Below are 72,089 nucleotides of genomic sequence, written 5' to 3' on the forward strand. Positions count from 1 at the left end.
CTGAAAGAAGTCAGATCCCCTCGTCAGGCAAAGATAGCACATTTCTGTTTTGCACTCGTGGAGATGTTGGTAAACTAGAAACTGGAGCAGAGGGTGTGGAGTTGGTTTCGTTACGACCTAAAGATAAAGAAGTTAGGTTTGCTATTGAGGTTCTGCAAGAGTATTGTGCCGGTATGTACATGTCACACACACGAGAAAACATCTCCACAGGGATGGAAGCAATCAAACAAGTTGATGTTCTGAAGAATGTTGACAAGCTGGCAATCGTGTTTTCTTTTGCCAGTGGGAGTAGTTCGGCTGCTTGTTCTGCACTCGTGAGGCATCTGGTCAACAAAATCACATCTAAGCAACAAGTGCAGAATCTTACAGACATTTTGCAGTTGCAAAAATATATCGAATTGTGCCTTCAATTGAACTTCGAAGGTAAACGTGGAGGTTCTTTGAACAAGGAGCTTCGTGCATTGTTTACATACAATAGGGTACGTTTGATCGGAATTTCGAAACACAAGCTGCGGATTCTGTCGTACCTGCTGAAATATTCGGAGAAAGCAAGCACAGGTTGCAGATTAAATCTGACGTCAGTTGAGTTGTTTCTGATTGAGAACCATGACTGGGACGAGCTTCAGAAATACCTGGATGATTTCGCTAAAGGGTCTGCTAAAAGTATCGTTTGCAAAAACCTCGGCAACTTGAGGGACATTCCAAAGCAGGCGTGTCTGGAAGAGAAGATAGAATCAAACAGATTTCAAAACGAGTCTCTGTTTCTGAATTACCAGTCAGGCAGAACCGGTGCTGTCTCTACTTTGGAGACTGTTGCTCTTCATGATCTCAGAGAGTCACAGTATGGTGACCGTTTGATGTCAACATCAACGGAAATGCTGGTCTCCTCCCTCTCAAATCTGAAAATGGTAGAAAGCATCACTCTCATAGGCAGTATCTTGAGTCCTGGCGAGATTTGCAATCTTATCAACGGGGTTCTTCGTCATCTGCCCAAACTGCAAAAATTAGACCTACGGCTGAATCAAGAGATTGATGATGTTGCATTCAGCTCAGTTGCGTGTGCGCTGAAGCACTGCAAATCTATGATCGACCTCAGGCTTTCACTTTTGAAGGTGACAGATGAGGGTTTCTCTAAGCTGAGACAGTTGATGGAGAAGGAAAAGGGGATGGCATGGGGAAGGTTGACGACGCTGTATCTGCTTCATTGCAACCCAAGTGATTCATTCGTGAAATTCCTAACGGTCATCCTGTATTACCTGAAACAACTGAATGTCCTTCACATATCAGGTCGTACTGGTCTTGACGACAAGGTGTCCAAGCCTGTCCTCGATGATTTTGAGAAGAGCGTTGAAGACTCAAAGCTGACTGAGAATGTCGAAGAGCTTATTATTGACAAGATGGAGTCATTAACAGCAGTCACATCAAAAGTTAAGATTCAACAGCAGTCAAGAGGGTATTCAGTCTTCGTGTAGCGTGTACTTCTTCGTAAAAGTACAACATGTGCTAAACGTCAAAATATGGAATTGTGAGGATTCCTAGTTGCAAAGAAGCGTTTTACCATATCGGGACACGCCGAGCAGCCAACCGACAATTTTTCCATTCACGTTGGCCCAAATTTCTTATCTTTTTCCACATACGTTTTCCTACATACCGATAGTCCGTGTACATCAAAAGCAGTTGGTCAATCTGTCATCAAGGAGTCCCAAGAGTGCGAGGAGTGCAATGTCGTCACCGTGGTTAAGGATACGTTTCACTCACGATGGGCACTTCTTTGCACAGACCCCTTGCATCTAACGTCACATCTGATGACTGGTGTTTGTTCTTTTGTGTTACGCATGAGCACACACTTTGCGTTGACTCTTAAGGAGTACTTCTGCCTTTTGAGAGGTTTGTTTTCAGACCTTCTGGGTGCCTACACACCCTCCTCGCCTAGTTAACCGGAGTGCACCAGGCGGTTTGTGGTCAGAGTTGTCCTTCTCCTAGTCAGTGTTGACATAACTCGTGTAAACACACGCCATTGTAATTGTTTAAATGTTCATCTCAAGCTACACTACCAATTCTTTTGGCTAATCTTACTAATTTTCTGTTTGCACCAAACTATGGTCGCCTATATCTTTACTATTCATTCTGTGTGGTACTCTAATCATAACTGTTCGGTTTTACAAATTGCTTTTGGAGGACTTTTGAGCTATTTTAATGTTCCAGGAGTCTGATAAAACCTCAGTTGGAAAAATAAAAATATTAAACATAGTCCTTTGAAGGCCCGTCTTAAAAAAAAAAGGATTTTATAAATCATATTGTTTGCCTAACCAGGGTTGTTGTGTTTTACAGTTGCTGACAGTTGTTGAAACAGTATTCTGTGTAACTTGTTTTGTTCCAAACAGTCAGAATACACACTAAACTGATTCTTTTTTTTTACGAAACAGGTCTTAGGTTGTTTAAATGGTGATTATTCTTTGAATGGATTGAGCAATTTCAGTATTTTTTTCATCTTAAAGTAGCTTATGAAATTGGCTTTCGGGTTATTATTTTTTTTGGTGCTACATATTGTTTTATTTATGAAATATATTGTTTGAGGTTTGGGTTCTGCTTTTTCTTTTACTCACCCTGTATTTGACTTGCTTGTAACGTACGTTCTTCAGTTAAAAACCGTGCATTTTAAATGTGCTTCTTCTGATTGAAGGGTAATATTTGCGTAGTTGCTTAGTTCAGTCACAGACCGCGCTTTTATTCAATCCATTCCTTATTAATAACAATTTCATTCACTGTTGTTTATTATTCATTTCACTTGAACTGTATATCTGCATTTGATTATTTTTAATTATATCGTAATATTCAATACGTACAGTGAAAAGTGTGTATTATTTTCAAGTGTAAAATGATCGAATGAAACATTGGTAATTATTAAAATTATGAATGAAACATTGGTAATAATTACCTGAAAGGTGGAAGTTTGGTTGGTTACCGAATGATGACTCGATGTTTGGTGTGTTTTTCAATTTCAATTTCTAGTACATGTACATCTGTAACGGTTGGCCAACCCTCTTCGTGGAGATTATGGTTTTTTTTAATGTACATTCAACACAATGAGTTGTGCTATTTTCAAGAATGAAGATACGTTAGTTAGGAGTTTAAATGTGTTAGTACATTCGATGAATTTGATTTGGTCAGTTCTAAGCATGTTGTATATAATGCAAATGTTAAATTTCAATCGATATAGACTGAAATTTCCTTTGAGTACAATCATATAAACTTTCGCTTGCTTTAACAATAACATTTTTTTCAAATACGGAATCTCGAACATATTAAGCCTATTGTGCCGTTGGTAGTTGTTAATGAAGAATTACAGAACAGTTCTCAAAGTTTTCATGAAACGTGTCCCAAATAACAAAGCAACAGCAGGTTCATAATAATGCTACTACCGTGGGCAAGTTTTAAGAGATATGAAATTAAATTAAACATGACTTGTATGCATGTGATTCTTATTTGAAATGTTCAGGTTCAGATCCATTGGCTGTCCCGTTTGTAGTCAAAATTTTGTTTCTAATATATGAATAAATTACATTGGTAGTTATCTTTAAAAAACATGTACATGTCCATTTCTTCCAGTTCATTTACAAAACATTTGTTTCGACTGACAAGCATTAAGTCACATTAGCGGCTGGAATCAAGTTCACTGCGGTTACGTAAGCACTGACTGATATTAGTCACACCGCTGTCCGGTCCGTGTGCGCCCTCGCCGAAGTGGCGTTCAGCCGGCGTCCACCCAGAGGCGTAACTATGGTAACAAACTAGGGATGCACCAATTTTGATTTAAGGGGGCACTGGAGGCAACTAATCAATATGTTGTTCCTGTGCAATTCACGATATAACATGATGTGAGGAGGAGGGCATATAGGGACGGACTTTTGGTGGGCGGGTGGGGGGGGGGGGGCTGTACGTACATGTTTCCTCCCCGTTGTAACGTCACTGCTTCCACCTCTGGTATCTCACTAGAGAATATCAAGCTAATTTAAGACCAACGTATACACTTTGACAACTATTAAATATATTCACATTATTCCACTCACGATACAGTTACTAGAGAGATTCCGTTGCAACGACTTCATAATAACAAATGGGTCATTAATGACCTCCAACAAAGTAAGATCTACTCTTTGATTAAATGGATAAATGGATAAAGGCAGTGTCCTAAAGAACTGCTACTCAATTATAAATAATGTTCCTAAGTGTTTTGAAAAAGGCATCTCCACTGAAATGTGTAGAACACTCAAGATTCAACATAAATATCGGGCTGTTTTACCTAAAAAATATTCACATCACTCATCATAATATTATTTATTATTATAAACAATAATACATAAAGCGTGTACTATTGTTGTTCTGCTTCTCGCTACAATTACGGCAGCCACGGTGCCCGTGCCGTAAAAGACCGCCTCGCTGGCGATCCCACTCATTTGACATTGCTCACTTGGGGAATGTCCCTAAGTTGTGCTAGTCTCCTAACCAGCCTGCATGTTTTAAGGAACACTTTCGCTACAGTACTTCGCCCAAGCTTGCATCTTGCATCGTTTTTTACAATGTATACGTTACCTTCAGTGGCACCTCCCCATTAAAAAAATGGTGCGCCTCAGGTGCCCCTCATCAGTCAGCGCGCAGCATGCCCGAAAGTGCTTTCATTTATTTGCAGCGTATGCAGGTACACACTAGAAATATGAATATTCACGAGATAGGAGATCCAATCATCGAAATTCATTTTCCGCTTAACGTGTCTTTAAAAGTAGGATTTTATTTGAAATAGAGATTGAAAAGGGTATAGTTTAATTGTTAAATGATAATAATTAAGTTTTAAAGGGAAAATACAACATTTGCAAACATCAAAAAATAAAACTACCAAATCATTTTGAAATACCTTGCTGGACTGTTAGTGAATGACAGTGTAAAGCATCCTGTAAAATCATGGCACCTGATATACTGTCATTTTCATGAAAAGTGGTATTTTTGAATCAATTTCCAACGCTGATCGGCCGATCAGCGTTGGAAAAACTGGCTTTTTTTCAAATACTGGCCCCAATTGACCATCGCACTTGTTTGCAATCGATTACACACCTATGAACGGGTACAAGCCAGCTAGACTGGTTCCCTGACCTTACAATTCCCCAATGTATGTAAACTGCTCTGTTTCTTCTTAAACGGAGTCAGGGAACCAGACTACAGGAAAATGATTGTTTTTCTTGGTTGTTATAGCATTTTCGAACCCCAAACCTCAAAAAAGTCAGTGTAACTATATTTGCTATATATTTCCAACCCCCCAATTCCATCCATTTCTGAAAATTACAGCAAAAGCAAATGATGTGTATTCCCTTTAAACAAGTTTTCAGTGAAAAACCTTCATAAATTGTGTGTCAGTTTTATTCGGTCTTTTGAATCTTCTGAAGATGTACTAGTTTTGGTCCAAGACTAGATTTGATTTTATTTCCTTTTACAGCTGGTCCTTGACGAGTAGGCCTCTACTAACAAGATGAATCAAATCCAGTCTTTGTAAAATTGGCAGCGCTACAAAGATCCGATCACACCCCACGCGCGCTGCATGTATTCATATCGAGCTATGCATGAACATGAGGTATGCTCAGAATTTCCTAAAATATGGGAATAAATATTCAATTCCAGTCGCCGGCCAAGACTCAGGATGCATTTACTTGATGCTTTACCAAATTTAATGCTTTACCAAATTTAATATTATGCTATACTCTACTGATAAAGACACAAAATACTGACAATATTGAAAATACAAATTGAACGATGCCAGCTTTCAATTTGAAAAAATAGAATTGTGATTTGGATTTACACCATGCAAGCTCATTTGTTTCAGATTGCCTGACTTTGTAAAAAAAAAATGACAGAAAAAAATCGCAATTTTCATGAACTGTATAATATATCAACGAGGAAAAAATATCATATTAAGATGCTGTGTGTAAGTTAAACTGAAATCTTTCCCCAGTCAAAAGAGTGTATTTATTGGCTGGTCAAGCACATGACAATTGAAAGCAACTTAACCTTCTCAACTATCAATCTGTTTTTGATTAAGCCCGGCAGAGCTGTGACAGAAGCCTCTGCATGTCTCTTGGTGGTCGTTCGTTCGGTTGATCGGTCGCTCTGGCTGTCCCCGAAATTGACGAACAATATTTGACCAAAAATAATTAACTAATTGACTAAATGCCATGCCGTCGCCAGTAAATGCACTCTTGACGAAAGTTTTCGTAACAAAGGTTTTGTTTAGATAGATGCGCAAGCGCGTTTATTTTGCATATATGTCTGTCTCCTAAAATAGACCAAAATAAGCTCCTTCATTTTAAAATAAACCTACCAATTTAAAATTAAAAAAAAAGAAAAAAGAAAAATTAAAAGGCCTACTTAAGGGGAAGATACAACATTTGCAAACATAAAAAAACAAAATAATCAAATTATCACAAAATATTTTACTGGATTGTTAGGGAATGACTGTATGAAGGATCCTGTAAAATCGTGGCTCCCTGCGTGCTGAAATTTTCAAGAAAACCTTTTTTTTCCCAACGCTGGTCGGCCGACCAGCGTTGGAGAAAACTGGCTTTTCTTAAAAAACTGCTCCAAATTGTTCATATTTAGTTATTCTGCACATTCTTTGCAATTTACTTACACACTTGTGAATGGGTATGAGCCTGCTAGACAGATTCTTTGACCTTACGATTCCCCGAAAGTCTGCAAGTTGCTCCATTTCATCTTAAGTGGGGTCAGGGAACAAGACTACAAGAACATGCATCATGGCTAGTTTTCTTGGATTTTCCAGCATCTCCATACCCAAAACGTGAAGCAAGTCAGTTTAACAATATTTTCTATAACACATTTATCCTTCAGATCCATTTATTTCTGAAAATTGCAGCAAAAGCAAATGTTGTATATTCCCTTTAACCAACATTGTTTGTAACAATTCGGAACTATGTTTATAAACAGTTTGTAAAAGGATGCAAAATATGTGGGGTAATGACCCCAAAATTGATCAAAAGTATGGTGTTCCATCATGTGCCATCGGCGTCGCACTCGCACTTGTTTTTCACTTGTGCACAATCGGGGTTATTGTCCCCGCAGTTGGGGTTTCATACAGATGTGGCATTGAGCTAGTTCTAGGATCCGTGGAGCCACTGCGTAGGGCATCCTCGTTGATGACTGTGCTGTATTCATGCAACTCTTCCAGCACGACCTCGTGGTCAGGTTTGGACGGTCTTGCCGTGGGTATCTGGTAGCCCTCGTCATCGGTGTTCTCTTCCAGGGAGTCAGCCCTTGCTTGGTCATTGGGTATGGCAGGAGAACCCTCTCTTTTTCTGAATCTTAAGATATCATAAACAAAACAAAACTAAACAACGTACGTGAAATTGTGGTTGATAAGTGCAATGTCATCCATGAGTAGCATAAGAACAATTTTGTGACAAGAAGCAATTTGCAACCTAGGCAACCTTTCCTAGAAATCTCCAAAGAGGAAAACGGCAGACACATTTTCAATTCATTGTCATGTTCTGAATTTCCATAATCTGGTAAAGAAAATGTATTGTGTTTTTGTCAAGGGGTCACATACTGAGGTGATTCTATTGCTTTGCAATTCATCGTATATACCACAAAGGGAAACTGATTAGAAGTTTTATAATTATTATTGTTAAAATAATGCGTCCTTTGAAAACGTTATAATATACATGGCCATCCGGGTGATTTTTCCAATGAACTTGTAAATAAGCCTGTGTAGGCGTAGACGTACTGTCCAATCGCCTACCCGTACCCATTGCTTTAGTGTAAAGAAGATAATAGTTACCTGGTGATGGAACAGTAAATGCCAATCGCGATAGCACTGGTGACCAGGATCGCTGTACTCAGGATGACGAGAACCAACCTTACATCTGTACGATGGAATTCTGAAGAAAACGTTGGCATCATTAATTAGTCTTAGTGAACAAGCTGCTAAACAGCATAAGGGACCGGCCAATATCAGTCTTAGAGCCCAGGGGCAGACCAGTCTATCAATTCCCATAGGCCACAGTGATAGTAAAAACAAATGTTACGCGCACTTCTAAAAATATTTTAAATACTCATAATTCCGCTAAGGCACCCATCATATATAGCTTGTATCATAATGCATCATCTTTCATTTTCTGTTCACTTTTTTTTGAGGGGTGGGGGGTGGTGATACCAAGAATTTCGGGAGAAAATCCCTTCAAAACATGATTACTCCTAAAACTAGTCCCGTGGCCCATCGCCATTTTGTAAAAAAAGGGTGCGCTCCATTGCAAAACAGAGCAATTTAGGACCCAGTTTAATGCGAAATTCGCAGAAGTGTCATTTACCAAGATCAGCCCCTCAACAATGATGTATGTTGACATTCTGTATTTGTACATGACCCGATAGTGCCTTTCCTGTTAGACACTGGTTCCGAGGTAAACAGCCTGCCGATGGTGTTCTTTGGATCAGTTTCCCAGACAAATCTCTGCAGCCGTCCCCTAAACTCAGTGGCTTCTTCGGTGGTAAAGCTACCACTAGGCCAGACCAAATTGATGTGAAAGGTGAAAGGCAAGACACTGCCGTTGCAGTTCTTCATTCTAGAAAAAGGGGAACCAGTCCTTGGGAAGCAAGTCTATAAAGGATTGGGACTGTTGCACCGCGTCTACACACTTATCAGTCACGATGGTGTGTTTGAGGGTCCCGACTATATGCACAACCATCTAGTGACTATAAAGATTGCAGAGAACATCACATCCTACTACTCTGTCAATGCCGCGTCACACTTAACAGTATTGCTTTCATTGCAGATATGAATGTTTGTGCCAAGTTGTCAAACGATTGCACAATCACATGATCAAGAAATGGAAAGGTGTCGCTGCCCACATTTGTGAGCGCGATCAGCTAGATTGACAGCAGTTTCCGGGACGCGAATTATTTTTTTTTCACAAAACAGTTTTAATGGATGGTTGTTTAGCGCCCTCTTTGATACTCATATTATACGTACTCAGCTATTTACTGTTTGCTGTCAAGCCCTCCGATGGCTCTGCAGGAAATTGCTTTGATTTTGATAAGTGAGTTTGAAACTAATTTTTTTTCACTGTTTTTCTTGTCTTACTTGCGGCATTTGAGTATTTTATTTAAAAAGAATTAAATCAGAATTTCATTAGGTTCAAATTAATTTTTTTTAATATTTTTTTCTTGTGTATTAGTAACGTTAAGTCCAAAACCTCATGGCGCACAGCCCATTTTCTAAATGCAGTTTGGGTAAAACAAATTGACGTCCGGGACACGTTCTAATTCAGCAGACTGCAGCTGCATGTTGTCATGCACGCACCTGTGTTTCGTGTCTACGCTTCTCGCGCATCGCCGAAGGGAAAACGATCTACTAACGGAAATGTCCAAGAAATGCGTCTTTAGAGGCATCGTTGGAAATGGCCTTCTTTCTTTGTTTTCTTTAAAATGACAGCTTGCTACAAAGAATAATTTTACAGGGAGTTAAGTCCTATTTATATCTTTAAGCCAAGTATGCTTTACAACAATCTCGCCAGATAATTTTCGTATAGCTGCAAATGGTGAACTGTAGCTTTAAACATCACCAAATCAATCAAAACATCAGTTAGAATATCGACGAATTACAATCCTAGGACTGTCACCCATTAACTTCAATTTGGCTTTCTTTTACAATAATTCGATATTGTCTAGAGTTCCCTTAGCCCATAGCAAGAAAGCCAGCCAGCCAGCCAGCCAGCCAGCCAGCCAGCCGGGGGGGGGGGGGGGAGCCAGCCAGCCAGCCAGCCAGCCAGCCAGCCAGAGAAGTTTTGACAGAGAAGTAATGTATCAGGACTCACTTCTGCTTCGCTAGCGTACAGAGAGCTGTAGTGCTCTGCCCACCGGTCAAGCCGTGCTGATGGATCAGTGAGGGCAATGCCAGAAGCAGACAGCAGTGGAACACTCTTCTTTGGGGTAGCTAGTGCCGATGGTCTCTTTAATGCCGTTATACAGGCCAGATACCCCGAGTCAGCACAAAGTTGGATGCGAGCACTGAGACTAGACTAGTAGCGAACATAGGGCAGTTCGAGTAAGGCGTTGGACGTTACTCTTAGCAGCACGGAGTGCAGACGAGCGGGTATGAAGCATGTTGACTTTCGTTCTTGCTGCACGTTTGGCCTCAAGAGCTGGGAGCAGAATGTCAGCTGTGTTCGAGTACGCAGACCAAAGGCGCAAAAAGCGCAGTTTATGACGGTAGTCTGAAGCCTTGACTATGCTGAACCTGGAATCGTAGGGTGTAGATGAACTGAAATGATCGGTGAGGAGCTCTTGGAATTTGGTGACGCGGGAGATTTCCAGAGTAGCAGAGGTATCAACTGCAGGGGTTGGCATCAGATGAGCTTGATTAAACCTTTTGAGTTGCATTTTGAGCTTGCAGCGAACAAGGGCGTTCTCAGTGTTGCTGTCTGCAGAGTGCATGCTACGGCATTGTTTAACCTCTTGCAACTGCCTCTTCCTGACGATGGAGACGTTGCCCATTATCGTTCATTTTGCCCAGGCCGTGAGGACCAATGACACCACTCCAAGACCTGAAATCAGATCCGATGCGTGCGTTGAAGTCTGCGGCAAGCACAATGGTGTCCCAAGTGGTACGCAACGCAATATATTGTCAAGCAGTTGTTAGAATTCGTCTGTTTTTCCACAGAATCAGCCATCAGAGTAGGAACGTATGCAGAGATGAAAGTGACAAGGTTGCTACTGAGGCAAATCCACATGGACATAAGTCGGGAGATTAGGAAATAGGTCGTTTGATTGATGGGAGCAGAGAACTCTTGATTGCAAGGCAAACTCATTGCATAGGTCTCACGGTAAGCCAGGTCTCACTGAGAGCAGACGGGGGGAATTCGAGGTCGACCACCGCATATTTTTTTTCGGGGGGAAGAGAATTGGCGATTTGCATGAACAATCAGGGAGCAAACATTTCAACAAGCTTACACAATGGAGGCAATAGCAGGATATCGACCCGGACGCACCTGCCTGAAACGCCATCCTTGCCGGGCATCGAAAGTCCCTAAAAAGGATGATCCCTGATTTGCCAGTCGCTTATTCTGATTTGGACGTTCAATCATGACTGTGAGGCGACATGCGCTAAGGCAAAAGTGATTGAGGGCGAATGCACATTCCCATTCAGACGGGTCATCCGAACAAAATGATACCACTCGCGGAGGATCTGGGAGGGGGGACGCACGGGGCCCTCCCAGCTAATGGACTATGAGTGTGGATTTCCACACTCATTTTGGTGGGTGTTCATCTATAGAAGCTCACGTGTTCTTGCAGCCATCCGAATCGGATTGTACTATTTCATATCGCACGCTCAAACCCGCCTGCCTAAAGAGTGCTACTCTTAATTGTGTAATTCTCTACATGTAGAACGACCACAGTAGAATCCCAAACAGAAGTTTGGGACAATTCTACTAGCGAGTATTCACCCGTAAAAAGCCCCCCCCCCTCCATTCTCGCGAATACGTTTATTCCTGCGCCTGTACGCTCGAGGAAAGATGACGTACGTGTCATAGCAGGCGAGTCGCAAGGTTCTTTAAGAATTGAATCTTATCGGATGTTGAGCTCTCTCAGGGGAACAAAGCACAAGTCATTACCATTCCAGATGGGTCAGTACTAGCTTGTGGAATTAACCCACACTTCTGTGGGGGATTTTCAGGTGAACCTCCACATGTAAGTCCTGTTTTATCTTTCCTAATTGTTTTGTTTCATCAAATATCTTTAAAACTTGTATTTTTTCCATTTAATTAGTTGACTGTTCATTCACTGTTATACGACAGTGCACTATTTTATGAATACCTTGTTTTCTAAAAATTTACCGCCACAACTCCACTTTAGTTTCCGTCCATTTTCGTTACGGAACTCATTACCCCTAAATCTTATATGACATTGGAAAGTTCTTGTTCTGTTGAAAGCTTTTGTTTTAAAGAATCTAGATATGAACTATCTCACTTCTAAAAAGTATCCCTTATGCGCATGTTTTGTGCCGTGTCATATTTTCTTTAGGTCTTACCAGAGCAGAATTCGAGCTGAACCGTGGCTGTAAGCATGACGTCACCACGACCTTTGATCTTGCAGGTAAGATTCTTCGTCAGACCTTTGTATGGCGCGTTGGACACGGTGAAGTTGCTGCTGATAGTGACCAGTCCCTGTCGTTCACGCTCAAGCACCGGGAGCTCGAGCTCCGTATCCTCAAATTCCCACACGATCGTCACGCGTGCGCTGGGCAAAACCTCCGCTCTGCACTCAAAGGTTCGCTGGGTGTCTGACTGGATGGAGATTGGTTCACTCGTGTTGTGGACTAGAGTTCCGGAAGAGAGGTCCCTCAGTTCGATGGAGGGCACTAGTATAAAAATGATACAAGAAGTGTATTCCAGATTATCAGAAATTTGTTCTAACAAATATCGCCATTACAACACAAACTATAGCACTGAAAAATTGCCTTGGTTAAATGTTAACCCACATTTTGGGTTACGGAATTCGGGTTATATTTTGGGTTAAAGCAATCATAAATAACCCGATTTTGGATAATCTGCACATTTTTCTGGTTGAAATTATGGTTTAAAATTGACTTAGTTTAAATTCTGGGCAAATTATTTGGGTTATATTTGTGGGTTGAAGTTATTGTGGATAACCCAAGAAAGGCTCCACCGCGTGGCGAGATTCAGAAGGGCGTGTTTTGTCAGATATATTATAAGCAGTCGGCCAGCTAAAAATACTGGGACGGAAAAGTGGCCAGGTACGGAAGGTGAGAGGATTAATTTCCTTCTTGGTTAGAGTTTACCGTACAGTATATGGTATAATTGAGATGATTGGCAACTGATTATGATTGTGAATGATTATAACAGGTAAATTCCCGTTACTGAGTGTCGGAAATACATGCACTTTTCTTGCATACCGTTTAGCACTTGTAATTTTATTTTACAAAACGTGTTCCTTATATTTTTTTTTGTTTTTCTTCCTGTTTTGTCTTTGGTTTACCAAGCCAACGAGGCCTTAGCTGGAGTTTTCCAAAGAAACTTTCGAGAGATTATCAATATATAATTTCCAGGAAACAGACAGTTTTGCATTTCTCCGAGCCGTTTTTACATGCTGTAGCCAACCTAAACTGTCACTGAATACCCAGTCCTAGTTTGCTCTTTGAACTTTGCCATTCTTATATACATCGATGTTATTGGTTAAATTCACCCAAAGTTGTAAGTAAAAACAACCCAAGCGTAGCTTCATAGCCAAAGCTTGGGGTTAAATTAACCTCACGTTCTAAGTAAAAACAAACCAAAACAACCTCATAATCCAATCAATCAAGTAAATCAAGTAAATATAACTCAAGTCGTTAGTAGAAATAACTAAATCTGGTCTTGTATTAACCGAAGTTTTGGTTAAATTTAGCCAGAAATTCTAATCCACACAATTGGGTAGGCACAACCCAATTTTGAGTAGTTGCAGTTTTCACACTCTGCTTGGATTGAATTTTAACCCATTTGAGTTCAAATTTAAGGCAGGTAATTTTTCAGTGAGGGCATATCGTGCAAAAGCACAAAGTGTATTAACAGAACTGAATGCAAATCTGAGGACAAAATCATTCAACTAACGATGTACGTGGCGTTTTAAAGGAAAACAATTGCAAAGATAAAGCTAGATCAGAACCCTCACCCCTCCAAAAAAAAGAAAAAAAGAATGGGCTTGTGGACTGCAAGCATGAAGCTCAATCACCAATTCATTAATGACAGCTCCGTTGGAGGGGCACATTTGGGGAGTGCGCACTGGTTCGCACGCGCATTGCTTGGGTACGCACGGAACATTTTAGATTATGAATGTGCACAGACCCGTGTCATCTTCGGGTGAACGTCAGGTGTACAGCGGTGAGCGTTCACGTGTCCTCTTCAAAACTTCGTAACCTAAATATGAGGGTCACAATGTCCATAAACTCACCAAAAATGAGCAATTTCATCGTTGAATTCGCTCCACTTGGGAGGAGCTCGCATGTGTAGTTGCCTCGATGTGTTTCATTAACTGGGCCAATAACATGACTACACTGTCGGGCTGACGAGCCAGTACCAACGAATTCCGAATTGTTGCAGGAATGAATGTAGTTATTGTAGAACTTCATCAGCACGACACTTTGGTTATCAGAGCTGTTAATAACGCACGTAAGGTTTACGGTTGTGCCGACGACTGCAGAGCGCTGTCCTTCAGGGAGTATTTGAATTGATGTGGATGGAGCTAGTCCTGTAAGGGAAACGAAACAGAGGTGGGAAATTTAAGTGTGCTGTAAAAGAATCGCAATTTTGCTTTCACATTTCCATCGCTAAAAACATGAAATGAGATGGCCACAAACATGTCTAACTTACCTGTGAACAGCAGAAAAATTGCAATTACCATGAGGAGAAATAAATTACCCATATCTCCAAATGGAAGTAAATTTCGAAGCATCTAATGTTTCTGTAGGTAGTTCGCTACAACTTTACTCTTCTGTGTGATAAAGTGAAATTAATAAATGTTGGCATGTATATTATACTGCACGTGCCATTGCATAAACGATTGCAAGATGAACGTAAATAAAAGCTTATACACTTTTGGTTTGGATATGCCTATTAGCGAAACAGAAACCGATACAGACTTCAACTGTGACAACGGTAAATGGGTTAGCAGGAAATTTTAAGATTTCAATATCAGGTTTTGAGTTCAAATGTGAAGTATATGAACTATTTATGAGTAATGTATATTTGCAATAATAAATGTGAAAAATTGGAGAGATAACGCAGATAGAGTTGTCTTTGAAACCTAACAAAGGAAAAACAAATGACAAAATCAACATCTTCATGATTCAACAGTTAGTTACCAAGAACTGATGGGGATTCAAAATAACATTTCTAATTCATTATTTTATATCTCAGAGAAAAACAAGACCGTAACAAATAAAACTTCAGTGAACAAACTCTTGGCAATCTATTTAGACTGGTTATTTCATTTGACGTCTGTTCACGCATTCGTGTTACCTGTACAATAAACCGGATTCAGCCTATTCATTGGCACTTCTGGGTAACCCTATTTCAAACTTGTCCGCCAATGCGAGACGTATGGAAGTGTAATTCACAAGTTGGAATCAGTTAGTTAGTAAATGAGTCAGTTAGGTGCATAATTGTCAAACTACTAGGTGGCCCCTCTGGGACGAGTAAAATGCTGACAATGTGCAATAAAAATATTGAATGCTCTAATGATATTATTGGCAGTGTTTACAACTTTTTTTTTTTTTTTACGAATGTTGTCCTTAAGTAGGCATCAACATTGAACTCTTAAAACGCCATAATTGTATTCGCTGAATGCTAACCATTATTATTTAAAGGTGTTATTCCCCGTTTTATTAGTATTTTGTTTTCAATTGCTGCAGGTTGGTCTATGTAGAAATAGCCAGATGGCAGTTCCCTTTACAGTCTGTTGCAGCCCCGACATAAATTAAAGACTGCTGATATAACACAGTATCGTAAATACGGACCCTTGGACCCGTATACTGGGCGTATGTCTATGTGTATGTCTTTTGTATACATTACCATATTGATGTATACATTACCATTGATGCTCCACGTAGCCATTTTCATTTAGGGTTATGAACGAAATTGGTTATAAACGAAATTCTAACTTTTACAGTTACCAGGACAAAGATCAATTTGAAGGTGTGAGGTCAACCTCAGATAGTGTTGTGAGATACTCTCGAACATCGTATAAAAACTGGTAAGTGCCTGACTGCTGCCCCCCCCCTCCAATTCATTTCACACTGACTATATATCCCGTGTAGTAATAATGATCTTCAACATATGTTATGTTCACAATGTGCCTCTATGTTCTTTCCTAGCTCTATGTTTTTGCATATCTAGCTATGGCTATAAAAATCCTGATGAAAATGTTAAGGGTACCTGTACATACGTTCGAGGATGTATATTGAAATAAAATGGGCATGAAGTATGAAAACGTAAACCAAGCGAAGGCAACAAAGGGAATTCTCTTAAACCAGTTCATGTTTTAATCAATGATGCATTTGGTGTTCCATTCCTTCTATAGGTCTGCTTGCGAACGAGCGTATGGACTCCGTGGACATGTTTGTTTCGCTCTTCTTCCTCATATTTGGGCTGTGTACTGTTGAGAGTAAAACATGCCCAGCCAGTTATGGTAAATGAATATTGTTTATTATTTTAGTCTCGATATTACATCGAAATAAAACAAACAATATACATCCACAGTCTTGTAACTACCGGGTCCGACAGCACAAAACATTTTGTCAAATGTACGTACATAATAAACTGTGATGGAATAAGGTAACCCTGTTAATTCGCCAGTGACAGTCAGACGGCGCGAACATTAATCAAGTCTTAAGCAAGTCTTAAGTTGTGATTCAGTGAGTCTGTTTCTGCATTCAATAGGGGACGTTGAACAATGGAGGACAATGGGGTCCCCAATTCCCAAAGGTCCCCAATTTCCAATCGCAAACGTTTAAAACATATGGGAGGTCTTCCTTAAAAGTTGAAGTTTAAACACAGAAGAACAATAGGGGGTCCCCGATTGCAGGCAAATACACATGCACGTGCTGCATTGTGTCTGTGTGTCAGTCAGGCACAAAGATATCTTCAGGCTGGCCCCATTAAACATTACGCCACCACGATATTTTTTCGATCATTCATAATGCATGTAGGCTTTAACCTAGAAGGCCATCAATTGTCTAACATTTCAAAAAGAAAAGATACTTCTTAAACACATTACTTCCATCTTGCTGCATTCCCAGTCACTACCACGTGCACCTACATGTGCTTTGGTATGTACCACAAATGACCTGTATAGTGTTCTTTGTCTTTGCCATTCCTAATGCAAAGGCATTTCTAAAATGTCCCATCCTCTATTCTTCAAGGTCCATCGTTGATTGCGTGTACATAAGTACATGCATTTCACACTTGAAACTGTCCTGGATTTATATTTTGCCTTGCAGGATCTCTTAAATTACGACCATTGTCATTTCACAGAAACAAAGGTCCAAGATGTCTTCTTTGATGCCAACAATCGAGGGAACTTCCACCTCGGCTTGTGGCACCGCATTCCCTGTCGATCCTATCGTTCCGGGGAGAACCTGCTCGCAGTGTACTGGTTCCGGGGACAAAGCGTTCCCGATCCCAACAAAGTAGTCGTTAACGGTTACGCCAACAACCATTACTTTCCAATCAGCGATCGATACACATTTTCGTCAGAGTTTAGTCTCGTCGTCAAAGATGTCATAGAGGGCGATGCAGGGAGATACATTTGTCTGGTTGTGCCTCGTTCTGCGAGCGCGAGGGTTGACAAGACGGATATGCAGGTCATCGGTAAGAAATAAATGAACGTCTAGTCTGTTAGTAAATAAATCACGAAATACACAGACAGTTTTCATTAATAGTAAGTGTTTGGCTGCATACACCATGTGATAAAAAAATACATATGTGTTGCTCCGGGGAGAACTTAGCATAGTTCCCTGATTTTGACAATTCCCCGACGCCCTGACGTCTATATTGTATGTCAGGTAAACACCACCGGGCTAAACATAAACACGATGGCATTTTTTTTCAAAGCTTGGTATCACTTATTAAATGCAAATTCAGCTGTTGAAAAAATGGTGTGGGTCACATTTGGTCATGATACTGTCCTTTACTGAAAAACAAACAAACAGTGGAGCATCAAAAAAGCAAACCCTTAAACGTCTTCTGACTCTTTATGCTGAAACATAATGTATAACTACTGCCTTTATAGCTACTAGCCTTTATAAAAAAACCGTTATAGTTTTGCTCAAGAATGTGGACATTTGCATTAGCATAAAAAACTCAAACATCTTTAAAATGGTAATGTAAAGTTTACAACGACACTTAAATGGAAGACACAGATTTAAACAATATCTCAGTCTGTGCATCGGCTTTATTAATTTATCATCGGGTCAGCTGTCTGCACCATATAGCCCTCTGCACTCACAAGCTACGTTCAGATCAATCCAATCTGCATTTTCATTCAGACATTAGCCCCCCCCCAAAAAAAAATCAATCAATAAATAAAAAACATAGATAAATACATAAAATGGGGTTAGGAAAAAGAAGAAAGAATTAAAAGCATGTACGTGATTACAGGATTGAAAAAATAGGAGATGAGGCAAAAACATAAAACAGACAGTCATCATAAGCCTAAGCAATGGGTCAATGTTGTGGTTATGTTGAATTGTCATGCGCTCAATGAAGATTCTCTTTTTCTCTCGCCCGTTGGCTGATTACATGTACGATGAGGGCCGCTTGATTACTACTGTGCTTTCATAGAATACGATTTATTCGTACCAATACTCCCCTTGTACATAACAGTCAACTGTCAGATGCTTTCAATTCTTTGACGTGATTACAGGTGACACCTTTCCAGCCTGCACCACTGACGCATCATCGAATGCTACTTTCCAGCGAGGACGCAGACAGACGCTACCGTGTGAGTGTGCGTCACAGGTGCCAGATGCGCACATATCCGTAGTGTATTGGTCAACAGGAAAGGGCGTCACCATAGAGACACAGATCATTGGTGCACGTTTCTCTGATGGTACCTTGGTTCAGTTCCAGGATGGCGCAGATTACAGTATTAATAGCGATTCTTCCCTCACAATCAACTTTTTGAGTGGACTTAATAATGCATCGCGTTTTTGGTGTCACGTCTTCATGACAGATGTTCCGGAGCGCAACTGCTACTTTGATGTTCATATTGAAGGTATATTAATGTCATAGTTCAAATATAAAACCCCTATATATCAAAAACAATCTACCCAAGTGGATTGCAACAAAGACAGAATTTTCCTCCAACTTGTAGATGACAAGCCTAGTGTTCCCTTTTCACATGACTAACTGAGCGACTCACTGACCAATAGACAGACTGACTGACTGACTGACTCACTCACTCCCCGACTGAGTGACTCAGAGACAGAGTAACTGAGTGAACGTAATGGCGGGATTACTTTCATGGCCAACCCTATTTGTGATACATGATGAAGGAAAAGTCTTGTTATGAATAGTCAGTTGAATGGAATTGTGTGTTCTCTGAGACGAGTTTTACTATGATTGCCTTGTCCTGTTTTTTGTGTTTTTGTCCAGAGGAGAATCCAGCTGACTACCGTCTTCAAGCCTCGGCCGCATCTTTCTACATTGAGGAGGGAAGGTATCAAACCATTCCCTGCATTTTATGGACGCCCGGTGATCACCTATGCATGGTACAGTGGTTTAAAGTCGACACATCGTTAGGTCGACATCTCATCCTCAATTACTCCCTGTCGACTGATGGCACTGACGCCTATCCTGGATTCGGTATCGGTGATGGTTTTGGTCTGTCTATCAAATCCGTTAATGACACCCATACAGGAAAGTATATGTGTATCCTGGACAGCAATTCCACACACGAGGGAACAATCGACGTTCATGTATTCGGTACGCCACGCATAATTATGATTTTAAATAATGCTTTTATGTTGATTGGCAAATACATTACATTTAAATTATACTGTATTTTCATAATCTCGAATAATAGTACTTACCGGTATCTGTATATATTTTGCATATACACTTATAGAGTTTACTTTCATTACATGTGTGCATTTTTGTTTAAATCAGAACAGATTTGATTAAATAATCACCTGAACTATGCACGTATAATCACAAATTAGCGGTTTGTTTTCAAAACCCAGAGTTGTAAATTCAAGTTTCATGCACTATGGTTTGTTCTCATACATTCTTAAAATAGGTGACACATTTCCTCTGGATAACGGGACAGTCATCATGAATATCACTGTAACCTTTGACCCTTCTAAGATACAAGAACTAAATTGTCACTCTGGTACAAATGCCATCGGTATGAATAAGTCAACAGTGATCTGGTCGTATGGCCCGCCAAAAGCGACAACGACCACCATAATTGGATGGCAAAATCTACCAACTGGTACACCGCAAATGTCGCAGCTAGGAGGCAGCGGCTGTTTCGGCATAACATCTGCAGGAAATCTCCTCCTGAACAAGTGTCTCCAAGATTCTGACGTGAGGTACTGGTATCACGTCTTTCCCTACCGTGATGTGTTGCAGAGATCCTACGTTGATGTTATCATCAAAAGTAAGTACACATGAATTAAAACAAAATTTAAGACGAACAATCCTTTAATTGTATTTGAAATTGATTGAAAAGAACAGATGACGGATTTTGTCCACTAATCGACGCACTACGTCTTTAAAAAAGCCCCTTTCAAAGGGTGCCGTCCACTTTTTAGGACAATGCAAGTACAAAGGGTATTCTTGCATTTCACATAGAAAAAACAGACCAGCCCTGAGCTTTGGCAATCTAGCTATGGCAAACACTAATTAATATCAAAATATTTTAATTCAAGGCAACAACCCGCTATTTTTTTGTAATTTATATCGACAGGTGCGACCCAGTATACACCTGCTACACTAGTTATAGTCATCTGTATCTGCTTATCTATGATCGTCATTGTGGCTATTGGTGTGTGCTTGGTGCTGAAATGTCGCAGACGATGCTCGACTGGTGATCAGGAGCAAGGAAGCTACAAAAAGGTTGATAACACAGGTTTGTGACTTTGTTCTCCCTCAGCCGGCCGTCTTTGTTTGACAACAAGAGTAAGTTGTCAAACAAAAATATTTCATGTCACCCTACGCTACTTTCACCATGTTTGAGACAAGATAAGGTTGCGGTAGCACCATGTGATTAAATCTCTTTTGTGAGTATGTGTGGTTCTGAAAAGAACCGGACTCAACGTTTCGAACAGTATGCTTAAGTTGCCCGTCGCCATGTTTTCACACTTGAGTGGCAGCAGCAAACGAGCAGTCGATCAGCTGTTTCGAGCACGCGACATGCATGCGGGTTCACGTTCAATAAATTGTCTTGATTGTTGTTTTTACTGCTGATTGTTTGCGTAATTTGTACATCAAAATCTGAAAAATCCAAGACGGAGGTATAACAAAACAATTATACATCTGGGCGCAAAGCACCCTTCGCTTGGCCTTGAGTGCTTTCCCCCTCTCGCGTGTTCAAAACGTCATACCCACATCACAGCAGTCAACAATTGTTAATTTTATCATGTTAAATGTTAACTTAGCATAAAAAAAACTCGCAATCAACATTTCTTTGTGTTGTTAAAGTGTTCACCGTTAATCTCTCATTGTAATTAGATTCAGAGTTGCACTTCCAAAGACTGGTAGAAGAAGTCAAAAAGTCTATCAGGACAACCGCGTGCAGGCTTCCCACAATGTCATGGCCTTCAGGGGACGATGCTAGCTTCGCTTCGATGGATGATTTATTTACATCGCCAGAATTATTTGGTATCTTGTATATCAAAGGTAGCTCTGTAAAATACAAATTAGAGTCAGTAAACGAAATATTGTCTGATGGCATATCTAAGTTGTCAGGCCATGCTCTTTTGCAGGGGAGAGACGGAAGTGGTAAGACCACCATCCTCTATAAGATGGCTAAGGACTGGGTGGAAAAGAAACACAGTGCTGTTTTACAGCAGGCAGAGTTGGTCTTTGTTTTATCGTGTAGGAACATTCTCCAAACTGAAAGCATTGGAGAGGCAGTTTGGCGTGAAATGCTTCAAAAGCAGAAAGATTTGTCACCAAGTTTGATTAACGATTACTGTGTGGATCACCCGGGCGATGTAGTAATTCTTGTCGACGACTGCAATGACAGAGCTGACGTCAAAAATGCAGTGACAGTCCTAAAACACCAGGGTCTTCTTGGATGTAGAGTGGTTATGACAACAAGGTATGATCAATGGGCAAAGGATATCTGTAAGGAACAGAACTTACGGCATGTTATTACTAGCGGATTTAAACTAGCTGACATACATCAGTACGTTGACAAGGTGTTGACTACCACACCAGCAACAAGTGGCTCTGTGGATTCGAAAGCCCGTGCACGTCTCTCTGAGTATTTGCGTGCAGGTATTTTGCCGCCAAGGTTTGCCTGTCTCCCAGTCATCCTCCGCACTTTTTGTAAGTTTTCAAAGTGGACAAATGGTACAGCCTTCAAAGGTTTGCCAACCATGACCGGTTTATTTACCAGGCTAGTGCGAAGTAGCTTCGTAAAGAGTGAACCAGCTCATAAACTGGATACTCTCAATATGGAAGGAAGCGATCCAAATGGCAAGCGTCAAAAGGAACAACTCGACATAGTGGTCGGGCTTGGCAAGGTTGCCTTCTCGAAGATGTTTGACGGTTCTGAAAATCCTGTTACTTTTACCAAGTCTGATTTTGCGTTTGAATCCGGAAATGGGCAGAACATCCTCGACAGGGGTATGAATGTGGGCCTCATCCGTTGTGATGAGGAGGCAGACTTAGAGTCTGAAAGAAGTGAGGTCCCCGTGTCTAAGACAAAAACTGAGGGTGCGGAATTGATTCCGCGGCGACCTAAGGATGACAAAATCAAGTTTGCTCTGGAGGTCCTACAAGAGTATTGTGCTGGTATGTACATGGCACACACAACGGAAAACATCTCCTCATTGATGAAAGCAATCAAACAAGTTGATGTTCTGAAGACTGTTGACAGGCTGGCCAAAGTGTTTGCTTTTGCCAGTGGGGGAAGTTCGGCTGCTTGTTCTGCACTCGTAAATCATCTAATCAACGAAATCACGTCTAGGGGATCGTTGCAGAATCTTGCAGAAATTTTGCAGTTGCAGAAAATGATCGAATTGTGCCTTCAACTGAACTTTGAAGGTAAATGCGAAGGTTCTTTGGACAAGGAGTTGCGTAAATTGTTTACGTACAATAGGATACGTTTGATCGGAATTTCGAAACACAAGCTGCGGCTTCTGTCGTACCTACTGAAATATACTGAGCAAGCAAGCACAGAAAACAAATCAAATCTGACATCAATTGAGCTGTTCCGGTTTGAGAACCATGACTGGGACGAGCTTCATAAATACCTGGATACCTTTGCTGAAGGTTCCACCAAAAGTATCACATGCGAAAACCTCGGCAACTTGAAGCAAATTTCAAAACAGTCGCTTCTGGAGGAGAAAATGAAAGTAAGTTATAAAAACAAGTCTCTATTTCTCCGTCAGGAGTCTGACGAGGCCACTGCTCTGTCAACCTTGGAGTCTGTTGCTCTGCATGATCTTAGAGAGTCACAGTATGATGACTGTTTGATGTCAACGTCATCGGAAATGCTTGTCCTCTCCCTCTCAGATGTAAAATCGGTTTGTAGCATCATTCTCATAGGAACGATCTTGGGTCCTGGCGACATTTGCCGTTTTGCCAACAGTGCACTTCAAAATCTGCCAAAATTGCAAAAATTAGATTTACGTCTAAATAAAGCGATTGACGATGCTGCATTCTGTACAGTGGTTTGCTCTGTGCCTTACTGCAAATCTCTGATCGACCTCAGGTTGTCACTTTTTAATGTGACAGACGAAGGTTTCTCTCGAGTTAGACATACGATGAGAAAGGAAGACTGGATGAAATTGGAAAGGTTGACGATGCTGTATCTTCTTCACTGCGACCCAAGTGATTCATTCGTGAAATTCCTTACAGACATCCTACGGTACCTTACAAACCTGAAAGTCCTTCACATATCAGGTCGTACTGGTCTTGTGGACAAAGTGTCCAAGTCTGTCCTCGAGGATTTTGAGAAGAGCGTGGAAGACTCAAAGCTGACTGAGAATGTCGAAGAGCTTATTATTGACAAGATGGAGTCCTTAACAGCAGTCACATCAAAAGTTAAGATTCAACAGCAGTCAAGAGGGCATTCAGTCGTCGTGTAGCGTGTACTTCTTCGTAAAAGTACAACACATGCTAAACGTCAAAAGATGGACTTGTGAGGATCCCTAGTTGCAAAGAAGCGTTTTACCATATCGGGACACGCCGAACAGCCGAACCGACATTTTTTTCATGCACGTTGGCCCAGATGTCTTTTCTTTTTCCACATACGTTTTCCTACATACCGATAGTCCGTATACATCAAAAGCAGTTGGTCAATCTGTCATCAAGGAGTCCCAAGAGTGAGAGGAGTGCAATGTTGTTACCGAGGTTAGGAACAAGTTTCACTCACGATGGGCAGTTCTTTGCACATACCCCTTGCATCTAACGTCACATCTGATGACTGGTGTTTGTTCTTTTGCGTTACACATGAGTACACACCTTGCTTTTTTAAAGCAATATCTCACCTCCAGTTGTTGGATTCAACAACCCTCCGCGTGGGGTTTACGTTTTGTCTTCGTACTGCCTGTCTAGGCCAGGGTCTGCTCGTTCCGCACTGAGCGTTCCTGAACACCGGCTCTGGAAGTATATAATTTGCTAGGTTAAATGTCATCATGATGTCGTACAATGCGCGAATCGAAAGACTGTGTGGCGTGCCACTCCTCACACGGACAGTAGGTGTCCGTTGACTCTTAAGGAGTACTTCTGCCTTTTGATAGGTTTGTTTTCAGACCTTCTGGGTGCCTACACACCCTCCTCGCCTAGTTAACCGGAGTGCACCAGGAGGTTTGTGGTCAGAGTTGTCCTTCTCCTAGTCAGTGTTGACATAACTCGTGTAAACGCACGCCATTGTAATTGTTTAAATGTTCATCTCAAGCTACACTAACAATTCTTTTGGCTAATCTTACTAATTTTCTGTTTGCACCAAACTATGGTCGCCTATATCTTTACTATTCATTCTGTGTGGTACTCTAATCATAACTGTTAAGTTTTACAAATTGCTTTTGGAGGACTTTTGAGGTATTTTAATGTTCCAGGAGTCTGATAAAACCTCAGTTGGCCAAAAAAAATATTTAGGCCAAAAAAATAAAATAAGTCGGTCTCTAGTTAGCGTGCGCGTCGATTTGAATTATGCGCGTCAATCTTTTTTTTTCCAATTTTTTTTTTTAATGTTCCGCGGTAGCTCCAACAGCGCCCTTTATTGCCGCACCTCCTCAATTTTTTTTTTACCAAAGGAATAGGAAATTGCACCAAGGCAAATGATCGAGAGCACCAAGGCAAATTATGGAGGACACCAATGTACATGAGGACACCAACAAACCCCAAAATAGTACCCCACCGTGTCTGTACAATCCAAGCTTGAAGAAGAAAAAAAAAAAAAAAAAAAAAAGCTGCGTCGCCGCGTCAATTCCGGAACTTTGGTTTAACCAGAGACCGAATATTATTGTTTGGCCTAAATATAGTCCTTTTCATAAGGCCCGTCTTAAAAAAAAAGGATTTTAAAAATCATAGTGTTTGCCTAACCAGGGTTGGTAATAAAGATTTTGTTTACTACTGTGTTGTTGACAGTTTGTTGAAACAAGTATTCTGTGTAATTTGTTTTGTTCCAAACAGTCAGAATACACACTAAACTGCTTTTGTTTTTAGCAAACAGGTTTTATGGAGTTTAAATCGTGATATTCTTTGAACGGATTGAAACATTTCAGTAAAAGTGGCTTTCCGGTCATTATGTTTGGTGCTACATATTGTTTTATCTATGAAATCTATTGTTTGAGGTTTTTGTTCCGCTTTTTTCTTTACTCATCCTTTACTCGCCCATTACATTGCTTGTAATGTACGTTATTCAGTTTACAACCGTGCATTTTAAATGTTTCCTCTTCTGATTGGAGGGTGATATTCGCGTAGTTGCGTAGGTCACGGCCCGCAATTTTATTCGAATCATTCCTTATTAACAAAATTTTATTCACTGTTGTTTATTACTCATGTCATTTGAACTGTATATCTGCATCTGATTTTTATATATCGTAATATTCAATAATTACTGTGAAAAGTGTGAATTATTTTCAAGTGTAAAATGATTGAACGAAACATTGGTTATTATGAAATTATGAATGAAACATTTGGTAGTTATTACCTGAAAGGTGGAAGTTTGGTTGGTCACCGAATGATGACTTGATGTTTGGCGTGTTTTTCAATTTCAATTTCTAGTACATATTTCACGGTTCGCCAACCCTTTTAGTGGAGATTTTTTTTAAATGTACATTAAACACAATGAATTATCATGTTATTTTCTAGAATGGAGATATGTTATTTAAAAGTAAAATGTGTTAGTACGTTCGAATTTGATATGATTAGTTCTAAGCATGTTGTATATAATGCAAATGTCAAATTTCAATCGATATAGACTGAAATTTACCTTGAGTACAACCATATAAAATGTCACTTGCTTTATTAATTAGATTTTGCAAATACGAAATTTCGAACATATTAAGCCTATTGTGCCGTTGGTAGTTGTAAACGAAGAATTACAGAACAGTTCTCATAGTTTCCATGAAACGTGTCCCAAATAACAAAGCAACAGCAGGTTCATAATAATGTTACTACCTTGGGCAAGTTTTAAGAGATATAAAATTAAATTAAACATGACTTGTATGCATGTGATTATTATTTGAAATGTTCAGGTTCAGATCCATTGGCTGTCTTGTTTGTAGTCAAAATTGTGTTTCTAATATACGAATAAATTACATTGGTAGTTATCTTTAAAAAAATGTACATGTCCATTTCTTCCAGTTCATTTACAAAATATTTGTTTCGACTGACAAGCATTAGGTCACATCAGCGGCTGGAATTAAGCTCACTGCGGTTACGTAAGCGCTGACTGATATTAGTCACATCGCTGTCCGGTCCGTGTGCGCCCTCGCCGAAGTGGCATTCAGCCGGCGTCCGCCCAGAGGCGTAACTATGGTAACAAACTAGGGGTGCGGCAATTTTGTTTTAAGGGGGCACTGGAGGTAACTAATCAATACATTGTTCTTGTGCAACGATATAACATTGTGTGAGGAGCAGGGCATATAGGGGCGGACTTTTGGTTGGCGGGTGGGGGGGGGGCTGCACGTGCATGCTTCCTCCCCGTTGTAACGTCACTGCTTCCACCTCTGGTATCTCAATAGAGAATATGAATCACTTAAGACCAAAGTATACTCTTTGATAATGTAAAATATATATTCACATTATTCCACTCACGATACAGTTACTAGAAAGATCCCATTGTAACGATCTCATAATAAGAAATGGGTCATTAATGACCTCGAACAAAGTAAGATCTACTCTTTGATAAAATGGATATAGGCAGTGTACATAAGAACTGTGAAAGACAAGCACCTACTCAATTATAATCGTTAAAAAAAGATGTTCCTAAGTGTTTTGAAAAAGGCATCTTTTTTAACGAAATGTGTAGAACACTCAAAATTCAACATAAATGTTGGGCTGCTTTACTCATTTGACATTGCCTAGTCTCCTAACCAACCTACATGTTTCGAAGAACACTTTCGCTACAGTACTTCACCAAAGCTTGCATCTTGCATCGGTTTATCAGCGAGTCTTCCAGCATTTACAACTCCTTTTGGCATTATAATTTGCACTAGATCGAGTATCCTTCCTGTTTCAAAATGGGTCATTATGATTACACACTTGACATAGGGGTCACAAGTTTCACGTTCGTTTTGGACACGTTCGTTTTTGACATGCACAAAACATACACTGCAGATCGGCGTTTTGAGCAGAACGTGGCAAGGACTCTGTGCGAACTCATCGCAAACGGTCGTGACGTACTGGCAACGCGCAGAAAGACGGGAGCGACGTCGTGAGAGCGCCACGGACGTGCATAGTGTAACGCAGGGTGCATTTGGTGACATTGCCCGCTTTGCCCCGAGTATTTATACACCCAGCGCTTCTGGCTGCTGACGTCACACGTACGTTTTGTGGTCGCGTCAAGCGCACGATAAGGACTCCAAGAACGTCGTACGAACTTGTTGGACGCCATGAGGACACAGCGAGGCCGCAGAGGGCACCGGGCAGATTTCTAATTGGTCTTCACTGGAACTCATAAAGAACGCCACACGGACGTCCTAGACTTCCCGTTGACTTCACAGAGACGTATCTTTATCTATCTTTGATGGATGGCTTGCAAGCAACTGGCCGTTTTATTACATTTTAAAGAATTTCAACAACGCAATATGAACCCATGCATAAACTTGACAGTGTGACAGGGTCTTAAGGAGCTGTTGGAACTGGGCACCTAGCAGTGGTAGGGTCTGGGTCTGAATACCCATACTTTGGGTGTTGTGCCCACTAGTTTTGTCATTGTGTCCGGTTTGGCTGTTTACATGGGTATCCAGCACAACAATTTGTGGCTGAATGAAAACAGCTGTAGCAGGAATGTATTCAATAATTCTTAACTGGTTTAATTCATCGTCGTCCGCGTACAATCAAGGGTGTAATTCCCCGTCTAATTTTAAACCTGTTTTTCAATTGCCCCAGGTGTGCAACAATAAAAAAATAATGGAAATTCCCTTCCACAGTCCATTGTTAAACATTAAACCCAGGCATGAACTTTAGACTGCTCATATAACACGGTAGTATAAATACTCTTGGACCTTGTATCTAGGGCGTATCACTTGTGCTCATGCTGTATGCATTATCACTTATAACTGTTGCTTTCCGTGGCCATTTCTGTCTGGATTCTGAACAATATCCTAAGGTTCGCCATTTACCACCAGGTCCATGCTCATTTCTTGAAGGTGTGAGGTCAAACACAAACAGTTCTATGAGATACTCTTGGGCTTTTTATTAACATTTGGTGAGTAGCTAACATTTGTTGCTTTATGGTGGGGGTGTTTTGCTTTTTTCGCTTTATTTTGCATGAGCGATTATTTTATGTATTTTTTTGTTGGCCATAGGCTTTCGCAATCTGCCTCTATTGTGTTGCTTGGCTCAATATAACTAGGCAAAGCTATAGCTTTAATAATCAGTGGCGAATATAAGGGGGGGGGGACATCCAGCGGATGTCCGTGCTCCGCCCGCTCCTATTTGAAATCTTTAATTGTACACAACAATGCATACGCTACCTTCAGTGGCACCTCCCAATTAAAAAAAATCGTGCACCTCAGGCGCCCCTCATTAAAGCTTAATAGTTACACCGCTGATGAGAATCCTTATGGGAATATTAAGGGTAACCTCTACCTTCATTCGAGGAATAAAACCAGCTCGATTGCATGTAACAAAGGCTTCGTTGAAAAAAAAAATGAAATGTGTGAAGTATGAATACATCAACCAAGTGAAATCAACAAAGAGAAACCACTTCATATTTACTCCCGGATGTACTTGGTATTCTTTTCTTCCAGTAGGTCTGCTTGCGAACAAGCATATGGACTCCTTGGACATGTTTGTAACGCTCCTCATCCTGATATTTGGGCTGTGCGCGGTTGAGAGTAAAACATGCCCAGCCAGTTCTGGTAAAGAAAAATGTTTTATCTTGTTTTTAGTTTCGATTATACATCCAAATAAAACACGAGTAGGAAGCTCAGTAAAGCTGGTCCCAGAGTGCAAACCATGTACGATTCATAATGAATAGCTTAAACCTTCGTAGAATTAGCGTAGTGATCATCATTAATTATTAGCCCATTTTTCCCTTATGGGCCTTCTGTTTGCGGGAATTTCTAATTCAAAATATACTACATGAAAACAATATCCCTATCTTGTATTCCCATCCACTGCCACAAACACACAACACAGAAGCGTACCTGGCGTGGGTGGGGGGGGGGTGCAGTGTGGCAGATTGCAACAGGATGGATATTTGAATTCCCTAAGTTATTATTTAGTATATTTCAAAAAAAAAATATGTTGGACCATCTTACTTATTTGTGCCTCCCTGAATGCGGTTGGAACAGCGCCCCCATAGTAATATGGTGTTTAGCCCTAATTCCACTTGAACCTTTTATTATTTCAAGGAGGCCAGGTCCGCCCCCGATAAAAATGATCTCGTTACGCCAATGCGGGGTTAGTACGTGTCATCCAAGATAACATTTCATTCAAAGTCCTTCCACTGTGGACCTTACTCAGTAGCTTATACTTTTTGGGACTAGCGGGATGCCGCGCTTCGCGCGGCACCCGCTAGATGGGTGGAGTTGACTGTTTCGTATCGTTTATAAAGTGAAATCTGGATAAGTCACACTCTGATAACTAAACACAACTGTTAAGTCACATAAAGAATCAGACCCTGTGTTGTACACGATCCTATTTTGACTCATCCTATCAGTCTCGTTCGAAGTTGTTTTTGCGTTTAGCGCACATGACAGCGTTTCCAGCAGAGATTGTGCGAGGGTCGAGGACATATTCAGTTACATGTACAATGTACGTTTATATGAAACGCAGCGTAATTGTCAATAGGGGAAGGGGCAAGCCATGGGTGGAGTGCTAGATATTACAGTTGGATCGCCCAATTTCCGTTAAACCCGTTCGGTCATGGTCACCAATATTTATGGGGAGAAATATTTCCGGGGATGGGGAGAAATGTTTTTTGTTAGAGTGGGGGTGGTGATATTGAAACCGTTGATATCGTGAAGATTTTTGTTTGTGCTGGTCTTTATACGGTCTTCATGTGGTTTTAAGTGGCGCGTTGATTAGGAACGCCCTGCTCTTAATTCAACAGTTAAATGAAGTTGAGTACTCATTGCCGGGCCAACCGATGTTCCCGTGCGATGTCTCATTGGAAAGCTCATAAATAACGTTATGCTATAATATCCAGTCAATTTAAAAATCGCTTTTTCGAGGTGCCAAAAAAAGCACGTATACACCAACTGTACAATTAGGTAATTTAGATGAAACTCGGTTTGATCTAGGCCTATACAACGTCGTATCCATCGTTCTCACTACAAACGGGAGGAGGGGGCAACCAGTGGGGGTGGGAATGGATACTTGGGTGGCCAATTTCTGTGAAACCCGTTAACCATGGTCACTGATATTTCCAGTGAAGTTAGCAACAATTTATTTTCGTGATGGTGGACCGTGAGGGGGGGGGGGGGAGTTTCTTATGCAGTATAAGTAGATGTTAATGTCATTATAGGGGTTGGTATTATTAATGGTGAAGGAGTTGTGCCGCGAAGTATTTTATTTGTAAAAGAGAGTAAAGCTAAAAGGAAGGACATAGAAGTAACACTTCATAATGTGAAGCACCACATGTTAAATGTGTTTATTACAAACTGGCAAAATGAAATCAGGTCTGCACGAAATTTTTGAGTAAATAATGTCTTTACATTCATTACAGTGTAGTACTTTGACAAAACTCAGAGGATTTAATCGTGGTCAATTTTTCGGAGCGATTTTCGCAAGGGACGTCGGTCCAGAGTTGTGTTACATGATGAAAGACTTTCAAGCAAGACGGCCAAAGGTTATTGTGCAGTCACAGTTATTTTTGTGAAAAGTTGTAATAATAAATAATGACGAGGCATTGTAAGTTACAAGAGAACATTTGTTTAATGAGTGTTGATGAATACTGATGAGAAATGGAGGGGTATGCGGGAATGACCGTTTTATTCTGAATTCTAAGAGTGGTTATGTAATTTGGTAATCAAAAACATTTTTGGTTTATCAAATAAGTCTGCCAGTAAAGGTCTACTGCAGTATTTTATTTTTTACAGATTGACACAATCTGCTTCGCCAGTATTTATCTGGTACTTATGTCATAATTATTCTTGCGTACAACTAAGGCAAGGACACAAATATATCAATAAAAAAGGATGGAACTCAAACATCAGAAAAGAGTTATTATTCGCACTATTTCATGACTTCTAAAAATGAAATTATGGCTAGAAGAAAAATGTGTTTTGAACGGGTGAGGAGAAGGAGCAGGAATCTTGCAGTTGTAACTGGAAATAATAGGTGTGCCACGTCTTCGTCTTGAGTTGAGATTGTACTTTGGGTACTGGTTGGAGCATGGTTGGAGCTTGTTGGAGCTGGTCGTGTGATGTGGTTGTCAGGGAGTCCTGTGTAAATGAGTAACAAAAAAATAACGACTAAGGTGAACAAAACTTGTAAAAAGAAATCGACTAACAATAGCTACACATAATAAAATGAAAGACATTCAGGTGTCGCAATACCCCATTTATGCAGAATGTACTACTGGAGTACCAACCAAACATGCCGAACAACAAAACATTGGCTTGAGGTTCTTACTTTGTTGTAGTCTTAAGTTTTTATTTTAGGAGTCAGTCATTTAAGTTGGTTATTGGTCTTTGATTTGCAGTAAATTAATTTTGTTTTGCCTTTGAAGATAATTTGTTCAGGAAGTTTTTTTCTATGACTGCCCTGTTCTAAGATCTCCGCAAAGATTTAATTTGCTTCATTGTTATGTACGTTTCGTGGCCTATAAAAATTATAACCCTTGAATCAGATAGGATACGTGCTGGATTCCCCCATGCTGTGTGTAGCCCTTCTGTTTATTCCAAGGATTTGCATACCTTACATGCATTATCAGCCTCATAGCGCTGTACAGTTTCTGAAGTTTGTGAGGCGTTTATCCCCTGCAACGCAGGAGGATACTTTTCTTATTAAAAATACTCAGTGCATGGTCTATGCAAAGGAGTGAGCTAGAAGAAAACATATTTTCTTCTTTTGTACTCTTTGGGACATCATTGTCTGGAATGTTCTTTTATGTAACAAAGTTGTCAAGATTAGCGGTGATCGTACATAATATAATTCTTCTTGTTTTGGCATGTTTTAATATTGTATTTCAGTAATCATTTCTTTGATTAACCCTAATAGGGCCGGGTTATTTTGACCATCTCTCAGCCGGGGGGGGGGGGGAGGATTCCGCCCCCCCCCTAAGATCTCGATCATCGAGTGGCGAAAAATTTTGAAACTCGGCACATGCATAGAGCAACTCTTCCTAAACATACCCAAGAAATTTCATGACTATAGGTCAAAGGGTTTTGGAATTATGGCTAATTAATTATTCATATGTCACTGTATGTACGAATGGCAATTCTGCTCAAAATATAGATGTCAGATATAGATGTCAGATTCACAGAAGACAGATTCACAGAAGACAGAACCTTCTGAAATGCGTGTGATTTGGAAAAGTTTACTTGAGTAAAACAAAGATATTGTCAATGTCCGAGGCCCGAATGGCATTAGTTTATTTGTGATTTGAAAAAAAGTTTCTTTGAGTAAAACCATACTATCAATGTCGGAGGCCTACGCGATTGAGCAATTTTCACAAACAACAATGTGGAAACGGCAACATTGAAAATGTTTCTCATGATTTATGTCATTGCCAGTGTCGTAAGAAAGAATGACTATAATATATTTCCAAAATGACAGGGCCCTGTCACACTTCTGCTAATTCCTTATGATTTGCGCATTGACATTTTTTTCATACGTTGTCGTACGCACAATACGCACCTCATATGCATCTCTATCGTTTTGTGTAGGTTTTATGTACGCAGATATACGCATGGTACGGCCCAGTTCGCAGGAAAGTTTTGGGCATGCATGACGCACCCGGTCAGCATAATTATGAGCCGCCTGTATTGGACTTTTAGCGCAGCGTACTTGCAGCGCAGATGCAACGCACGCTGAAAGGCGAGCGGCGGAAATGCGGCGGGAATAACGCTCAGAAGTGCGTCAAGCATGCGTTAGGCATAAGTCGGGTGCGTCCGGAATACGCTCGGCATGCGCACTGCATACTGACCTATTCACAGCCCGAAAATTAATGTTGTGCATTGCATACGCAACTCATACGCATCTCATACGCAATGGATGCGCTGAATTCGTTACTTGTACGCTAGATGTGCGTCGCACATAAGTTAAAGTGATCAAAACATTTTGACGTTAATTGAGCGTACGGCTGCGTATTGGAATTTTTTGGTAAGGAACTCATAAGGAATTAGGATACGCAAAAGTGTGACAGGGGCTTAAAGCCCCTGTCACACAATTGTTTTGATATCATTCCTAACACGCAATATAGCCTATCGGTCTGTTAAGCCGCGTATCCTAATTCCTTATGAGTTCCTTATCAAAATGTTTCAATACGCAGCCGTACGCTCAAAACGTGCGTCAAGCATGCGGTCGGCATAGGTTGGGTGCGTCCGGAATACGCTCGGCATGCGCACTACATACTGACCTATTCACAGCCCGACAAATAATGTTGTGCATTGCAAACGCAACTCATACGCATCTCATGAGCAATGGATGCGCTGAATTCGTTACTTCTGCGCTAGATGTGCGTCGCACATAATTCAAAGTGATCAAAACATTTTGACATTAATTGAGCGTACGGCTGCGTATTGGAATTTTTTGATAAGGAACTCATAAGAAATTAGGATACGCAAAAGTGTGACAGGGGCTTAAAGCCCCTGGTCACACAATTGTTTTGATATCATTCCTAACACGCAATATAGCCTATCGGTCTGTTAAGCCCCTGTCACACTTTCACGTATCCTAATTCCTTATGAGTTCAATACGCAGCCGTTCGCTCAAAACGTCGAAATGTTTTGAATACTTTGACTTATGTGCGACGCACATCTAGCGTACAAGCAACGAATTCAGCGCATCCATTGCGTATGAGATGCGTATGAGTTGCGTATGCAGTGCACAACATTATTTTTCAGGCTGCGAATAGGTCAGTATGCAGTGCGTCTGCTGAGCGTATTCCGGACGCACCCAACTTATGCCGACCGCATGCCTGGCGCAATACGTCGGCATTCGCTATGAGTTCGTTCAGCGTGCGTTGTATCTGCGCTGCAAGTACGCTATGTATATGTCCAATGTAGGCGGCTCATCATGCTGACGGGGTGCGTGCCTGGAGGTCAGCGTATTACTGCGTATGAACCGCTTATCCCCCACGAACACATAGCGTACTCCTACCGTGCTCGACCGATGTGGGACCGATGCGCTGCGTATTTATAACTTATGACCTGCGTAACAGCGTACGCAGCCTAGTTTTGTGCATGCCCAAAACTATCCAGCGCACTGGGCCGTACCATGCGTATGCCTGCGTACATAAAACTTACACAAAAAGATAGCGATGCATATGAGGTGCGTATTGTGCGTACGACTGCGTATGAAAAAAATGTCAATGCGCGACTTATAAGGAATTAGGCTACGCAGAAGTGTGACAGGGCCCTAAGGGTTTCGAGAAGACAACCGACATGTTCGCGCGGGACAATAAATGGCCACCGTTAGAATTTCTTATCACTCTGATCTGCAAATAAACGTACCACGTCACTCAGGGGCCCAAAGGCAAGACGGCGCGGCCCAATTAGTCCGATGGAATATCGAGGAAAAAAATCGCCCCCCCCCCCCAAAAAAAACCCACGCAATCCTCAAAAGTCCAGTCCATCAACTCTCTTCCTCACCCGAAGCACAAACACACGAATTTTCGCGACAATTCAGGACAAAATGGCGATGCCCGCACGCAAGGGAATCATGGGAAATAGGGTGGGAATAGCCGGGCCCCGTTCCGCATCCCCCGCGGAAAACTGGCACGGGCGGGACGGGAGACCGGTCGGGAAAATGGCAGCGCTCAGTTACTTAATCCAATTATTTTCGTGATTGTAGTATAGAAGAATCACAGGACATACATTTACATACCCACACGTAAACACATACGGGTGACACGGCTGTCGATTCATTTGCGACTTTTTTCTTTCTGGATCTCTTAAATTGCGACTATTATTGTCATTTCACAGAAACGAATTTCCAAGATGTTTTCTTTGATGCCAACAATCGAGGGAACTTCCAACTCGGCTTGTGGCACCGCATTCCCTGTCGATGCTATCGTTCCGGGGAGAACCTGCTCGCCATATACTGGTTCCGGGGACAAAGCGTGTCCGACCCTAACAAAGTAGTCGTTAATAGCTACGCCAACAACCAATACTTTCCAATCAGCGATCGATACACATTTTCGTCAGAGTTTAGTCTCGTCGTCAAGGATGTCAGAGAGAGCGATGCAGGGAGATACATTTGTCAGGTTGTGCCGCGTTCTACGAGCGCGAGGGATGACAAGACGGATATGCAGGTCATCGGTAAGAAATAAATGAACGTCTAGTCTGTTTGTGTTAAATACATCACGAAATACACAGACAGTTTTCATTAAAAGTAAGTGTTTGGCTGCATACACCATGTGAGAAAAAAATACATATGTGTTGCTCTGGGGAGAACTTAAAACGATGGCTCTTTTTTTAAAGCTCGGCATCGCGTATTAAATGCAAATTCAGCTGTTGAAAACATTTTGTGGGTCAACATTTTGTCATGATACTGTCCTTTTCTGACAAAAAAACCCACTGAAGCATTAAAACATAACATTAGCCATAGCAAACCCTTAAACGTCTTTTGACTTTTTTGTGCCGAAGCATCATGTGAAACTGAATTTACTGTCTTGAATAACGCTACAGTTTTGCATTTAAACAATATCTCAGTCAGTGCACCGGCTTTATTAATTTATCATCGGGTCAGCTGTCTGCACCATATAGCCCTCTGCACTCACAAGCTACGTTCAGATCAATCAAATCTGTATTTCCATTCAGACATAAGCCCCCCCCCAAAAAAAAAAAAAAAAAAAGAAAGAAAGAAAGAAAGATACATACATATAGGGGCGGGAGAAGAAGAAAGAATAAAAAGCATGTACGCGATGACAGGATTGATATAAATAGAAGATGAGGCAAAATATAAAACAGACAGACGTAATAAACCTAAGCAATGGGTCAATGTTGTGGTCATGTTGATTGTGCTCAATGTAGATTTTCTTTTTATCTCGCCCGTTGGCTGATTACATGTACGATTAGAGAGGCTTGATAACTACTGTGCTTTCATAGAATACGACTTATTTATACCCATACTCCTCTTGTATATAACAGTCAACTGTCAGATGGTTTCAATTCTTTGACGTGAACACAGGTGACACTTTTCCAGCCTGCACCACTGACGCATCATCGAATGCTACTTTCCAGCGAGGACGCAGACAGACGCTACCGTGTGAGTGTGCGTCACAGGTGCCAGATGCGCACATATCCGTAGTGTATTGGTCAACAGGAGAGGGCGTCACTATGGAGACACAGATCATTGGTGCACGTTTCTCTGATGGTACCTTGGTTCAGTTCCAAGATGGCGCAGATTACAGTATTAATAACGATTCTTCCCTCACAATCAACTTTTTGGGTGGACTTAGTAACGCATCGCGTTTTTGGTGTCACGTCTTCATGGCAGATGTTCCAGAGCGCAACTGCTTCTACGATGTTCATATTGAAGGTATGTTAATGTCATAGTTCACATATGAAACCCCTTTATATGTAGCAGTCCACTAGAGTGGATTGTTTTGATATATAGATATATATCAAAAACAATCTACTCTAGTGGAGTGCTACAAAGACAGCATTTTCCTCCTAGTTGTAGATATCAAGCCTAGGATTTCCTTTTCACCAGCCCTTTTATAGCCAGCCCAATTTGTACACATGATTTTGGAACAGACTTGTAAGAATAGCCAAATGAACGGAATTGTGTGTTCTCTGAGACCAGTTTTACTATGATTGACTTATCCTGTTTTTTTCCCCAGAGAATCCCGCTGACAACCGTCTTCAAGCCTCGGCCTCATCTTTCTACCTTCAGGAGGGAAGAAATCAAACCATTCCCTGCATTGCATGGTCGCCCGGTGATCACCTATGCCTGGTACAGTGGTTTAAAGTCGACACCCCGTTGGGTCGACATCTCATCCTCAATTACTCACTGTCCACTGATGGCATTGACGCCTATCCTGGATTCGGTGTCGATGATGGTTTTGGCCTGTCCATCAAATCCGTTAATGACACCTATACAGGAAGGTATATGTGTATCCTGGACAGCAATTCCACACACGAGGGCGCAATCGACGTTCATGTATTCGGTACGTCATGCATTATTATGATTTTAAATAATGCTTTTATGTTGATTGGCAAATACATTAAATTTGAACTATACTGTATTTCCATAATCTCGAATAATCGTTCTTATCTGTATAAATTATGTATATGAACTTGTACAATTTACTTTCATTACATGTGTGCATTAGTGTTTAAATCAGAACAGATTTGATTAAATTATCAACTGAACTATGCACGTATAATCACTTATAAGCGGTTTGTTTTCAAAACCCAGAGTTGTAAATTCAAGTTTCATGCACTATGGTTTGTTCTCATACATTCTTAAAACAGGTGACAAATTTCCTCTGGATAACGGGACTGTCATCATGAATATCACTGTAACCTTTGACCCCTCTAAGATACAAGAACTGAATTGTCCCGCTGGTACAAATTCCATCGGGACGAATAAGCCAACAGTGCTCTGGTCGTATGGCCCGCCAAAAGCGACAACGACCACTATAATTGGTCGGCTAAATCTACCAGGTGGCACTCCGGAGATGTCTCAGCTGGGACACAGCGGCTGCTTCGGTATAACATCGGCAGGATCCCTCCTCCTGAACAAGTGTCCCCAAGAATCTGACGTCAGATTCTGGTGTCACGTCTTTCCCCACGGTGATGTGTTGCAGAGATTCTACGTGGATGTTATCATCACAAGTGAGTACAGAGGATTTCAAATTATAAATACGAAAAATCCTTTATTTATCTATTCATATTAATTTGAAACATGATGTTCTTCGAAGGATGATTTCAAATGTTAATTGAATTGTCTGCCAATCAACTGCCAAGTTCATTACTAAAAGACCCCTTGGACAGTGCGCCCTCTCTGGGGACCATTTAAACAGAGGGTGTGCGCTTGTGGTTTACAGAGGAGCACATACCGATCATATGGTAGGACGATATGCGGAAGAGGTCAATTTCACAATGGATGGGTTACAAAACGATTTATTTGTAATGTTTAACTGACAGGTGCCGACCAGCATATGCCTACACATATCATAATCGTATGTGTCTGTTCATCTGCAATTTTCATCGCTGTTGGTTTGTGCTTGGTATTGAGATTTCGCAGACGATGCTCAACTGGTGATGGGGAGCAAGGAAGCTACGTAAAGGTTGATAAGACAGGTATGTGATTGTATTCTCCCTTAGTCTGCCATCTTTGTTTAACCATAAGAATACGTTTATAATTAAACAATGTGACATGACATCTCCTCATAATAGTGCAACCACTTCCTGCATCGTGCAAACCTTGACATCTCATCCTTGTTTAACTAGTTAAACTTGCAATAATGATCATTGTCTCATGTTTGCCACATCGTCATATAAAAAAAAACACATATTTACTTTAAATTAAACAAATTTTGTTTGAATCATTTTTATAAGGTTATCGTCTGGCCCTTTATGTCATGATTAAATCCCGGTGAGGTAATACAGAATTGTAAAACCTCCTCAACGAATAATTGTACGGAACCTAACTTGCCTTGTTAAGCTATGTCGTTGTAAAGCTTACGTTTTTTCCTTTTATCTACCATTATAATTAGATCCAGAATTGCACTTCCAAAGACTGGTTGAAGAAGTCAAAAAGTTTACATCACAGCTTACGGGGGACGATGCTAACTTCGCTGTGACGGATGCTGTGTTTACACCGCCAGAATTGTTTGGTATCTCGGATATCAAAGGTAGCTCTGTAAAATACAGATTAGAGTCAATAAAGGAAATCTTTTGTGATGGCATATCTGAGTTGTCAGGTAATGTTCTTTTGCAGGGGAGAGAAGGGAGTGGTAAAACAACCATCTTGTATAGGATGGCTCTTGAATGGCTTATAGAGAGGCCCGATGCTGTTTTGCAGCAGGCAAAGCTAGTCTTTGTTTTATCGTGCAGGACAATTCTTCAAACAAGAAACATTGGGAAGGCAGTTTGGCATCAAATGCTTCAGAAAAAGTCAGCTTTGTCACCAGGGTTTATCAACGGTTACTGTGCGGATCACCCAAGTGATGTGGTAATTCTTGTCGACGACTGCGATGATAAAGCTGACGTTGAAGGTGTAATGAAAGTCCTAAAAGATCAGGGTCTTCTTGGATGCAACGTTGTTATGGCAACAAGGCATACCCAATGGGAACAGGATATCTGTAAAAAAGGTAGGCCTTACTTACGGCATGTTATTACCAACGGGTTCAAAACAGGTGATCTACATAAATACGTTAAGAATATGTTCACTATCAGTGGCATTGCAGATTCGGATACTCGTGCGAGTCTCTCTGAGTATTTACGTGCAGATATTCTGCCGCCAAGGCTTTCCTGTCTCCCAGGCATTCTCCGCACTTTGTGTAAGTTGTCCAAGTGGACGAAGGGAAAAGCCTTCAAAGATTCGCCAACCATGACCGATTTGTTTACCAGGTTAGTGCAATGCTTGTTTGACAATAGTCAACCCACTGCTGAACAGGATCAGGATACACATAACGGGGAAGGAAGAGACCCAAATGATAGGCTCACAAAGGAACAACTCGACGTCGTGGTTGGACTTGGTAAGGTTGCCTTCTTCAAAATCATTGACGGTTCTGACAATCCTGTTCATTAACCAAGACTGACTTTGTTGATGAATCCGGAAATGGGCAGAGTATCCTCGACATTGGTGCGAAGGTAGGCCTCATTTGTTATGATGATGAGGTGGACCTTGAGTCTGAAAGAAGTCAGATCCCCTCTTCAGGCAAAGATAGCACATTTCTGTGTTGCACTCGTGGGGATGTTGGTAAACTAGAAACTGGAGCAGAGGGTGTGGAGTTGGTTCCGTTACGACCTAAAGATAAGGAAGTTAGGTTTGCTATTGAGGTTCTGCGAGAGTATTGTGCCGGTATGTACATGTCACAAACAAGAGAAAACATCTCCACATGTATGGAAGCAATCAAACAAGTTGATGTTCTGAAGAATGTTGACAAGCTGGCAATCGTGTTTTCTTTTGCCAGTGGGGGGAGTTCAGCTGCTTGTTCTGCACTCGTCAGGCACCTGGTCAACGAAATCACATCTAAGCAACAAGTGCGAAATCTTGCAGACGTTTTGCAGTTGCAAAAATTGATCGAATTGTGCCTTCAATTGAACTTCGAAGGTAAACGTGGAGGTTCTTTGAACAAGGAGCTTCGTACATTGTTTACGTACAATAGGGTACGTTTAATCGGAATTTCGAAACACAAGCTGCGGCTTCTGTCGTACTTGCTGAAATATGCGGAGCAAGCAAGCACAGGTTGCGGATTAAATCTGACGTCAGTTGAGCTGTTCCGGTTTGAGAACCATGACTGGGACGAGCTGCAGAAATACCTGGATGAGTTTGCTATAGGATCTTCTAAAGGTATCGCTTGCAAAAACCTCGGCAATTTGCGGGAAATTCCAAAGCAGGCGTGTCTGGAAGAGAAAATAGAATCAAACGGATTTCAAAACGAGTCTCTGTTTCTGAATTACCAGTCAGGCAGAACCGGTGTTGTCTCTACGTTGGAGTCTGTTGCTCTTCATGATCTTATAGAGTCACAGTGCGGTGACTGTTTGATGTCAACATCAACGGGAATGCTGGTCTCTTCCCTCTCGAATCTGAAAATGGTAGATAGCATCACTCTGATAGGCAGTATCTTGAGTTCTGGCGAAATTTGCAGTCTTGTAAAAGTTCTTGTAAAAGTAAAAATGACCGAATTGTGCCTTCAACTGAACTTCGAAGGTAAATGCGAAGGTTCTTTGAACAAGGAGCTTCGTACATTGTTTATGTACAATAGGGTACGTTTGATGGGAATTTCGAAACACCAGCTTCGGCTTCTGTCGTACCTGCTGACATATGATGGGCAAGATAGCACACAAAGCAGTTTAAATCTTACATCAGTTGAGCTGTTCCGGTTTGAGAACCATGACTGGGACGAACTTCAACAATACCTGGATGACTTCTCTGAAGGGTCGACCAAAGGTATCACTTGCGAATACCTCGGCAACTTGACGGAAATTCCAAAACAATCGTGTCTGGAGGAGAAAATAAGATCATGTTATCAAAACCAGTCTCTGTTTCTCCGTCAGGAGTCTGACGGTGCCACTGCTCTGTCCACCCTGGAGTCTGTTGCTCTACATGATCTTAGAGAGTCACAGTATGGTGACTGTTTGATGTCAACATCAACGGAAATGCTGATCTCTTCCCTCTCAAATCTGAAAATGGTTGATAGCATCACTCTCATTGGCAGTATCTTGAGTTCTGGCGAAATTTGCAGTCTTGTCAACAGGGTTCTTTGTCATCTGCCAAACCTGCAAAAATTAGACCTACGGCTGAATCAAGGGATTGATGATGTTGCATTCAGAACAGTGGCGTGTGCGCTGATGCACTGCAAATCTCTGATTGACCTCAGGCTTTCACTTTTTAAGGTGACAGATGAGGGTTTCTCTGAAGTGAGACAGTTGATGGAGAAGGAAAAGGGGTTGACATGGGAAAAGTTGACGACGCTGTATCTGCTTCATTGCGACCCAAGTGATTCATTCGTGAAATTCCTTCTGAATTACCTGAAACAACTGAATGTCCTGTACATATCCGGTCGTACAGGGGTTGACGACAGAGTGTCAACAAAGAGTCAAAGAGTCAAAGCTGATGGAGAATGTTGAGAGGCCTATTATTGACAAGATGGAGTCATTAAAAGGAGTCACATCAAAACTTAAGATTCAACAGCAGTCAAGAGGGCATTCAGTCGTCGTGAAGCGTGTACTTCTTCGTTAGAGTACAATATTATGCAAAACGTCAAAAGATATACTTGTGAGGATTCCTAGTTGCAAAGAAGCGTTTTTCCATATCGGGACACGCTAAACAGCCGAACCGACAATTTTTCCATTCATCATCATCATCATTAGCCTAATTCATTCCACTGCTGGATGAAGGCCTCTCCACCATGCTTTTCGGTCCCTTGCCAGTTGTTTCCATTTCTTCCCTATGAAATCAGAGATTTCATCTCGCCATCTCTTAGGCTGTCTTCCTCTTCGCCGCTTCAATGATAATGGCGTCCAATCCGTTACTTTCAGGGTCCATCTGTGGTTGTCTCTTCTCATGACATGTCCTGCCCAACTCCACTTTTTCTTTTTGATCTCAACTATTATGTCTTGCACCCCTGTCTTTCTTCTAAGATCTCCGTTCCTTATTCTGTCTCTCTTTGTGACCCCAATCATTATTCTTTCCATCGCCCGTACAGTGACTCGCAATTTTTGCTCTGATTTCTTTAAAGGTGCCCAAGTCCCAGCGCCATATGTTAGAACTGGGATGAGGCACTGGTCGAAGAGTTGATGCTATATCTTTTGCAGTATTTTTCTGTCCTTAAATATGTAACGCAACTTGCCAAATTTTGCCCATGCAAGTTGTATTCTCCTCTTAATCTCCTCTGAATTCCCAACCTTAAATGTGATCTTCTGTCCCAAATATATGTACTCATCTACTGTGTCCAGTGTTTCATTCCCCACTTTAAATTGTGTTATGCCTGTGTTGGAATTGGACAACATTTTCGTCTTCTTGATATTTATCTTAAGGCCAACTTTTCTACTTCCATTTAAGTTGGCCCAAATGTCTTATCTTTTTCCACATACCCGGGTTTGTGATCAGAGTGGTCCTTCTCCAAGGTGGAATGACAACCACGTCTAACGAGCTCCACCTATCGGCTCAACCTGGTTATAGCGGTTATATTGCAAAGTTTAATAACTTCAGGAGTTATATCATTAGGTCCTCAACATTTGCCTATCTCGATATACTCATCCGCTTTTTCATGTTTTAGGAAGCTTAATGGTCCATCGTCAATATTGAGAATTTCAAGCACAACTGAGCGCTCATCAACAGCCCCCTGAACAATAGGTGGTTTTCCTAAAAGGTCCTTGCAGATCATGTATTCCTTGGCGCCCCCTTCCAGTTTCCGAGCTTGTCTTTTTCTCCTACTGGTACCTTTTTGATGATGTTCTAGAATTCACTGAGCTTCTGAATGGCATATGCAGCTCCTACCCCTCAATCCTTTCACTGATATTAGAATTCTCTAACGTCTTCCGTGTTATTGATGTAATTAGTATGTGCTTAAAGCCATGTTTTTAGAGTGTTGCTGTTTCTTCCCTTGCTTCTGCGAGAGAACATGTGCACCTTAACTGTCGTATTTGCATGGATGAAACGTTCATACCTCATGGTTGGACATTCGTCATAAGCTGGTACTCTTCTCTACACTGTATCGTTGTTCGAGTTCAGTGTCCGTCGAGATTGCTATACAGTCATGCTTTATCTTCCTTCCCCTGATGGCCGAGGGGATATGAATGATTCTAAATGTCATAGATTCAATTCTGTGTTCAGAACTAACGCTTGAGAAGCTGCATGCATCAGCATTCATAACGCGTAGTTCCTTCATTTTCTTTGCTTTGCACGAGAATATTAGCCAGCTGATATCTAATAACTTAATGGCTGATATACGTCCATCTCCTTTATTCTCTCTCACGGAATAGTGTGTTTGCAGTCTGGAGCTCTTTTCTTGCATCAGAGCAACCATATATCCCCCCATTACGATTAGATTCGTCAATAGTTAAATGGGAATGCTACATTTTCCCTGCCTTAACGGGTATTTAAATCACTCAGAATCATAGCGAAGTTGTGCGGGCGGGTACACTGTTGACTGCCCTTCTTAGATCATCATGGAATGTCTCTTTCGCTTCAAAGTTGCTCTAATTTGTTGAGGAGTATCCTGTGATATCTGTGACAGGATGTCCTTTTACTACCCGCTCCGATAATGATTGCACACAGAACAAAGCTCTGCTTGCTTTAGCACTCACCACGATACCTACTCCACTGGTTTCTGACTGGGCCACGTTCCTCCACGCATATGAAATAACAAGTGATTGCCATAACACTTTCCTGAACTTCAGTGTTTCATCGTGTTTAATAATTCAATGTCCCTGAATTCCCAATATTTCAATATTCGTGAATATAAAGTTACATGCTAGCTCTTCAGCTCTCAGTGGACATTCATAGTTGAGACAAAGATAAGCTTCTTACTTCGCAAACGATTTGCTTTGGGTTGTCTAGCGAACCCCTTCCCATTTTCTGAAATGTGGGAGCTCATAATCCTTAGCAAACGGATCCTAATCGGGTACTGACAGCCAGAGCCAGCTGAGCCCGGGGAGCAGATATACTCCTAATTTGCCTTATATCACTGGTACAAATAGTTTGGCAAATATTTTTTTTTTTACTGAATCCTTGATAACAATTTTCCCTTTTTATGTATAAATGCTCAGACGTATCGTTTAATTATGTAAACTTTTAATGGATTTTAACTATATATTTTACCCGTACACCTGTAGCCTGTATTTAAATAATTGAATTTTGTTTGATAATGTTAAGCCCAGTCTGTTGCAAAGAGCTCCTTTCAATGACTAGATCCAGAATGGTTGTCATCGAGACTGCCTAATGAATTATTGTTGGTCCAATCTTACTTTTGCCTGAGAAAAAAAGCGACATAAAAAACTCCTCTTTGTCTGAGAGTCGAATACCATGTTATGTTCCACTTGCAGAACAAGTAGGACTCTCAGTATTCTTAGAAAAAAATACTCGGAAAACATGGCAATAGCTAAATATGATGCCAACCGAATATTAAGCCAGACCAACATATCTGGTTTTGCGCAAGAAAGTTAAGAATGCACAACCGTTACACTGACTCACCTGCATGAACAAAGGGTATTACACAACAACGTGTGCACACTGCAACAGTACGGACAAAAAAAATAACACATGATCCTGATTTATCACATCTTACATGTTGGGTACACATTTCATATGTATTTGCCCGACAAAGGGGTGAGTAAATTATAGGCTTGGGTTAATTTCTTACCTTTGAATGTCTCCTTTACTGACGCCGACATCGCCGACAGGAGCTGCATGGTTTGCTCTATACACAATAAATGACTAGTTTCACTGCAACTGTACGGTTTATCGTTGGAAAAGTTAAACAATAGACGCGTTGACATAACTGGTGTAAATACACCTCGTTGCAATTGTTCTAATGATCATCATAGTCCTTTTGAAGGCCCGTCTTTTAAAAAAGGGGATTTTATAAATCATATTGTTTGCCTAACCAGGGTGGTAGTTGTGAATGAAGAATTACAGAACAGTTCTCATAGTTTCCATGAAACGTGTCCCAAATAACAAAGCAACAGCAGGTTCATAATAATGTTACTACCGTGGGCAAGTTTTAAGAGATATGAAATTAAATTAAACACGTTTTGTATGCATGTGATTATTTTTTGAAATGTTCAGGTTCAGATCCATTGGCTGTCTTGTTTGTATTCAAAAATTGTTTTTTCTAATATATGAATAAATTACATTGGTAGTTATCTTTAACAAAAAATGTACATGTCCATTTCTTCCAGTTCATTTACAAAATATTTGTTTCGACTGACAAACATTAAGTCACATCAGCGGCTGGAATTAAGTTCACTGCGGTTACGTAAGCGCTGACTGATATTAGTCACATCGCTGTCCGGTCCATGTGCGCCCTCGCCGAAGTGGCGTTCAGCCGGCGTCCACACAGAGGCGTAACTATGGTAACAAACTAGGGGTGCACCAATTTTGTTTTAAGGGGGCACTGGAGGTAACTAATTTATATGTTGTTCTTGTGCAATACACGATATAACATGATGTGAGAAGGAGGGCATATATGGGGGCGGACATTTGGTTGGCGGGTGGGGGGGGGGGGCTGCACATGCATGTTTCCTCCCTGTTGTAACGTCACTGCTTCCACCTCTGGTATCTCACTAGAGAATATACGCAGACGGCTCATTGACTAACACACTTACAGTAAGGGGTCCCTTCGGGGACCCAGACATTTAGCGCCTTGGTTTGAGGCTACACAACACTGTATCTATATGTATACAATCTCAACATGTCTGTAGACTATAAATAAGGAGGTCATTGACAGGAAACAGATGTTGTATACATAGTCTGTGGTCAAGTCGTGCACTTGGCTACCCGCAAGTGACTTTGTTTTGTGCACGTGTATATGGGCAGTCCAGGTTGTCAGGCTCTGAGATATGCCTGACCCGGGGTCACACACTAAAGGTGACTGCATATATCCGTAGTGGGTGCCTCTGGTTAGATTAGATGGAAGATCACCAGAATTGGTTTGAATTTTTTTTTTATTAAGGTAATTAACCAAATTGGGTCCCCAAAAGGGCGAGTTTCTGCGTCGGAGGGTTAAGACCAAAGTATACTCTTTGATAACTGAAAAATATATTCACATTATTCCACTCACGATTCCGTTACTAGAGAGATCCCGTTGTAACGATGTCACAATAAGAAATGGGTCATTAATGACCTCGAACAAAGTAAGATTTACTCTTTGATATGGATATAGGCAGTGTCCATAGGAACTGTGTAAAACAAGCACCTACTCAATAATAATCGTTACAAAAAAATATTCCTAAGTGTTTTGAAAAAGGCATCTCCAATGAAATGTGTAGAAAACTCAAGATTCAACATAAATATCGGGCTGTTTTACCTAAAAAATATTCACATCACTCATCATAATAATATTGATTATTATAAACAATAATACATAAAGCGTGTACTATTCTTGTTCTGCTTCTCGCTACAATTACGGCAGCCACGGTGCCCGTGCCGTAAAATAGACCGCCTCACTTGCGATCCCACTCATTTGACATTGCTCACTGGGGGAAATTCCCTAAGTTGTGCTAGTCTCCTAACCAGCCTACATGTTTTAAGGAACACTTTCGCTACAGTACTTCGCCCAAGCTTGCATCTTGCATCGTTTTTTTTTTCAGCGAGTCTTCCAGCCTTTACAACTCCTTTTGGCATTATAGTTTGCACTAGATCAAGTAACCTTCCTGTTTCAAAATGGGTTATCATTACACACTTGACATAGGGGTCACAAGTTTAATGAGGCTATGGTCAAGCCGACTCCAAGAACTTCGCTGAACGCCAAACCGCCACGTTCGTTTTGGATATGCACAAAACAAACACCACGCCTCGGCGTTTTGAGCAGAACATGTTAACGACTCTGCGCGAACTCATCGCAAACGACCATGACGTTCCGGCTACACGCAGAAAGACGGGAGCGACGTCTGACGTCCCATGTACGCTTTAAGGTCGCATGAGGCGCACGATAAGGACTCCAGGAACGTCGTAAAAACTTGTTAGACCCCATGAGGGCGCAGCGAGGCCGCAGAGGGCGCTGCACAGATTTCTAATTGGTCTTCAATGGAACTCATACAGAACGCCACACGGACGTCCTAGACTTCCCATTGACTTCACAGAGGCGTATCTTGATCTCTGACAGTCTTGCATGCCACTGGCCGTTTTATTACAATTTAAAAATTTCAACAACGCAATATGAACCCATGCATGGACGTGACAGTGTGACAGGGTATTTAGCAGCTGTTGGAACTGGGCACCTAGCAGTGGTAGGGTCTGGGTCTGAATACCCATACTTTGGGTGTTGTGCCCCACTAGTTTTGTCATTGTGTCCGGTTTGGCTGTTTACCTGGGTATCCAGCACAAAACTTTGTGGCTGAATAAAAACAGCTGGCAGAAATTAATTCAATAATTCTTTACTGGTTTAATCCATTGTCCTCCGAGTATAATCAAGGATGTAATTCCCCGTCTAATTTTAAACCTGTTTTTCAATTGCCCCAGGTATGCAACAATAAAAAAAAACTGGATATTCCCTTACAAAGTCCGTTGTTAAACATTAAACCCAGGCATGGGCATAAACTATAGACTGCTCATATAACGCGGTAGTGTAAATACTCTTGGACCTTGTATTGGGCGTATCAGTTGTGCTGATGCTGTAGTGCATGATCACTGATACTATTGCTCCCCGTGGCCATTGCTGTCTGGATTCTGAACGATATCCTAAGGTTCGCCATTTACCACCAGGTCCATGCTCATTTCTTGAAGGTGTGAGGTCAAACAAAAACAGTTCTATGAGATACTCTTGGGCTTTTTATGAACATTTGGTGAGTAGCTAACATTTGTTGCTTTATGGTGGGGGTGTTTTGCTTTTTTCGCTTTATTTTGCATGAGCAATTATTTTATGTATTTTGTTGTTGGCCATAAGCTTTCGCAATCTGCCTCTATTGTGTTGCCTTGCTCAATATAACCAGGCAAAGCTAAAGCTATAATAATCAGTGGCGAATATAAGGAAGGGGGCATGGGGAACGGTTCCCCCAGCGGATGTCCGTGCCCCGCCCGCTCCTATTTGAAATCTTTAATTGTACACAACAATGCATACGTTACCTTCAGTGGCACCTCCCCATTAAAAAAAACCGGTGCACCTCAGGTGCCCCTCATAAAAGCTTAATAGTTACGCCGCTGATGAGAATCCCGATGGGAATATTAAGGGTAACCTCTACGTTCGTTCGAGGAATAAAGCGAACTCGAATGCATGAAACAAAGGCTTCGTTGAAAAAAAAATGAAGTGTGTGAAGTATGAATACATCAACCAAGTGAAATCAACAAAGAGAAACCACTCCATATTTACTCCCGGTTGTACTTGGTATTCTTTTCTCTCAGTAGATCTGCTTTCCAACAAGCATACGGACTTCTCGGACATGTTTGTAACGCTCCTCATCCTGATATTTGGGCTGTGCGCGGTTGAGAGTAAAACATGCCCAGCCAGTTCTGGTAAAGAAAAATGTCCTATCTTTTTTTAGTTTCGATTAAACATCCAAATAAAACACGAGTAGGCAAGCCTAGTAAAGCTGGTCCCAGAGTGCAAACCATGTACAATTCATAATGAATGGCTAAAACATTCATAGAATTAGCGTAGTGATCATCATTAATTATTTTTTTCATTAATTAACCCTTTTTCCCTAATGGGCCTTCTATTTGCGGTAATTTCAAATTTAAAAGATACTACATAAAAGCAATATCCCCAACTTGTATTCCCATTTACTTCCACAAGCACACAACACAGAAGCGTACCTGGCAAGGGTGGGGGGGGGGGGGGGTGCAGAGTGGCAGATTGCAACGGGATACATATTTGAAATCCCTAAGTAATTATTTAGTGCATTAAAAAAATGATATGCTGGACAATGTTACTTAATCGTGCCGCCCTGAAAGTGCCACGTATTTTCTTATATGCTAGTGTTCATGATCATGCAGTTGGAACAGCGCCCCATAGTAATACTGTGTTTAGCCCTCCTTCCACTCGAACCTTTTATTATTTCAAGGAGGCCAGGTCCGCCTCCAATAAAATTAATCTTGTCACGCCACTGCGAGGTTAGTACGTGTCATCCAAGATAACATTTCATTCAAAGTCCTTCCACCGTGGACCTTACTCAGTAGCTTATACTTTTTGGGACTAGATGGATGGAGTTGACTGTTTTATATCGTTTGTAAAGTGAAATCTGGATAAGTCACACTCTGATAACTAAACACAACGGCTAATATAAGTCACATAAAGAATCAGACCCTGTGTTGTACACGATCCTTATATTTGACTCATCCTATCAGTCTCGTTCGAAGTTGTCTTTGCGCACATGACAGCGTTTCCAGCAGAGATTGTGCGAGGGTCGAGGACATATTCAGTTACATGTACAATGTACGCTTCATGAAACTCAGCGTAATTGTCAAAAGGGGAAGGGGCAAGCAGGGGTGGAGTGCTAGATATTAGAGTTGGATCGCCCAATTTCCGTTAAACCCGTTAGGTCATGGTCACCAATATTTATGGGGAGAAATATTTCCGGGGATGGGGAGAAATGGTTTTTGTTAGAGTGGAGGATGGTGATATTGAAATCGTTGATATCGTGGAGGATTTTGTTTGTGCTGGTCTTTATACGGTTTTCATGTGGTTTTAAATGGCGCGTTGATTAGGAACGCCCCGCTCTTAATTCAACAGTTGAATGAAATTGAATACTCATTGCCGGGCTAACCAATGTTCCCGTGCGATGTCTCATTAGAAAGCTCATAAATAACGTTATGCTAGAATATCCAGTCAATTAAAAAAAATCACTTTTTCGAGGTGCCAAAAAAACCCCACCCAAATATACACCAATTGTACAATTAGGTAATTTAGATGAAACTCGGTTTGATTAGGCCTATACAACGTCGTATCCATTGTTCTCTCTACAGACGGGAGGAGGGGGCAGCCAGTGGGGGTGGGGTTGGATACTTGGGTGGCCAATTTCTGTGAAACCCGTTGACCACAGTCACTGTTATTTCCGGTGAAGTGGGCAACAATTTATTTTCGTGATGGTGGACCGCGAAGGGGTTGTTTCTTATGTAGGATAAGTAGAAGTTAATGTCATTATAGGGGTTGGTATCAATTATGGTGAAGGAGTTGTACCGCAAAGTATTTTAACACTTTTATTTGTAGAAGAGAGTGAAGCTTAAAGAAAGGACATAAAAGGAACACTTCATATGTGAAGCACCACATGTTAAATGTGTTTATTACAAACTGGCAAAATGAAATCAGGTATGCACGAATTTTTTGAGTACATAATGTCTTTACATTCATTACAGTGTAGTACTTTGACAAAACCCAGAGGATTTAATCGTGGTCAATTTTTCGGAGCGATTTTCGCAAGGGCCGTTGGTCCAGAGTTGTGTATAGGCATCGTGAAAGACTTTCAAGCAAGACGGCCAAAGGTTATTGTGCAGTCACCGTTATTTTTGTGAAAAGCTGTAATCATAAATAATGACAAGGGCATTGTAAGTTACAGGAGAACATTTCTTTAATGAGTGTTGATGAATACTGATGAAAAATGGAGGAGTATGCCAGTATGAATATTATATTCTGAATTCTAAGAGTGGTTATGTAATTTGGTAATCAAAAACATTTTTTGTTAATGAAATAAGTTTGCCAGTATAGGTCTACTGCTGTAATTTTAGTTTTCACAGATTGACACAGTCTGCTTCGCCATTATTTATCTGGTACTTATGTCATAATTATTCTTGGGTACAACTAAGGCAAGGACACAAATATATCAATAAAAAAGGATTGAAATAAAACGTCAGAAAAGAGTTATTATTTTTGCACTTTTTCATGACTTCTAAAAATGAAATTATGGCTAGAAGAAAAATGTGTTTTGAACGGGTGAGGAGAAGGAGCACGAATCTTGCAGTTGTAACTGGAAAGAATAGGTGTGCCACGTCTTCGTCTTAAGTTGAGATTGTTGCTTTGGGTACTGGTTGGAGCATGGTTGGAGCTTGTTGATGGAGCTGGTCGTGTGATGTGGTTGTCAGGGATTCCTGTGTAAAGGAGTAACACAAAAAAATAACGACTAAGGTGAACAAAACTTGTAAAAAGAAATCGACTAACAATAGCTACAAATATTAAAATGAAAGAAATTCAGGTGTCGCAATACCCCATTCATGCAGAATGTACTACTGTAGTACCAACCAAACATGCAAAACAACGAAACATTGGCTTGAGGTTCTAACTTTGTTGTAGTCTTAAGTTTTTATTTCAGGAGTCAGTCATTTGAGTTGGTTATTGGTCTTTGATTTGCAGTAAATTAATTTTGTTTTGCCTTTATAGATAATTTGTTGAGGAAGTTTTTTCCTATGACTGCCCTGTTCTAAGATCTCCGCAAAGATTTAGTTTGCATCATTTTTTTTTTCCTTTCGTGGCCTATGAAAATTATAACCATTGAGCCAGATAGGATTTGTGCTGGATTCCCCGATGCTGTGTTTGGCCCTTCTGTTTATTCCAAGGATTTGCATACCTTACATGCATTATCAGCCTCATAGCGCTGTACAGTTTCTGCAGTTTGTGAGGCGTTAATCCCCTGCAGGAGGGTACTTTTCTTAAAATACTCAGTGCATGGTCTATGCATAGGAGTGAGCTAGAAGAAAAAACATATTTTCTTATTTTGTATTCTTTGGGACATCATTGTCTGGAATTTTCTTTTATGTAAGAAAGTTGTCAAGATTAGCGGTGATCCTACATAATATAATTCTTCTTGTTTTGGCATGTTTCAATATTGTATTTCAGTAATCATTTCTTTGATTAAGTTTCATTATTTGTTAACCATGTACACAGAAATAAGAACCTTATTTGAAATGGCATTAGTTTGTTTGTGATTCATTTGGAAAAGTTTGGGCAGAAATATAGATGCCAGATTCACAGAAGACAGATTCACAGAAGACATAACCTTATGAAATGAGTGTGATTTGGAAAAGTTTACTTGAGTAAAACTAAGATACTGTCGATGTCCGAGGCCCGAATGGCATTAGTTTATTTGTGATTTGAAAAAAAAAGAAGTTTCTTTGAATACCATACTATCAATGTCGGAGGCCTACGCGATTGAGCCATTTTCACAAACAACAATGTGGAAACGGCAACATTGAAAATGTTTCTAATGATTTATGTCATTGTCAGTGTCGTTAGAAAGAATGACTCTAATATATTTCCAAAATGAGAGAACCGTATGTCATATTATAAATTGGACTTACCGTTGAAAGAGAAAATTGTTGCATCAAACGACCATCACCATATGCTGTGCAGAGGAAGTGTGCGGCAAAAGGGATTACGGTACGCAACGTACGTGGCACTTCATTCACCTCCATCGCGCAGTTTGAACCGACCATAATGTGCAAGCTGCATGTTCAGTACTTACATTTCTGTTCGGTATTTGCAAGAACCTCCGTGAGCAGGATCAATCGTTCCTAAAGCCCCTGTCACACTTTTGCGTATCCCGATTCCTTATGAGTTCCTTATCAAAATTTGTAATACGCAGCCGTACGACCAAAAGCGTCGAATTTTTTTTATTACTTTGACTTAGGGCCCTGTCACACTTCTGCGTATCCTAATTCCTTATGAGTTGCGCATTGACATTTTTTTCATACGCAGTCGTACGCACAATACGCACCTCATATGCATCTCTATCGTTTTGTGTAGGTTTTATTTACGCAGATATACGCATGGTATGGTCCAGTACGCAGGATAATTTTGGGCATTCACAATACTACGCTGCGTACGCTTTTATGCAGGTCATAAGTTATAAATACGCAGCGCATCGGTCCTGCATCGGTCGAATGCGTTACGAGTACGCTATGTGTTCGTGACGCACCTCGTCAGCATTATGAGCCGCCTGTATTGGACGTATACATAGCGTACTTGCAGCGCAGATGCAACGCACACTGAACGGCGAGCGGCGGGGAATGCGACGGGAATACGCTCAGAAGTGCGTCAAGCATTCGGTCGGCATAAGTCGGGTGCGTCCGGAATACGCTCGGCATGCGCACTGCATACTGACCTATTCGCAGCCCGAAAAATAATGTTGTGGACTGTATACTTAACTCATTCGCATCTCATACGCAATGGATGCGCTGAATTCGTTTCCTGTACGCTATATGTGCGTTGCACATAATTCAAATGATCAAAGCATTTCGACGTTAATTGAGCGTACGGCTGCGTATTGAAAAAAGGAACTCATAATGAATTAGGATACGCAAAGGTGTGACAGGGGCTTACTCGTAACGCACTCGATCGATGCGGGACCGATGCGCTGCGTATTTAAAACTTATGACCTGCGTTACACGTACGCAGCGTAGTTTTGTGCATGCCAAAACTATCCTGCGTACTGGGCCGTACCATGCGTATATCTGCGTACATAAAACCTTGTGCGTATGACTGCGTATGAAAAAAATGTCAATGCGCAACTCATAAGGAATTAGGATACGCATAAGTGTGACAGGGCCCTCCGTTTTGTGTAAGTTTTATGTGCGCAGGCATACGCATAGACTTGGCCAAGTCTGGGTTGCATTCGGTCGGTCAAATCCACTCACAGCGCATATCAAATACGTCCTTACAGTACATATGCGCGTCCTCATGCGTCGAATCCGGACCATCATGTTTAAAACGTACATGTACATGTTATTTTCAAGTGATGCAGCAACCCAGACTTGGTCAATCTGCCAAGCGTACGCGCTGGTTTGTTCCATGTTTGTACACAGTAGTCTATCGAAATTAATTTTCGCTGTGATTGGCTTCTACCGATTTCGGTAGAAGCCAATCATATCACAGTATCTCAGGTAATGAGCGTTAAACGCGCGAAGGTAATTGTTTTGATATTATTCCTAACACGCAATATAGCCTTGTCTGCGTGTATTCGCGCCGACAAAGTTTCGCGGAGAACGCACACGCATCCCATGGTGAGGAGTAGAAACAGATACACGCACGCATACGTTCCAATGCTTTGAAATGGCTCTGGGTACGCACAACGCGAAGCGGTATCAATGGATCTCAACATCTTTTACAGGTTAACACCAATACAAATTCTCTTTTGTTTTGAATAATATTTGAATGTCGTGTTCCATCCAAGAGCAGCTGATCTTAGCATTATCATCCAAATATAATGTGTTTGAAATCTACAAATTAAGATTACGTTTTTAAAACTTTTGCAGATTGTTATCCAGCCTTCCATACCTACTGAAAATAATAAACGAGTCTTCAAAAAATGGTTACTTTGATTGGTCAAGCGATGTTGCTGCATATGCATAGAGATGGTGTTGCATACGCATCGATGAATACAGGCGCGTGCACGCCAGGGGGGGGGGGGGTGCTGATGGCAGATTGATCAAGTCGGAATTGCTAACTTTTGCACCACATGTATGCACATGCTCTGCAATACATGCACACACATGTACGTGTACCGGTAATACGCGTGTTGTACAATGTACATACAGTATGTGCGCATTGTTATATACGGTACTGAAGTGGAACGCGCACTGAAGTGTACCTTGTTGGGCATCTGGAAAGACGTAAACTAAGTGATTTTTGCTACTTTTTTTAAGATACCGACTTAAAGCAATTCCGACTTGAGTCAAGTCTAGCATATGCATGCTACGGCCCAGTACGCTGGATAGTTTTGGGCATGCACAGAACTATGCTGCGTACGCTGTTACGCAGGTCATAAGTTTTACATACGCAGCGCATCGGTCCCACATCGGTCGAGCGCAGTTCGGGTACGCTATGTGTTCATGGGGGATAAGCCGTTCATACGCGGTAATACGCTGACCTCCTATATTGGACGTATACAAAGCGTACTTGCAGCACAGATACAGCGCACGTTGAACGAACTCATATCGAATGCCGACGTATTGCACGAATTATTACCGCTCGTCCTGCGAGCGGGCAGCGCATTGTACTTATTCGTAGCTTATGAGAAACGCACAGATAGCGAACTTGCGCACTGCATACGCACTCATACGCATCTTATACAAAGTGGATGCACTGAATTCGTTACTTGTTTGTTAGATGTGCGGTCGCACATAAAGCCCCTGTCACACCTTTGCGTATCATGAAGGGTTTCGAGAAGACAACCGACATGTTCGCGCGGGACACTAAATGGCCACCGTTAGAATTTCTTATCAGTCTGATCTGCAAATAAACGTACCACGTCACTCAGGGGCCCAAAGGCAAGACGGCGCGGCCCAATTAGTCCGATGGAATATCGAGGAAAAAATCGCCCCAGAAAACACGCAACCCTCAATCTAATACTATACATGTCAAATTGTTTTTTTTTAAAGTCCAGTCCATCAACTCTCTTCCTCACCCGAAGCACAAACACACGAATTTTCGCGACAATTTTCGCGACAATTCAGGACAAACACAGGACATACATTTACATACTCACACGTACACAGTTTACGGGTGACACGGCTGTCGTTTCATTTGCGACTTTTGTCTTGCCGGATTTCTTAAAATGCGACCATTGTCATTTTACAGAAACGAATGTCCAAGATGTTTTCTTTGATGCCAACAATCGAGGGAACTTCCAACGAGGGTTGTGGCACCGCATTCCTTGTCGATCCTATCGTTCCGGGGAGAACCTGCTCGCCATATACTGGTTCCGGGGACAAAGCGTGTCCGACCCTAACAAAGTAGTCGTTAATAGCTACGCCAACAACCAATACTTTCCAATCAGCGATCGATACACATTTTCGTCAGAGTTTAGTCTCGTCGTCAAGGATGTCATAGAGAGCGATGCAGGGCGATACATTTGTCAGGTTGTGCCGCGTTCTACGAGTGCGAGGGATGACAAGACGGATATACAGGTCATCGGTAAGAAATAAATGAACGTCTAGTCTGTTTGTAAATGAATCACGAAATACACAGACAGTTTTTCTTTAATAGTATGTGTTTGGCTGCATACACCATGTGAGAGAAAAAAATATGTGTTGCTCTGGGGAGAACTTAACACGATGGCCCTTATTCAAAGCTCGGCATCACGTATTAAATGCAAATTCAGCTTTTGAAAACATTTTGTGGGTCAACATTTTGTCATGATACTGTCCTTTACTGAAAAAACCCCAATGAAGCATTACAAACATAAAATTAGCCATAGCAAACCCTTTATCGTCATGTGAAACTGAAGTTACTGTCTTGAATAACGCTACAGTTTTGCATTTTGACATTTGCATTAGCATAAAACACCCAAACATGTCACAAAGATTTAAACAATATCTCAGTCAGTGCACCGGCTTTATTAATTTATCATCGGGTCAGCTGTCTGCACCATATAGCCCTCTGCACTCACAAGCTACGTTCAGATCAATCAAATCTGTATTTCCACTCAGACATTAGCCCCTCCCCCCAAAAAAATAACTAAATAAATAAATAAAAAGATAAATACATATAGGGGGGGGGGAGAAGAAGAAAGAATAAAAAGCATGTACGCGATGACAGGATTGATAAAAATAGAAGATCAGGCAAAATATAAAACAGACAGACGTAATAAACCTAAGCAATGGGTCAATGTTGTGGTCATGTTGAATTCTTATATTGTGCTAAATGTAGATTTTAATACATGTACGATTAGGGAGGCTTGATTACTACTGTGCTTTCATAGAATACGATTTATTTGTACCCATACTTCCCTTGTATATAACAGTCAACTGTCAGATGGTTTAAATTTTTTGACGTGATTACAGGTGACACCTTTCCTGCCTGCACTACTTACGCATCATCGAATGCTACTTTCCAGCGAGGACGCAGACAGACGCTACCGTGTGAGTGCGCATCACAGGTGCCAGATGCGCACATATCCGTAGTGTATTGGTCAACAGGAGAGGGCGTCACTATAGAGACACAGATCATTGGTGCACGTTTCTCAAATGGTACCTTAGTTCAGTTCCAAGTTGGCGCAGATTACAGTATTAATAGCGATTCTTCCCTCACAATCAACTTTTTGAGTGGACTTACTAATGCATCGCGTTTTTGGTGTCACGTCTTCGTGGCTGATGTTCCAGAGCGCAACTGCTACTTTGATGTTCAAATTGAAGGTATGTTAATGCCATAGTTCACATTTAAAACTCATATATATCAAAAACAATTTACTCTAGTGGATTGCAACAAAGACAATCCTGGTTGTAGATATCAAGCCTAGTGTTCCCGTTTCAACAGCCCTTTTATAGCCAGCCCATTTTGTACACATGATGTAGGAACAGACTTGTAAGAATAGCCAATTGAATAGAATCGTGTGTTCTCTGAGACCAATTTTACTATGATTGACTTATCCTGTTTTTTTTCCCCAGAGAATCCCGCTGACTACCGTCTACAGGCATCGGCCACATCTTTCTACCTTCAGAAGGGAAGAAATCAAACCATTCCCTGCATTTCATGGACGCCCGGTGATCACCTATGCATGGTACAGTGGTTTAAAGTCGACACCTCGTTGGATCGACATTCAATCCTCAATTACTCCCTGTCGACTGGTGACATTGGCGCCCATCTAGGATTCGGTATCGGTGATGGTTTTGGTCTGTCTATCAAATCCGTTAATAACATACACACAGGACGGTATATGTGTATCCCGGACAGCAATTCCACAGACGAGGGTGCAGTCGACGTCCATGTATTCGGTAGGTAATGCATTATTGTGATTTCAAATAATATGTTAATCTTTTTTGTAAATCATATAAATTTGATTTCTGCTTTATTTTAAACTTTTCAAATACATATGCTTTTTCCAATATCTTATGTTTATTGCAATTTCTTTTTGGAAATTTGTACAATTTACAAATATTAGCATACAGTTATGTGAGGGAAATTTTCTTTAAATCAGATGAGAGCATATTGGTTATTTCCTCTGCAATAATGCTTAATGACGCCTAATGACAGAAGTAGTTTGTTTGCAAAAACCCAGAGATGTAAATTCACGTTTAATACACTAATTACGGTTTGTTCTAATATATCGTTAAACAGGCGACACCTTTCCTCTTGACAACGGGACTGTCATCAGCAGTCTTTCTGATAAGCAGACACTGGTCATCTGTGTCTGCTTATCTGCGGTGGTCATTGTGGCTGGTTGTGTGTGCTTGGTGTTGAAATGTCGCAGACGATGCTCGACTGGTGATCGGGAGCAAGGAAGCTACAAAAAGGTGGATAACACAGGTATGTGACTTTTAGGCGGCCATCTTTGTTTGACAACAAGAGTAAGTTGTCAAACAAAAATATTTCATATCATCATACGCTATTTTTTTCACCATGCTTTCACACATGAGTGGGATCAGCGAACTAGCAGTCGATCAGATGTTTCGAGCACGCGACATGCATGCGAGTTAACGTTCAATAAATTGTCAGGATTGTTCCAAAACAGAGGTATAACAAAACAATTACACATCTGGGCGCACAGCACCCTTTGTTGTGCCTCGGGTGCTTTTCCCCCTCTCGCGTGTTTAAAACGTCATACCCCACAACACAGCAGTCAACAACAGTTAATTTTTATCATGTTTAAAGTTAAATTAACATTTAAAAATGCAATCGAAAAAACAACAACAACAACAACATGTTTTCAACATATCCTTGCGTTGTTAAAGTGTCCATTGTTTATCTCTCATTGTGTTTAGATCCAGAATTGCACTTCCAAAGACTGGTAGAAGAAGTCAAACAGTTTATCAGAACAACCGCGCGCAGGCTTCCCACTATGTCATGGCCTTCAGGGGACGATGCCAGCTTCGCTCCGATTGATGATTTATTTACATCGCCAGAACTATTTGGTATCTCGTACATCAAAGCTAGCTCTGTAAAATACAGATTGGATTCAATAAACGAACTATTGTCTGATAACATATCTGAGTTGTCAGGTCATGTTCTTTTGCAGGGGAGAGACGGAAGTGGTAAGACCACCATCCTCTATAAGATGGCTAACGACTGGGTAGAAAAGAAACCCAGTGCTGCTTTGCAGCAGGCAAAGTTGGTCTTTGTTTTATCGTGTAAGGCCATTCTACGAACTAAAAGCATTGGAGAGGCAGTTTGGCGTCAAATGCTTCAAAAGCAGAAAGATTTGTCACCAAGCTTAATTAACGATTACTGTGTGAATCACCCGGGCAAAGTGGTAGTTCTTGTCGACGACTGTAATGACAAAGTTGACGTCGAAGGTGTAATAGCAGTCCTTAATGAACAGGGTCTTCTTGGATGTAAAGTGGTTATGGCAACAAGGTATGGGCAGTGGGCAAAGGATATATGTATAGATCGAAACTTACGGCATGTTATAGACAACGGGTTTAAGGCAAGTGATATAAATCAGCACGTAAATAAAGTGTTGAATGCCAAAGAAACACCAAGTTGCCCTGAAAAGTCAGTTACTCATGCGAGTCTCTCTGAGTATTTGCGTGCAGATATTCTGCCGCCAAGGCTTACTTGTCTCCCAGTCATTCTCCGCACTTTGTGTAAGTTATCGGAGTGGACGAAGGGAAAAGCCTTCAAAGATTTGCCAACCATGACCGATGTGTTCACCAGGTTAGTGCGATGCTTGTTTGAAAGAACTCAACCCATTGCTGAACATGATGCACACATCGGTAAAGGAAGAGACCCAAAAGAAAGGCTCACAAAGGAACAACTCGACGTATTGGTTGGACTTGGTAAGGTTGCCTTCTCCAAGATCGTTGACGGTTCTGAAAATCCTGTTGTATTTACCAAGTCTGACTTTGTTGATGAATCCGGAAATGGGCAGAGTATCCTCGACATTGGTGCGAAGGTGGGCCTCATCTGTTGTGATGAGGAGGTAGACTTAGAGTCTGAAACAAGTGATGAGCCCTCGTCATGGAAAGGTAGCAAATGTCTGTGTTGCACCCGTGGGGATGCTAGCAAACCAGAAACTGGAGCCGAGAATGCGGAGTTGCTTCCGCTGCAACATAAGGCTGGTGAAGTCAAGTTTGCACTCGAGGTTCTCCAAGAGTATTGCGCTGGTATGTACATGTCACACACAGGAGAAAACATCTCCACATGGATGGATGCAATCAAACAAGTTGAAGTTCTAAAGAATGTTGACAAACTGGCCAATGTGTTTGCTTTTGGAGGAGAGGGAAGTTCAACTGCTCGTTCTGCACTCGTGGAACATCTAGTTAACGTTATCACGGAGTCACGGCCAAGAGTACAGAATATTTCAGACGTTATACAGTTGCAGAAATTGATGGAGTTGTGCCTTCAACTGAACTTCGAAGGCAAATGCAAGGGTTGTATGAACAAGCAGCTGCGTTCACTGTTAGTCTCCTGGAGGTTACTGTTGGTTAATATTTCCGACCACAAGTTGCGGCTTCTGACCTATCTTCTGAAGCACGCTGAGCCAGAACTTACAAGCTTGTATCTAGAGTCAATTGAACTGTTCCGGTTTGAGAAACATGCTTTTGATGAGATCGAGGAGTACATGAGTTCTTTCGCTTCGAGGGCAAACAAGAACATTACATTTGAGGTCATGGGTACTTTAACTTCGAAAGAATTGAAGATGCTTGAGATGATCGAGTCAAGAGACAAGGACGAGCCACTCTTCCTCAGCAAAGAGTTGAAAAATACTCACAATATCTACACTTTGGAGTCCGTTGCTCTGCACAATCTTAGGCAGTCGGGAGACCGTCGTTCATCCAGCTCTCCTAAAGATTTCGTTGAAAGCCTTTCGAGTGTGGTGAATGCAAAAGAAATCGTTCTCATCGGGTCGATTTTGAGATCGGACGACATTTGCAACTTTGTCAACTGTCTTGGAACCTTTTCTTATCTGAAGAAAATAGATTTCCGATTAAATGGGAACATTGATGACAAAGCCTTCCAAGCCATAGTGATGTCACTGAAAACATGCATAGGTCTGCCTGATCTCAGGTTGTCTGTTTCCAAGGTAACTAGCGTTGGGTTCCATCGGGTGAAAGTGGCCGTCACAGAAAACCCTGGCTGGTCAAAGTTGAAAACTCTGTATCTGCTCCATGTCACCCAGCCAATACCATTTGCATTGTTCCTTACAGTCACTGTTAAGCACCTCAAGAAACTGGCATACCTTCACGTATCAGGATGTGAAGGTAATGACAACAGTGTACCAGAGGAAATTCTCAAGGATTTTGAGAAAAGCATGAACGAATCAAAGCTTGCCGAAAACGTTGAGATTGTTTTCGAACGGATGGAGTCCTTGAAGACAAGGGTTCCATTAAAGATTCCAAGGGAAAAGGGGCCAAGCAAAGCACTGTATACTCCTTTTGAAAACATTGTAACCGAAGCTCCACTCTAGACACTGTGTTTAGCAATTAAACACAATGTTGCTATCACAGTGTAAACATGTTTAGATGCTAAACATTTCTGTCAATTCTTAAACATCCATGCTCAATTGCTAAACACTATCCGTCCTCCCTGTAAACATGTTTACAACCTGAATAATAGAAAGAAAGTGTTTAGGCCTAATTGTTCAACACAGTTTTTGCAGTGAAGGTTCGTTTCTTGATAAACAACAATCAACTTAAACTTTCTTAAAAGAATCAGTAAGATTTTAGGCTTTGCATTGTAGAGATACTAATGAATGAGAGGTTTGCGGAATCACCAATGTGGACATGATTTCTTAAACTAAGAGGATGGTTCTAACAAAAAAAAAACCCAGGACGTATATATTCGACGTTTCGGTCAGTTTGCTCTGACCGTCTTCAAGAGAGTGCGTCTCCGTCTCCTGAATACGGTCAGAGCATACTGACCGGAACGTCGATTTTATACCTTTGGTTCTTTTCAGAACCATTCTCTTAGTTTATTATTCCCACATGTTGTTTCCGAAAACCTTTCATTCATTAAAAGAATCAGTTCGGTTTCAAACTTTACAAGCGAACTTGTTCTCTGTGACATGCCACATAGTTAGTTGTTTCAAACCGTAAGGTTCCCTTATGACATAGTGTTGATGTAAACCGTGATGTCTCCTTGTTTTTGGGTTTTTTGTTTGTTTGTTTGTTTGTTTTTTTTGCTTGCATTGGGATACTCATCGTGCATTTCTTTTGATGGGATACAGTCTATTGAAATACCGGGCAGGTGACCAAGGGATTGTACTACTTGAATAATATAAACCACTTGCTTTAATATTTCAATGAAGTTGGTATTGTTCCTGGTGAATGGAAATTGGCCAAGGTTACTCCTATCCACAAAGGTGGTGTACTTCACTGGTTCTTTTCAATACCGACCTATTTCAGTTATATCAACTGTTTTGACAATTTTTGAGCGTATTGTTCATAATCAGTTTCCTCATATTCGTACAGTGAATGACTGCCTAGCACAGGAACAATCGGTCTTCGGACCTCTTCAGTCCACACAAACAACACCCCTTGATATCTCTGACGTCTTACTCAAGCAGGTAGACAGTGGTACATTTATTGGAGCAGTGTTTTTAGATCTTCGTAAAGATTTTGACATTGTCAATCACACAATTTTGCTTAACAAATTACACAATATAGGCGTAAGAGGTCTGGAGTTCGAAGGGTTCCAGTCTTACCTTCATGGAAGGACACAGGTAACTAACACTGGTAAAGTCTTATCGAACAAATCCGATGCTATCAATTTAGGAGTACCACAAGGAACTTTCTTGGGCCCATTATTGTTTTCTATATTTATTAAAGATATCACGTCAGTGACTGAGCATACTAGAATTGTTCATTATGCTGCTGACACTTTATTATTTTTAAATCAAGTAAAGATATTCATCAGATTAACTGGTATCTAAACCGTGATCTGCAGAAAATAGCAATTTGGCTCATCGACAATGGATTAAAATTGAAAATTACTAAGTCCAAAAGCATGTTGAAAATAACATTTGCCTGGAACAAGTAACCACAAGATAAATATCTTGGTGTTCACATCGATTGTAAAATGAAATGGATAGAACATATTGACTATATTGCATCTTCTGTCTCTAAAAACAATAGGTATTTGGAATAGACTCAAAAATGTCTTACCTACACAAACCATTTTTCTTATTGTGAAAAGTTTTATATTTTCTCAGTTTGATTATCGTGATCTTATATGGAGCTGTGCTTTCATAATATCGTTACAACCACTGCTCGATGTACTTTTGAACGAGAGCAGGAAGGACTATTCTTAAGGTCTCATCTAGAACATCAGCATCAGCTGTACGTAGTGAACTAGGTTGGAATAGTCTTAGCTATGTGGTTCTTCCACTCACTAGAACAGAACATGGAAGAAGAACTTTTAACTTCAGGGGTGCCAAGGCTCGGAATAAATTACCGCATCATTAAAAATCTCCACATTCAACAAGTCTTAATCGCTTTGTCAAACTACCCAAACAGCTCAGTAAAAAAAAGCCAAAAATAGAACGCACAAAAAAAAATGGGGGGGGGTCATCTTGCAGTGATTTTTGTATTGTATTGTAAATGTCTGTTGATCTGTGGAATTCCTATTTTATTTAAGTTTATTTTTTTTTAAAATATTTTAATCGTATTTTAATGGTGGTTCTATGTGAGCTGGGATCAATAGAGATCAGTGTTTTTTTCACTAAATGGATCACCCAGGATAAATAAGAAATAAATAAAGTAAATAAATACATATCTTAAGTGCAACAGTAAATTGTTTTTACTGTTTATCACCAAACAGATGTGTATGCGTGCGTATTGTTATCCAAGATATGCAATAGCGGTAAAGTGATGGAGCTGTGAATGGTTCTATGCGTTTCTATGTATATTTGTTTTGTTTTTTACATAATTTTTTTTATCGACTTTATGTCACTTTGTATAGGATCTGTACCGCATTGAAAACGCAAAGTAAAACTTATCAGAACTTTGAAGGTTTTGCATATTGCTTATGGAGATCTATTGAAATCTTATTCTGCTTCACGGGTCTTTAGTTGTTCTATGGCTTCAAGCCCTTCTATTTCTTGTTGTGGTTTCTGAGTGATCTTTGCGTAGCTACTTTCAAGTTCATGGGCCGCACTTCTGATCAGTGACGTCGTTGATAATAACATATTTCACTTTCGAGACTCTTTTCATATTGTTTTTGAAGGACACCTGCATTTCCAGTCAACATCGGAGAAAAACAATTGGCATTACATAAGAAACAGCTTTCGAATAGTTATCGTGCATTTATACAAGTTGTGCAATTTCTACGATCCGATTAGTTTTAACTCTTCATTGGTGCTTCCCTTCACTAATATAAACAAAAAAATACCATTTGAATCTTACAACCTTTCCGTGGATTTCTCTGGTATTGCTTCAGGATTTTTTTTCTTCTAAAAGCAAACTGCAAAACTGAATCTTAGGCGATAATTGACAATAACGTTCACATGATGCAATACGTGTTTGGCCTTCAACGTATGGTAAACAATCTTTAATGCGACCAGTATTAGTTGAAAAAGGTAGATTTGGCACAACAAGCTACCGTATATTTAAGTATGAAGATCTAATGCTTTTTTTCAATATGATGGTACATTTAATGACTTAAATTATCGAAATTACGCACTGTTTGTGAATGCAAATATCAAACTTCGATTGATATATGTTTATTTGTCTTTTAGTATATGTAAAATATATGTTAAATATCTCATGTACTGTTTTTTTTCCTTCTCCAAAATTACTTGTAAGTCTACTCAAATTTAAAAAATCATAATATTTATGTATAGACCATGTGCTCCGTAGCGTCATGCCGTGAGGCGACCGCTGGGCAAAGCAAAGTTTGCCCAGATTAAGCCACTCACTTCTAAACCACTCACATTTTGAAGAGATAAACATGCAATGCAGGAAAGAATCGTTTCCTCATTATCAGGCATAAAGTAGCCGCAACATTCAATTTCATACAGTAATGCGCAATGATGGGTATTAACGGAAGTCAAATATGCCCACCGATTAAGAAATCTAATTTTGCCTTACTGTGCATTTTCGTTGTCTGTATTTGAGTATAATATCAAATGTTCCGTTGTAGAATGACTGACTTTCTAGTTTTTGATCTTTATTTTGTTTCGGATCTTTAAATGTATGAAATCAAAAGTGTTATTCAACATAAAATTGTAAACTGCACATACATGTATATACAGAATATCCAAACTTCTACGTGTTTACAGAAATCATTGCTTAAAGTTAAAGAGACTGGATTTGATTCACCTTGCTTGTTGCGCCATTGTTTCATTATTCGATTTATTTGCTTTGTAATATCTCAGAGTAACCTGAATTTGTGTGCACTTTACATTCCGCATGTGCTTTTTTAAAGATTCTAACAACAACTGAATTATAAGATTTGAGGCTTTGCATGGTGGAGTATCAGTATCGTCAGTCTCCTAACGATGTCTAGAGCAGGCTAGTCAAAACGTTAAGACCAAAGACAAGTTCCTTTAGAACTTAAAACAGGACTGTTCTTATCAGAACAAAAACTACTAAGCGAAGTTGACAATTAGCAGGACAAGTTCTTTTCAGAACTAAATATATCCTAAGCAGTAGTTATTACCACATGGTGTTACCGCAAACCGAATTAATAACAACTGAAATAAATGTCAAGTTATGTATTGTACAAGCCAAGTTTACCAAGCCAATATCATTCCTTCTTTCGCCTGGTTGTTTCATCCATTTCACTCTTGCAAGTATGAAGAGGCATTAGCGATTGGAATCAAGTCTAAGACGCAGTCACGGAAGCACTTCGACTGCCCTTAGACATTATTAAGATCGGGCTGTCAGAGCCACGGCTACGTCTATTGCCAGCATCAGCCCGCGTATTTGCAGCCAGCGAGGACTTGGACCTTTAACTCTAGATATAAGATTCCGATGCGGCATATAGACATTTAATGTTTCTACCGTTATCGCTCTCGCCAGAACGACGTACAGTCCTCCGATCGTGTTGGTAAGTGGGCGTTTAGTCTGCTAGTGCTGGCTCTTTTTCGTCTTGCCGCGTATGTCCAAGATGGCCGTGATGTTGTCTATCCGTTCCAGGAAAGAGCGACTCGCTTTCAAACCAGCTGTCAGCGAGTCTGATCTATGGAGAAGAAGAAATGCACCTTTCGATGAAAAGATTGGTAAAGGAAAAGTATATATATATATATATATATATATATATATATATATATATATATATATATATCTCCAATGATATCGTCTTCTATCACAATTCACAGTGCTCGAAACAGTCTGTGGTACGAAACAGTCTGTTCAGAAGAGAGATATGCCAAAGTTTGTTTAATTCAAATTCTGAATTTATTGCATGATATATATATATATATATATATATATATATATATATATATATATATATATATATATATATATATATATATATATATATATATATATATATATATATATATATATATATATATATATATATATAGATTCGAAATAAGGTAAGATGCTACTTGTATTCTATTTTTCGTCATTCTGCTGATGAGTGCCTTATGGTACGAAACATTCATGAGAATATTCTGAATTTATTGCATATATATATATATATATATATATATCATGCAATAAATTCAGAATACGAGTTAAACAAACTTTGGCATATCTCTCTTCTGAACAGACTGTTTCGTACCATAAGGCACTCATCAGCAGAATGAATTAAATTTAATTAAAAAAAAACATGAAAACTGTAAGTTGTATCAATATGTACAATATGTGCAGATGGAATGACGTCATTTACATCGTTAAAACGGTACCTATCATTATTGCGTCTCCAGTTTGCCGCAAAGTACGCAATGTTTGGACATTTAATATATTGTAACTCTTATTTAGATTCCACGCGATGACAAAAAAGGCAAGCTCAGAAAAGCTCAACAAAGAGCTATAGCAAAAATGCAGTCATTACCTTCAGGCGGAGTTATAGAGGGTATCACTGGGATGATCACCCTTTGACATTATAACAACGCTGATAAGCGGCATACAGGGTATTGAAAAAAATGGCAGGACCATTGTTTGAATAAAATTTGCTTGTAGCACCTTAATATCTAGGATATAAAAGCCCAATTAATGAGCTTTTTATTTGTACAAGAATCATTTAAATCCGTTGGCATCACTCCTTCATTTTTCTAGTTACGGAATTTTGAACACATTTATTACTTTTTTCATGAATATGGAAAACACAGTTGGCGGACTTAGTCAAATCCGTTGTCTCCATGGGGTTGTCCAATCCAAACTATTTGGCTATTGTGAGACGTAAAGCAAGTTCAATCCACGAGTGACAATCAGTGAGTGAGTCAGTGAGCCAGGTGTAAAGATGACTATAGTCTGGCCCCTCTGGGATCAGTGAACAGCAAAGGCTGATTATTGACAATTGCATATGTTGAATGTATGTATTATTATATATTATATTATTAATATGTATTATTATTAATGACAGTGTTAACGCTTTTAAACTTAATGAGGTTATTAATTCACTAGGCCTATACCTTGAACTGAAAAGACGACATAATTAGCAGAATGGGAATCCCATCATTATTCAAGGGTGTTATTCCCCCTTTGATTTTAAAGGTCTTTTTAAGTTCCTACAGATATACAAAAATAACCAAATGGAAACTCCCTTCCACAGTCTGTTGTGATATCAAGCCAAGGCATAAACTATAGACTACTCATATAACGCGGTAGTGTAAATACTCTTGGACCTTGTATCATGGGCGTATCAGTTGTGCTGATGCTGTATGCATAAAAACTTGTGTTATTGCTTCCCGTGTCCATTTCTGTCTGGATTCGGAACGAAGTCCTCAGGTTCGCCAGTTACCACAAGGACCATGCACATTCTTACAAGGTGTGACGTTAACCACAAAGAGTGCTGACACCGTTTGAGTATTTAATAATACTCTGGTGAGTAGCTGACATTTTCTTTCGCTTCAATTCACATTGACATGTAGCCATAGTTACTAAAGGATATAGGCTTTCATAATGTGCCTCTGAGAATTTGTCCTTGCTCTACAGGGTTTTCCCAAAATGCCACCCACAAATTACGGGACATCAACATGATCAAACTAATGACAGAATTACCATAATTTGGGTTTCATCATAACCTAGGGGCAGTCAGCTTCCCATTGATATATTGGATGTATTCTTCTGGTCATGCATCACTGAGTTCCATTGTTTTCAACACGGTTTGTTGAAATACTAAACATGTTTAGAGTATCGCTGGATAATGTTTAGCAATTGGACATTGATGTTTAGTCACGGGACACATAGTGTTTGTCTTCTGAATATGTTATCAATGAGGTAGGAGTATTCCACGTTTTGTTTTATTGTAGGTTCAAAATATGGACATTTAAATTTCTCAAAGCAATTCATAATCTTAATCATTCAGGATTTAACATCTTACACGAATCACCCTCCAAATGCCGACCTACCCTTTTTATACCCACGGCGTTGGTTTGAGCTGCTGATGTATGGTGGGTGTATAAGTTTGTTTCTGCATTCAAAGGGGGAGGTTGAATAACAATGGACAACAGAGTTCCCAGTTCCGAGAGGTCCCTAATTTGGATTCGTGTGCAAAACATATGAGAGGTCCTCCTGAAAAGTTAGTACAAACAAAAGAGGGACAATATGGGGGCCCCCGATTGCAAGCAAATACACATTTATGTGGGTGCGTGGGTGGGTGGTGGGTGGGTCGGTTGGTGGACAGTTTACTCAGCCATATTATGAATTCATGTAGCTCGAGTATTGCATCTTTGAAAACACTGATGCGCATGCGTGTAATTTGCATTTTGTTGTTGTTGCACATTAGATCACGCCCCATTCGGGTGCACGGACGGTGTCGTATTAAAGCCGTCTTCTCACGTTACCCGGTTGCCGTGGGTTGTACAATTTGGTATTTGTTCAGACGTCTTCAACGGTGGGGGAAATGTTCCATGCCCCATCGCACCTTTCCATGTTGATCACGTAGATTGTGTCCCCTAGTCTTGGCCTGCACATCATATAGGCTTGAAATGGACTGCTCAAAACCTTGTTCTTTAAATACTTTCTCTCCCACCACCAAAACAGTCACAATGAGTCAAATTCAGTTACATTGGAGGTCATTCCCCAGCACCATTCAGTGAAACTACGGTGTCCCCAAAATTTCCTTAAAGCATATCCTGACAGACTAGGGGTTGGGGCACCGTTTTGTGCCCGCTCGTCAATGATGTTTGGATGTGCATGTATAGTTTCCTTGATGTTCGATATGCAGCTTGTGATGCCGCGCTGCGGCACAAGTCTGTGATTAAATCATGTTTTCTTGATGCTTTCTTGAATTCTCCTTGAAGCTTTATATCATATGTCTGGTTGTGTACTTCCAATTTCGAAACACTGAAACTCAGTGATGCATGAAAAGATGTATACATCCAAGATATCTTTGGGAACCTCACTGAACACAGTTAATGATGAACTGATTATTATTGCCATTAACGTCATACTTTGTTTATGTTATCCCCTTGTCAACAAAGACTAGCGAACAATTTACTCTAGAATGCGATTGGTGTCATTTTCTTTCCAGAGAACTGCCTACGTAGGAGCTTATCTCAAAACCGGACATGTTTCTAACGTTCCTGTTCCTCATAGTTGAGTTGAGCAGTGTTGAGAGCAGAACATGCCCACCCAGTTCTGGTAAGCAAATAGTCATTATTTTATACTTTCCATAATACAGGCCATCCTAGTAAAGCGGTTTTCAAAGCACACAGCATTCCATGAAATGTAAACAGATAAGCTAAAAGTTGAATAAGTTGTGGAGGTAGCGTGATGGGAAAAGTTTACTATTGTAATTCATTAGTAACAGTCAATAAGTGAGTGACTTGACTTGAGCAAATCTAATTCACAAGTGACAGTCAGCCAATTAGTCACCAGATGAGTCAGGTCAGTCAGGTACAAAGAAGACTATAGTCTGCCCATTTGGGATCAGGAATCACAAAAAAAATACTTGAACACGATATTGATTCCTGATCATGTAAACAAAACGTAAAGATTGTACGCTAAAATAATTGCCCAGCACCAATACACATATAAGTTACATATCAAATTCTTTGTGGTCAAAATATATTGTTAGAATCATACTGTAGGTCTTACGCCCCCCCCCCCCGTGTTTGAAAGGTCCGTGAAAAGAAATGTTCTTATGAACATATTTTGCACATCTTTCTACTCCTCTTAAACTTATGCAAACTATTTGACACCCCTTTTTGTCTAATTTCATTAAAAAGTTCGATTCTTTAAACATTTAAATGTGTCCTTGCTTTTGCGGAATTGAGGGCACTGTTGCTGTGATGTCATTTCAGGAAGACTCTGTTCAGTTTTTTCTCTTAAACTGTGAACCCCAAAATTTGCTCGTTGAAAACCTTTGTTAGAAAAGTTTGCTCGTTGGCTTACTACCATTTACTGAGACAACAAATCACCAAAGAATAGAACATTTGCGACAGCAAAATATTCAACAATCTGGCAACGTTTTGTGCTGAAATAGCTGTAACATTGAGGTTTCTACCTGAAATGACATCACACCTCTGCTCATGAGTATGAAAATTATCATGATCATTAAAGAAACAAAAGGGCAACAAAATCCCAATGAAAAAGCCAACACACAAACAAAAAAATTAAATGGGATTCAAGTTTTCTTTTTCAAGGACGGCATTACAAAAAAAAATACATTGCATTGGCCCTATAAATTAAACACCTACAATATTGGAACTCATTGCTCTCCTCTTGTTTTTTTTTTCTTCATTTTATTTTATTTTATTTTAATTTACATTTTTTTTTTCGGGGGGGGGGGATTGGTTTTCTATACGAAATCCAACTTCCCCAAACTTCGTGAGACTACTATTGACCTTTTGTGTTCAAGGTCCACCGTTGAATGTGTATACAAAATCATACACGTACGCAGACAGTTTCCTGATAACACGGTTATCGATTCATGTTTGACTTGACCGCAGCTGGATCTCTAAAATAACATACATTGGCATCTCACAGAAACGAATGTCCAAGAGATCTTCTATGATGCCAACAATCGAGGGAACTTCCAACGAGGGTTGTGCAGTGGCGTCGCCAAGGGGGGGCCAGGGGGGGCACGTGCCCCCCCTGGAAAACCTAGTGCCCCCCCGAGTGCCCCCCCATCTGAGATTTGGGTTGGTAAAAAAATATATATATATTTTGTTATATTCAACTCCCATCATCTGAGTT

At 40.6% G+C, this 72,089-nt stretch overlaps 1 protein-coding gene across 1 annotated transcript; it reads left to right on the plus strand.

Annotated features, from left to right (window-relative positions):
• Positions 1 to 20,054: 20,054 nt before the first annotated feature.
• On the plus strand, positions 20,055 to 42,379 carry LOC119726841. Its single transcript, XM_038198729.1, is given in 10 exon segments — positions 20,055 to 20,211; positions 20,521 to 20,682; positions 22,242 to 22,574; positions 35,555 to 35,890; positions 36,762 to 37,112; positions 37,417 to 37,743; positions 38,051 to 38,413; positions 39,298 to 40,323; positions 40,326 to 41,099; positions 41,700 to 42,379. Coding segments are annotated over 10 exon segments (4,509 nt in total).
• The last annotated feature ends 29,710 nt before the right edge of the window (positions 42,380 to 72,089 follow it).

The sequence above is a fragment of the Patiria miniata genome, unplaced genomic scaffold, assembly GCF_015706575.1.
Source record: "Patiria miniata isolate m_02_andy unplaced genomic scaffold, ASM1570657v1 HiC_scaffold_1, whole genome shotgun sequence".
NCBI classification, from domain to species: domain Eukaryota; kingdom Metazoa; phylum Echinodermata; class Asteroidea; order Valvatida; family Asterinidae; genus Patiria; species Patiria miniata.